Source organism: Neolamprologus brichardi, chromosome 22, assembly GCF_056152115.1.
Source record: "Neolamprologus brichardi isolate AB-2024 chromosome 22, ASM5615211v1, whole genome shotgun sequence".
NCBI classification, from domain to species: domain Eukaryota; kingdom Metazoa; phylum Chordata; class Actinopteri; order Cichliformes; family Cichlidae; genus Neolamprologus; species Neolamprologus brichardi.
The window spans coordinates 25,175,045-25,247,133 of record NC_142124.1 but is presented as its reverse complement, the minus strand read 5'-3'; the positions used below and the strand labels follow the sequence as shown (position 1 = coordinate 25,247,133).

General features: G+C 38.9%; 1 protein-coding gene across 1 annotated transcript; it reads left to right on the top strand.

Annotated features, from left to right (window-relative positions):
* Positions 1 to 38,704: 38,704 nt before the first annotated feature.
* LOC102780317 (cbp/p300-interacting transactivator 3-like) lies at positions 38,705 to 43,997 on the top strand. Its single transcript, XM_035909714.2, has 2 exons — positions 38,705 to 38,857; positions 40,834 to 43,997. Exon 2 carries the CDS (start codon positions 40,840 to 40,842, stop codon positions 41,530 to 41,532), a length of 693 nt encoding a protein of 230 aa, XP_035765607.1. The 5' UTR covers positions 38,705 to 38,857; positions 40,834 to 40,839; the 3' UTR covers positions 41,533 to 43,997.
* Positions 43,998 to 72,089: the final 28,092 nt, after the last annotated feature.

Genomic DNA, 72,089 nt, shown 5'->3' with positions numbered 1-72,089 from the left:
TTCTGAAATGAACATTATTTTTCGGTTTGGGGTAGCCTTACCTTTTTTTAATCTCTGGCAATTCACCACTTACCTTCGTACCATTTCAAGCTATTCAATGGACTTGAATGACTTGAATTGCAATAAATAACTGGGAAAAACTGGGGTGTTCTAAAACATATTATATTTATTTCCTACTGCTGTTTTTTTTTTTCAAGAAAGCTAGTACAACTATACTTCTTTCTGACTAGAGAGCCAAAAGTCTAAATGAGAGGTCAGGATGCGTCTGAAATTAGCACGTAATTGAACCCAGTGTTATTTTTTCAATAATCTGTTGAGGGAAGTGTACCAACATTTCTTACTTATCATTTTTATATGAATTTTACATAAATAGATTTTTTCCAATTAATTTTAGGTACAATGCCATTGTTTTGTAGATTACAAACCAAGGAAAGTAAGATTTTTGGGTGTAGGGGGTATAATGGGTATACCAAGCATACACCGAGAAATGGTGTATCATTTAGTCAGGAAAATTCCTGGAGATATTGAACATAAATAAACACGTTAATAGTAACAGTCATTCTGGACTGTTACTATTTTACCTTGCTCGAGTATAGGGGTGTGTCACTTATAAATTATATTATTTTTTAGGGTACATTCAACTAACACTTTGTCATTTTAGTAATTATAACATAAATATCAGTCATAAAGATCAGTCTCAAAGATCTACTCTGTACTTTGGGTGAGTTATGGTAAAACCAGAAAAGTGTTCTGGTTTTACTTTAACTTTATAATTATATTTATTGAGGGTTTTTAGTTCATTGGGCATTGTGGAGGTTTCACCTTTTGCATTTGCGGTAACCATTATTTTACCTGCCTGCAAGAAACATCCAACACTGAAGTGTGACTGAACATTCCCACTCGCTCTGCCCTGTAAGTGGGAACCTGTCCTTCACTCTCTGCCCACTGACTAGCTTTCATTCTGCTTTGATCATCTCTGCAAGTACAAGACACAGGCTCTCTTGGCAAACAGAGTAATGGGAGGTTTTCTGAATAAAGCTTGGTCAATAACACCCACATGGATTATTTGTACACCCAAACTGTCACATCTGTGATACAGACAGAACTGCCTCTCCCCCTTGCATCAATGTAAAGTATATTTATAGTGCATGCAGGTATTATGATGGCAAATCTGTTACATAAAGGTCTTTCAAATCCAGGTTTCTTTGTGCTGCTCTCAGCTATATAGTATGCAAACAAACAGGCACACAGAGGACTGTGCGATCCAGACAGTTTTCGATTGGATAACAACTTACATAATCAGGCTGTCTGGGAAGAGTAGAGTAGAGGGCATAAGGCAAAGACAGTCTGTGTCATCCAAGTGAGATGGTTAGAGAGTGAGTATTTCGAGAAGATTCACCAGACTACCTGGTTCTTAACATTAATCTGGCTAAGTGTGCAAAGTCCTTCCAAAATGTTGTAACTGCAAGCTGGTTTTACTCTTGTGACTTATTATATCTTGTTGGAGCTTTACTAAAACAAGATATGCTGTCTGAAAGAAGATATGTAGTGTGACCCTATCAACATGATAATGACTGACTTAAAAGATGATGGGCAATCATGATCAGAAATGGGCCACTAACACCCTGCAACAATCTTCAGCAATACTAGCAGCTCTGTGAAACTATATTTGAGCAAAACAATGGTTGGAGTTAAATTGTAATGTAAGCATAGAATAGCATGTCCACCCTGATACCCAGGCAAAATATTACACAAACCTGAAATACTTGTAGTGATAAAATAAAACTACCAAAATCTAATTTTATGGGACTCTATTAAAAAATAAATAGAAAAAAACACATTATATCACATCACAGCTGTGGTGGGTTGTTGATGAGCAGCACACTGTTGCCTCACAACAAGGTCCTGGTTTTGAATCAACCATCTAGCTTTCTGTGTGGAGTTTAAATATTCTCCCCTTGTCTGTGTGTGTTCTCTTCAGGTGCTCCGGCTTCTCCCAAACACATGCAGTTAGTGGGATATGGTTAACTGGTGTCAACATAAGTGTAAATGGTTGTCTGTGTTAGCCCTGTGACAGACCTGCAACCTGTCTGTAGTGTGCCTGCTTTTTGCCCTATAGCAGCTAGAATAGGCTCCAACTCCCCTCCGTGACCCCGTGTAAGAAGAAGAGAATGGATGAAGTATTGGTCGAGAGACAACAGAATCCTTTAGATAAAAATACGTTTTATCACTATATGTTTGTGGTCAACATTGTGGTCAAGTCATATGTTATGTTCTGTCAACCACATTAATAAATAAATGAATAAATAAATTGGCAGCTCCAGTGTTTTCCTGCTGCTCTCATAAAGAAAACAATCTGCTCTGAGGATAGATTTCTTTTACTGCACAGGAGTCATCTGAGATCCTGCTTGAAGAGCTGCAGATCTTCAAGCAGGAAAATGGCAACCATCCATACATTTACTGAGATGAACAGAAGGCTTTTGGAAAAATTCTGACAGTGTCGGTAATTCCAACTTGTATTTGGATTTCATCTTTTAACATAGAAGTGTAGTGGCACCTTTAAATTGGCTCATCATAACAGCTGCATTCTCAGTTGCAAATGCCAGAAAATCAGTGCTACGTTTTCTGATGTCACAGAATGAAATATATGGAATTCTGATGTAGAATATTCAGGTAAATGTTTGACCTTGACACTAATTTGTAATATTTGTAGGATTTTTTTGTGAGTCTTGTAAAATATGATAATATGTTACTTCTTTGTTTGTTTATTTATTTTTCATTTATGTTTTGCCATGCATTGTCTAAGGTAGATTTGGACCAGAGCCAAAAAAATCACATAGGACGATGTCTAAGGGGAAATGCCAAAGCCTGCTTCTCCCAAAACACTTTCTCTGATTCTTGTAGAAGTTCACCAGGCTGTTTCTGAGACAGCCAACAGAAGCATTCTCTACAGCATACCCTGTGTGTGCTCCAGGATTTTCTTCTGGTACAACATGCCCTAAACACTTTACACAGGAGTTATCCACAAGACTAATTTTTTATTTTTTTTTAATCATTGCAACTGGGTCCTTTTGATGCAAAGAGAAAACAAGCAGATGACGCTAATTGGTTGACCAGTGGGCCAGAATAGAAAAATGAGCGACATCGGAATTGAACCATGAAAAAAAATTAAAAGATCAAAAAATGCAGCAGGAAAAGCACAGTTGGTGGCTACAGTGGACACTTCATTGTTTAAAACACTTGGTTTCACTTGAGCTCTTTGAAAGTTAAAACTTTGCAGCTCCAACGACAACACAAGCAAGACGGACCCAGACACCATATAGTACCATATAGTTTGTATACTTCCTCCATTTGGCAACAGAACTATCTGCAGACAGACAGGCCGCCTGTTGGCAGGCAGGCAGGCTACCTCTCACCCAAACCTCCTTTGGAATGCTCTGGAAACTGGCTGAGTATCAGCCAGTTCAGACCCTCTGCCAAATGTTCCCAGGACACGCTCAACCCTCATTTTCACATGCCACACCTGTCCTGATTTCCCACCATCTGACCCTCACCATCAGGTGTTGATTGGCTGTTATTTCACCTGAGTGCCGGCTGCATACAGCCTTCAACTCATTGTTTTCTGGTTCCAAGTATGTTTATGATCACCCAAATACATGGCTACAGTGTTTGTTATGGAGAAACTGTCATTAGTTCCTAAGTCTAATAATTACAGACATTTTTTTCTATGTTTGTGCTTTCTATCTTAACATTCACACACGATCAGCCGACCTTTTGATAAGTAGATGACCTGCTCTACCGCCTGAGCCACACAGTTCAATTCAGTTCAGTTTTATTTATATCGTGCCAAATCACAACAGCTGCTTTTATATTGTAATGTAAAAACCCTGCCAAAATAGAGAGAATACCCTAACAATCAGACAGCCCACTTTGAGTAAGCACTTGATGCCATTTGGAACCTCTGGCTGAACCAGGCTGAGGGAGAGGCAGTCATCTGCTGCTAAGCAAGGGGAGGGAAAGAAGACAAAGACACAGTGGAAGAGAACCAGAGTTTAATAATAACTAAAGGTTAAATGCAAAGTAATGTATAAATACATAGAGAGTGAAGAGGTGAATGAAAAAGAAAACAACTCAATCCCACTGCAATAGCAGCCTCCAAGTATTGCAGTGTTTCTAAGGAAGGGTTGATCCAGGCCTAACTATAAGCTTTATTAAAACAGAAAGTTTTAAATTCTAATCTTAAAAATAAAGTGATTGTCTGTTCCCCAAACATAATAGCTAGCAAACATAATAACGTCTTCAACTCTTCTGGCATGGTTTTCCACAAGCTTCAAGGGTCTGCTTATGGGAAGTTTGGCCATTTTTTCAGAAGCGCATTTGTGAGGTTGAGGTTGGATGAGAAGGCATGGCTCTGCTCTAATTCACCTCAAAAGTGTCAGGTTAAGGTCAGGGGTCTGTGCAAGCCAGTCGGGTTCTTCTACTCTAAACTCACTCATCCATGTTTTTCTGGACGTTGCTTTGTGCACTGGTGCCCATTCAAGTTGAACAGGAAGGGGCCATCCCCAAACTGCTCCCGGTCTTGTTATGCAGAAACATTAAGAGTTTCTTTCACTGGAGCTAAGGGGCAAAGCCCAAAATCCTGAAAAACATTTCCACAAAATGTTTCCCCCTTCCACCAAACTTGCAGTCAGACAAATACTGTTTTTCTGGCAACCACCAAACCAAGACTTGTTCATCAGATTGAGAACTGTGAAAACTGTGATTTGTCACTCCAGAGAACACATTTCCACTGCTCTAGACTCCAGTAGTGCCATGCTTAATATTTGTGCATCCAACACTTAGCATTGTGCTTGGTGATGTACAATATGGATGCAGCTGCTCAGCCATGGAAACACATTTCATGAAGCTCTCTATCCACTGTGCTTGAGCTAATCTGAAGGTGACCTCTGCATTCTATACACTTCAGTTTCTGCAGTGATTTACGTGATCTTTACACTTTGATACAATACTATTAATAATTGAGTGTGGAATAGGTAGTATTGAGGTCAATTTCTCGACTGCACTTGTTGCACAGGTGGCATTTTATAATGGTACTAAGCTGGAATTCACTGGGCTCCTGTGAATCAGTGAACCAGGTTTTCACAGATGCCTGTAGAAGAGTTCTGCATGACTGGGTGCTTGATTTTGGATAGGCAAAATTGCTATATGCCCCACATAGACTAGGCTACATGGGACCCACATAGGTTTTAATTGGTAGCGTATAATATTACCCAAAGATGGTAGTGGGTTTGCCCATTGAAAACATATATAGTGTCCCCAAAGGGCAAAATTGTACTTTTTGTGCCTTTTCTGGGCACACAAATGGGCGTTTGCCATAGATTATCACTTTAACAGGAAGAAACCTCTGGCAGAACCAGGCTCAGGGAGGGGCGGCCATCAACAGCAACTGGTTGGGGAGAGATACAGGAAGACAGGATAAAACACATGCTGTGAAAGAGAGACAGAGATTAATAACAAGTATGATTCAATGGAGAGAGGTCTATTATAATATAGTGAGTGAGAAAGGTGACTGAGGAAGAAGTACTCAATGCATTATGGGAATCCCCCAGCAGCCTACACCTTTTGCAGCATAACTAAGGGAGGATTCAGGGTCACCTGATCCAGCCCTAACTATGTGCTTTAGCAAAAAGGAAAGTTTTAAGCCTAATCTTAAAAGTAGAGATAGTGTCTGCTTCCTGAATCCAAACTGGAAGCTGGTTCCACAGAAGAGGGGCCTGAAAACTGAAGGCTCTCCTCCTATTCTACTTTTAAATGATCTAAACATCTACTGATTCATATGCTCTCCCCATCCTGCTTTTAGTCCTTGCAGTTTTTTTCACTGGACAAAAGCTGGTCACTATTTTCTACTGCTGAGTGAGAACCAGTGGTCACTCATGTCCTGTTATCTGTGACACAAGTCTGTCACGGCATCCTGACACTGCTTTAGACATGGTCAGTTGGGCTGGTCATGGGAAGACAGCTTGTCTTCTTTCTACACACAGCAGGCTTTGTACAAAAAAACATGGATCGGTTATGAGGAACCTATCACTGTGAATCAGCTCCTGTGTCCACAGCATAAGGGATTTATTCACTGTGGATGTTCTTTCAACAAAGCCTTTGACAGTGTGGAAGACCCCTGGCTGTGCTGCAGTGGGGGAACAGAGCCATACAGATTGAGAGGGGAATACCACTCGGTTTGTACAGCACAGAGCAGCATGTCTAAATATATCTGTTTGATTCCAGGCTACAAAGGAACTCTGGCTTCAGCGTGGTAGGCCTTGTGCCTTTATCATGACTGACTACTGAGTGTATTCCAGCACACATGCAGTGGAAGAACAAGAAGAGTATAAATACCACACTACAGAAGGGCTAACTTTGAAATATGTAAATATATTACAACTACAGTGGGACAGCTCCATTAGCTAGGCATTTGATGATGTTAACACTATGTGCCAGCTTGAAGATTGAAGCACATCAAGTGCAGCGGCGATTAGAGCTGATAAGTGTAGAACAGATAGTCCCTAAACACCTAAACTCTCAAGCTTTGTGCATGATGTTTCCATGGCAGGAAAATGATGGACAACAGAGCAAAAACAGGAGAAAACACTTTTTGTACATTTTGTCTTGAGGATTAAATTTTTAATATCCGAAGACTGCATTTTTCCGCAATGAATAACTTTTGATAATGAGATCAAAGATCATAAGCTGAAATCTCTTATTTTCAAAAGGTCACACCCATTGCTATGGCTCTAAATTATATGTTTCTAGAACTTCAAATCTACTGAATAGACACAGACTCATTACGTTTTGCATCGTTTAAATGTTCACACATCTGTGTACATAAAAGATGACTACACAATTAGGTCCATAAGCGTTGCTGTTATCCATCAATTCTCTCCTGCTTATCCTCATCAGGGTCGCGGCAACACAGCACTGTTGCTGTGATGCAACAGTGCTGCCCTTTTTTTGTTTTTTTGTTTTTTTATTTATTTGTATTTGTCATTTGTCCTCTCTACACCACCACAGTTGACTTTTGTTAAAAGTGGTTTACAAAAAGTATTGCATTAACTGATTTGCAATTACACACATTTTTTTACACAGTCCACCATTTTCAGAGGCTAAAGTAACTGGACAATTGGACAATGGACTGATAAGGATTTTTCTGGTCAAGTGAGGTCTTTTTCAATGTGTTGGAAAGACTTGGTGTAGAAAGTACACAGCACTCACCACAACTGACTGATAGAAAATCTCCAATATTTTATTACTTCCACTGAAGGATCTCAGTGGCCCTATTAAATAAAACATGTCCATATCCTCATTTTGTAGACAACCACTGTTATTTTTCCAGTTCTGCTTGCAGCAATATGAACAGTATCAAGAATGACAACATATACCAAAACGAGTCAGCACAGTTGATTAGCTTCTGGATATTCATACAGTGCAAGTTGTTTACATATACAGCTAGCTGTTTCATATTTTTTTAACTCACCACTCTAAAAGCTCAGAGTGACAGATCTGGCAGAAGTGGTGATATGGCTCCTCTCATGCATCTGTGATAATGAGATGAGTTGGGATTTGCTACAGTCTGTGGCTTCTGCTGCTGCCATGATCATTTGTGTCACCAGATAAGCCTCCCATTGATTAAGGCTGTGAACAAGCCTAGCCAAGCTGGTTTGCTCACTCTGGCTGGCATATGTCAATCCTTGTGTGACTCTGCATGAGACTTTTTTTCGGTTCTCGTCAATGCTCAGTATAAAGGCTTCAGTGACTTTGAAGCAGACATTAGGGGAATAGGCAAAATCAAAACATAGAAAGTAAGCAAATAAACAAACACTGTCAGATGCATGAATGGCTCTTTTCCTGTACTTGAGAGCTGATTAACAGGACTTTTGCCCACTAATGAATGCTTTCATATTAAGCATTCTAAACTATTGAGGTTTTCAGACTGAAATGCTCTTAAATTTATACTCTGCTGACTTCAACAGCATGAAATTGTGTGTCTGTTTCTCTCTTTCTCTCTCTCTGGATAGAGATATATAAAGATAATATAGGGCCTGATAATTTAAGACTTTGTACATGAGGAGAAGGTATAGATTCGATTTTGGATTCAACTGGGAACCAGTGAAGAAAATCCCTGCCAGTACTCTAACTGTGTGAAGAAAACATTGATACAAACAAATGTAGGTCTATTCGACATGATTCAAATCACAGGAGCACAATACATTTAATACATATGGTGTGTTCTAATCTTGGTAGTGAAATATTATGGTCAACAGCTCTGCCAGAGGTGAGGTTTGAACATCTATAACCGAGACCTCTGCCAGATGTTCCAAGTGCATCTTCACTAAGTGTGCCATGTCTATCCAGATGTGTGTCCACTCAAACACCCCATTCAGTGACCCAAAGAAGGATTCAAAGCCACAGGGAGGGACTCACTTTCCACCAGGAAAAACCCAGACATACTGGCAGCAAACCAAGGGGATACAGGAATATCCACGCCTGTCCACCGTGCAAGTACACTGGTCCTTTGAATTTCTTCTGTTCTTCAGGGTACATAATGCATGAATCATCGCCTTTCTGTAGTTTTGGGATTTATCTGTCCCAGTGATCCTATAGGAGCTTTGTTGTGGGGAGTTTGGTATTGTCTCCCAAGCCAAATTGGTCCTGGGTGAGGGGCCAGATGAAGAGCGGTTCAGTAGACCCCTATGGGTGAATAAGGCTGGTCCAACTGACACTACAGAGTAGGCTTTGTCTTATCTGGGGTAGAAATTTTATAGTGCTGCTCTGATGTATTTCACAAAACAGACTAAGGGCTAGGGATGGGAAGCAAGTAGTCCAATTCCTTGGAATCGTTACTGCCTGCCTACTGATTCCACCTAAATGTTCTTTGACTTTCGCTATGATCAGCTGATTTCAGTTTGTGTGTCGAGGAGGAAAATAGCGGCGCACTTTACAGTGTGGATATGGACATTACTTTTATTTATATTGCAGAAATCTTTTGAAATCTTTTTAAAACACTGTAACAGTTTTAACATAAACATCTCCCACAGAGAAGGGAGCCGGAGATCGACAGACGGATTGGGGCTGCAGCTGCAGTAATGCAGACGCTGCACCGGTCCGTCGTGGTGAAGAGGGAGCTGAGTGTAAAAGCGAAGCTCTCAATTTACCGGTCGATCTACGTCCCTACCCTCACCTATGGCCACGAGCTGTGGGTAGTGACCGAAAGGACGAGATCGCGGATACAAGCGGCGGAAATGAGCTTCCTCCGAAGGGTGGCTGGCCTGTCCCTTAGAGATAGGGTGAGAAGTTCGGCCATCCGGGAGGGGCTCAGAGTAGAGCCGCTGCTGCTCCACATCGAAAGGAGCCAGCTGAGGTGGTTTGGGCATCTGACAAGGATGCCCCCTGGGCGCCCTCCTGGGTGAGGTGTTCCAGGCATGTCCCACCGGGAGGAGGCCCCGGGGCAGACCCAGGACACGCTGGAGAGATTATATCTCTCGGCTGGCCTGGGAACGCCTTGGTGTTCCCCCGGACGAGCTGGAGGAGGTGGCTGGGGAAAGGGAGGTCTGGGCCTCTTTGCTTAGGCTGCTGCCCCCGCGACCCGGTCCCGGATAAAGCGGATGAAGATGAATGGATGGATGGATCTCCCACAGATACATCCTATCAAAATTGACTAAAAACATAATGAAAAGGTAAATTACCATTACCGTCTATTACCATTACCCACGCATGAATCAAAAACAAATGAGATGAATGAATGAATTAACCACAGAAAATCAAATTAAGTTGTTTGTACTTCTGTCCTTAGCAGTATTGCTGACACTGTTGCAAGACGTTCAACCGGCCATTACAAATAGCTGACATGAGTTCTACTTCACCATGGACTCAGAGAAAAATAAAGAAGCTCCTGCTTAACATTTGCAGCTGCCCATATAGACAAGCAAAATGTCTTCTGGAGGAAAGCTTTATGATCAGATAAGTCAAAGATTGAGCTATTTAGCCACAATGACAAAAGGTATGTTTGGAGTAGTAAAGATGAAGCTTTCAAACCTAATAACACTACCATCATGCTTTTTGCTGCCAATATCACAGGCACACTGCACAAAGAGGATGGAATAATGAAGAAGTACTACCACCATGCTCTTCAACTTCACCTCAAATCAACAACAAGATGGTTGAAAGTCTGAGACAAATATGTGTTACAAGAGGACAATGATCCAAAACACACATTAAAACTGGTTTTGGAGTGGACCATGTGGACTATGTAGCATGGACATCTGAGTCCACGCCAGAAATCTAACCAGTTTAAATGAGCTCTACCAAGGAAGAGTGGCCAAATAACCAGCCTCTTCTGTACTCTTGTTCTTTAGAATTGTTCCATTCTGGGGAAAAAAAAAAAAATTCAAAAAACGATTAAAGGCCTCGAATTGCTGTGGCATTTATGCCCATTATTTAAAGTTCTGCCCACTTCAAGATGGCCTCAAAACATTGCTTAAGCAAACCTTATTTGCACACCTGTAATTTTTAGCAGCAGCTTCAATATGTCACCAGTTTGTCTTTCACTTTGTTACAAATAGGAACAGTGGTAATTGGTGGTGGTAATTAAAGTAACTATGACGTTAGCCATTAGTGTTAATTAATTTTAACTGGCTAGAAATGTCTACATCGACTTATCTATAAGTATGTTCTTCTGGTTACATGCAGTCCGGTGATGTAATGAAACCACAAAAATGTATGTCTGCATGATCATGATTAAAAAGTGTAATTTAATATTAGTTGGACCAAACTGGAAAGCATATTTAATTTTTGAATTATACAGGCTAAAGGTCTTTATGTCTTTATTTTTATTTCATTATTTTCAACTTTGCTCTGCCATTTGCTACTCTTCTAAATCTGCAGCTACTGTCGCTTCTCTCTGAATCAACATCTGTTTTAGTCCCTGCAGGCTCAGTACCTGCTGGAACAAATCATTCTGCTTTGATAAAATGCTGCCCAAATACATAGTGTTACTGTGTGTCATTGTTCCGCTGGTTGAGTGGTTTGGAGCTGTGTAACTGCTGCCCCACATTGCCTAAGTGTTTTGAAATTGAAGGCAGAGAAGTGGGTCACAACACAAACAGTAAGCAGTGACGTTGCCTGTGGATAATCAAAACCGTTTACAGCTGTGGATAGCAATTGCTAACACTACAGTGACACATAATAATGATGTTCTCATCAGTAATGTTCAAGTTTGATATTTACAATGTATTTTTAACTTAAAGAGGGAATAAAGAAGGGATTTTTTGCATTAACTTGTGTTTAATTAAATGTGAAACGCACACTGTTATGTGTCTAGAACAGTGTTGGTCTGTTAATGGTTTAGCAATGAAACACATTACTACAGTTGTCACATTACATTTGTTTGTAAGGCAGTGCTGTAATGCATTATTTTTCTTAAACTGAACAATCACAATGTGAACACTAAGCTCCAAGCATCACTTGAGTGATGCTTGAGCTAATGCTCTCCTAATGACAACTATGTAATTCAGTCGAACGCTCCAAAAGTACAGAATGTATATAGACAGGCATTTATACTGTTCGTTGGTAGTCTTACTGACCACTGACTACTACTTTAAACTGCACTGTATCTTTTGTATGAAAGATCGCTACAACCGCCATCATGTCAACCAGTGGTTAGCGGAGTCCTTATATTAAGCTGAACATTTTTGTCTCTCACAGTCTAACTAGGCCTAAACAGGGTCGGATCTGAACTAAAAGCCAAAGGATGTTGGATGTTCTAGTAGCAAAATTGTTGATCACATGATAGAACCACCCTAAAACCGGCTGTTGTTTATTATGATTCTTGGCTTTAATATGGATTTAGTTTTTCAGTTCTATTTATATAGCTCAAATCACAACTCAAGGCCCCTCAAGATGCTTAATATTGTAATATTTAATATGTAATATTTACTGAGGAGAATGCATATGACTTCTGTACAGTGACTGTTTTTTGCAGCCATATAAATCCCCTGCTGCTGGAGATTAGAAAGAATGCAAGAAGGCACTTCAGCACTGGTTTCATTTTCAAAGTCTGTGTCTGAAACCAGTGACTAAGATGCAGGTGAAATGATTCTGAGTATTTTTTCCCTATTTGTTAAATTTCTATTTGTAAGAAATTAATGAAGCCATTACTAGTTAAGATTAAATGATTTTTGTCAGCCTGGGTACAGAACTGAAGAGAAGCATTTTCTTCAATCAGTGATGAAATGCAACATGTTTAAGCTTTACAAAAGCTTTTTTTTTTATAGAGCAACAAGCTATTCTTCAAGGCTAAATGAAGGTCTTCTATATTAGTGGGATGCCATTTCCTCTCTTACGAGTGTTCTGCGTGAAGATGTACGTTTGAGAGTTAAGCCAGGGAGTCAAGTGCTTCTAAATATAGGCTTTCTTTTTCAGAGGAGTCCCAGTATCCAAAGCCAGTGTGAGTTATTTCAGGTAGCTCCTCTGAACTGCCTTGACACATGGAATTGAAGAAGATAAAGGTGGAGGATATATCCTGAAACTTAATTACAGTCCTTTCGAGAGACATTGACTGTAAATGGAAATGAGTGGGATTAAAGTTGTGAGTGGGTTCTTTTACATTTTAAGAGAAACCAATCGGTTCTAATAATTAATTAAATACCATATTGCATCTGTATTTTCTGGTATCTACATGGATGTTAAAATCACCAACAATAATTGTTGTTGAGCAGTAAGTCAGATAAAAAGTCTGAGAATTCAGACAAAACTTCTTAAACTAATATAATCATCATGCTGTAACCGGATTTCTGTAAGGCAGAGTAAATCAATGTGTTGATCAATAATTAATTCATGTACTAACAGGGTTTGAGCGGTGAGAGACTTAATGTTTAATAATGCACATGTCACTATTTTACTCTTCGGTGCAGTTGTGGATACCATATTGTTCTTTCTTTGTGATTTTTTTATATATTTAAATTATTTTTTGTTGATTTTAGGTTTGGTTTTTGGTGGTCTAAGGGGATGTTTTGGGGGATAACACTGGGAGGGAAGCTGCAGAGAGGTGTGTAAGAGTGCAACTGCATTACCTTGGACTCCAGTAACACTGTGAAGAATCTTGGAGTTGTTTTTGACCAGGATATGTCTTTCAAATGTGCATATTTCTAAAATTAGAAACATATTCTTTCAGAGTGATGCTGAAAAACTAGCTCATGCATTTGCATACTTCTGGGCTGGACTACTATAATTCATTGCTGTCAAGATGTCCTAAAAACTCCCTGAAAGGCCTTCATTTGATCCAAAATAATGCAACATGAGTGCTGACAGGTACTAGAAAGAGAGCATATTTCAAAAACTGGCTTCTCTTCATTGGCTCATTGTTAAAGCCACAATGAAATTTAAAATTCTTCTCATCATATGTACAAGGTCTTGAATAATCATGCTCCATCTTATCTTAAAGACCTCATAGTATCATATCACCCCAATAGACCACTTTGCGCCCTGGTTAGTGGTTTATTTGTGGTTTCTAGGGTAATTAAAAGTACAGGGTGGGCCATTTATATGGATACACCATAATAAAATGGGAATGGTTGGTGATATTAAAGTCCTGTTTGTGGCACATTAGTATATGTGAGGGGGCAAACTCCTCAAGATGGGTGGTGACCATGGTGGCCATTTAGAAGTCGGCCATCTTGGATACAACTTTTGTTTTTTCAATAGGAAGAGGGCCATGTGACACATCAAACTTATTGGTAATGTCACAAGAAAAACAATGGTGTGTTTGGTTTCAATGTAATTTTATTCTTTCATGAGTTATTTACAAGTTTCTGACCACTTATAAAATGTGTTCAATGTGCTGCCCATTGTGTTGGATTGTCAATGAAACCCTCTTCTCCTACTCTTCACACATTGATAGCAACACCGCAGGAGAAATGCCAGCACAGGCATCCAGTATTCGTAGTTTCAGGTGCTGCACATCTCGTATCTTCACACCATCGACAATTGCCTTCAGATGACCCCAAAGATAAAAGTCTAAGGGGGTCAGATCGGGAGACCTTGGGGGCCATTCAACTGGCCCACAACGACCAATCCACTTTCCAGGAAACTGTTCATCTAGGAATGCTCGGACCTGGCACCCATAATGTGGTGGTGCACCATCTTGCTGGAAAAACTCAGGGAACGTGCCAGCTTCAGTGCATAAAGAGGGAAACACATCATCATGTAGCAATTTCAAATATCCAGTGGCCTTGAGGTTTCCATTGATGAAGAATGGACCCACTATCGTTGTACCCCATATACCACACCAAACCATCACTTTTGTTGTTCCAACAGTCTTGCAGGGATCCATCCAATGTGGGTTAGTGTCAGACGAATAGCGGTGGTTTTCTTTGTTAACTTCACCATTCACATAAAAGTTTGCCTCATCACTGAACAAAATCTTCTGCGTGAACTGAGGGTCCTGTTCCAATTTTTGTTTTGCCCATTCTGCAAATTCTGTGCACCGATCTGGGTCATCCTCGTTGAGATGCTGCAGTAGCTGGAGTTTGTAAGGGTGCCATTTGTGAGTAGCTAATATCCACCGAAGGGATGTTCGACTAATGCCACTCTCCAGTGACATGCGGCAAGTGCTACGCTGTGGGCTCTTGCTGAATGAAGCTAGGACAGCCACTGATGTTTCTTCATTAGTGACAGTTTTCTTGCGTCCACATTTTGGCAAATCCAACACTGAACCAGTTTCATGAAACTTAGCAAGCAGTTTGCTAACTGTAGCATGGGAGATGGGTGGTCTCGTAGGGTGTCTTGCATTGAAATCTGCTGCAATGACCCGGTTACTGCGTTCACCAGATATCAACACAATTTCGATCCGCTCTTCATGTTAACCTCTTCGACATGCCAATGGCTATGAACAAAGAAAAACTTGTAAATAACTCATGAAAGAATAAAGTTACGTTGAAACCAAACACACCATTGTTTTTCTTGTGACATTACCAATAAGTTTGATGTGTCACATGGCCCTCTTCCTATTGAAAAAACAAAAGTTGTATCCAAGATGGCCGACTTCTAAATGGCCACCATGGTCACCACCCATCTTGAGGAGTTTGCCCCCTCACATATACTAATGTGCCACAAACAGGACTTTAATATCACCAACCATTCCCATTTTATTATGGTGTATCCATATAAATGGCCCACCCTGTATAACGGGAGGCAGAGTCTTGAGTTTTAAGGCGCCTCTTCTGTGGAAACACCTCCCAGTTTGAATTTGGGAAACAGACCCCCCATAAATCTTTTCCCCAGAAATGGATATTTTTATTTTTATTTTTTAAAAATTAAAAAAAAAAAATCTGGGTCAGAGCAACTCAAAATGCTTTTATTTCAGTGACCAGCTGCAGCCCGTATAGAATCAGAATATTGTTACAAATTCATATGGAGCAGTTTATGCCTTTTACTGGTTAGAAATTCTATACAAATGCTTTTTGTCTTATACGGTACAGAAGTGTGTGTAGGGCGCAGACTGCCATGGATTCTTGCACCAGTTATGGTATACCCATTATTTAATATTATGGATCTAGAGGTTGAGATCACAGGCTGTATAATAAAGATGTACATACCTGCTATCAGTCACTGGTTGTTAGACTACCACTTTAAAGCCTCACATTGAATGGTGAAATGTTGTTCTTTTGATACCAGATAGAATTATATTCAGATGCAAATGCTACCTATCTTGGTTTAGTAACTGAGACCATAAACTCATTGAAAAATGCTCTCTAAGGTACTAAATTAGGATTGGGGTCATTGGACTTTGTTTTATCACAATAGGAGTTAGCCCCTGCTAGGCAGGTGTAAGGCACGTCTCCTTGGGCTTCACCTTTCAGACTTAGAATGTATATAAAAGATGGAGCTAGCTTTTAAGGTTTAGCCCTCAGACATAGAAAGAGAAAATACAACTCTACCCTGCTTACACTGCTTTATTCCTGTCAGCATCTGTGAATGTGACATTTTTGTGTTCTGCTGTCATGGCAGAGGGCATCATATGCATGACATATAATTTAGTCTTTTTTTTAACACCCAACTGCCTGAAGTTCCCCAACTTCAATATTTGTCTGCGTCGGTGTCAGCAATTACTAAAGACATGACTCAAAGCATATGCTGGATGACAGTTATACAGGGGTTTTTGAGATGTCCAGAGTGATATGATTCATTTTGATAGATTTTTTAAAAACATTTTATTATGATGAAGTATGTTGAAACTTAAAAAAAAATAGGAGTGTTCTGTGGAATTTTCCTTCCTTCCTTTGGATGGTTCACAGTGAGTCAATCCTTTATTTTCACTCCATCTATCGACCAATGACCAACAAAAACATAGACACTGACAAACATATTAGCTGAAGGATGACCAATACATACCAGCAAGTTTTGTGCCATCAGTATCACCAATCAATCTTCAGGCCTTCAAAAACCCAGCTTGATTGCTTATGTCCAGTCATTGCAATGGTGACAGTGTGCCAACAGCAGTTTGATAAAGAAGGGGGAGACACGAGGCAGGGGAAACTAGAAGCACAACCAGCTATTGTGACAAGTCAAACCAAAACCCTGCAAAGACAATACTCATGACTTTTTCTTGGTCTGAATGACTGTACAACATACCTGTTTAAGAATAAGAAAAAAATATGAAGTTGTTGCACAGCTTTTGATTTTTTGCCCCCCAATGATATGCATGATCAGAAATGTACAAACAAATACTGAAGGTCATTATGACACAAACAAGTGCAGGTGACCTTTTTACTCTTATTACGCTGCCATGCTTAAACTGGTATTGTAATTTATTTTTTCTTATTAACTAAAGACATTTTAGTTTATTTCTATTTCTTTGGTTTGGGGGTGTGTTTTTAAAGTCCTGTAAGCCATTTCAGCTCTGTTTGTATTTTCTTTACTGGTATCTGTACAGCTATTCTCTTCACAACTAGCTGAACAATCAGAAACTGATTAAATCACTGCTCAGAGTCAGGAGTTATAAGCAGAAGAGTAAAACCATGGTGCATTATTAATCGAAGCAAATAGCAAAGCTTCAATGGAACCAGATATGCATTCCAGAGCAATTCCGGCATATCATGGTGTTAAAAATAATTTTAGTATAATTTCTGGCAAGAAATACATCAACAGTACAAATGCACCAGAATAGATTTGCTTATATCTTTCTAAATGTATTTTAAGGCAGGCGTTGCTGATTTGCAACAGTTAAAAGCTAACAACCTGATTACCCCACATACATATTTTATGAGTTTTTTTACTTAGAAGTACCACTGCAGGACTTGGTTGTGCATTAGCAACAAAAAGTTTAATTTGAGCCTGAGAGGGTTAACACACTATTAGTCTTGATAATCATAAGGAATTAAGCCTACAATCCAGGAAGACTACATGTCTTCCTTGATTCAACTATATCATATCTGTGAAGATTTTCCTCCTCATATTGAGGATTTGTACAGTTAAGCTCATTCATTAACGTCATTTTGTCCCTTATGTCCTTTAACACAAGGTACAAGGGTTCATCAAAGGGAACAAAAACATTGCCATGCTGTCCTAGTGAATGTTTGAACAACATGCAGTTCTTTGGAGTGTGGATTCATTCACAGTCCAAGTGACTCAGCACTTGTGCATCAGCTGGCTTTGAGAAACACTGCCACCGATCCCTGGTGTGGAGGCTGAACATTGGACTCCTCCTCCGCCTGGACTTGTTTATTTGTCATCCCACAATGCACTGGGAAACAAGGGATGGGAGGGGTGGTTGGGTTGTTTAAAAGAACAACAGCAGGGATCTTTCAGCCAAATGGACATGTATTTACTTTGGGATATTTCCTCATCAGTCACTGTAATGAGAATGACAAAAAAGACAGTTTTCTTCAGAGGTCTCTGTACAGCAGAGAATCTGACACCATAACCCAGCAGATTTCCCAAATATTGTCTTTCATTCTGGTGAATGTGTGCAGCAGGGAATGTTTACTGGCAACATACTATTCATTATTGCCTTTGCTCTCATTTATAGGATTTACAACATTACTTTTGGACACGAGTCTATAGCCAGCTGACAATCAATCTTTTAATTTAGCTAAAATGATTTTAGCTGATCAGTCTTCTAAAATAAGTAGACTTAGATTTCCCAGTGATGCCACACATGTACCCCCAGCTGTCACTGAACAACCAAGCAACCAACCAGCAACCAAGGCAGCAGGCAGCTTGTGAAAACCTCCCAGATCATTGCTGACTTCTGTTTTGACTGTGTGAGGCTGAGCCCCCAAAGGAAATGCATATATAATTTCTGTTCCTCAACCTGATAAAAACAAGAGCAGCAATGGCATCCTGAAAATATACCTCAGGAGGATTTATTCACACACTAATTTTAAAATGAGTCCAACAAACAAGGAGACAAAGAAATGCTTTCTCATGGCTGTTGATTTGTTCAAGTCATACCATGAAAATGAAAAGATTCAGGAGGACTGTATACCAGCACTATACAACAGCCATTTCTTATAATGGCCATTATTGTAATGACCTTGATTGTCTTGTTAAACTGCAGGATGTAATATTTGGCAATATTTTTTAAATCAACCGTCAATAAATTGACTATAAAGTGTAAAATGCAAGGGGTCAAATGTGAAATTCTGAGAGAGAGGAAAAAAAATTCTACAGCTCCATTAAATTGATTTATTTTTACTTCCAATTTTATTGTTGTACACTCTCATAACAAAAACAGCTCAAAAATTACAAAAAAAAACTGTACTAATAGCAAGTGGTTAAGCACCGGGATAACTTAAAGGCGTTAGCCAGTGGTAATGACTGTGCTAAATCAGCAAATTGTTGATAATGTTGATTTTAAGGGGGAAAAAAACAAATTTTAACAACTTTGACTTTTCTTATTACTTTTATTGTCAGAGTACAGTTTACCTAGTTGTACCCATGACTGTTTACTACATTAGTTAGTGTAGTGAAATGTGGTAATTAAAAGCTATACAGAAATGTGACAGAAGTGTGCTTATAATTACAGAAATCTGATTGTGATTAAGGTGCTTAAGTTCCCTGGGACTATCAATGTCTGTATAAAGATTTTACAGCAATGCATTTAATAGATATCATCATAAGGATTCCCTCTGGGTGCATGGCTATATACTATATATACTATACATACTATACATTGTAGTGATATTTCCTTAAACTATGGATAGTCCACTCTGTAAATGATGTATATTCCCAGAGTTCATTATGTATATGCTGTGTTATTACTCCTCAGGGTTGATTGTGCTTCACAATGAATATTTAACAAGCTGCCTATTTATGTTATGTTGGCCTGGTGAAATTAAATAGGACGTAAATCATTTGATTAGAAATGACATCAGTATCTCTTTTTCTTCACAGCTTGTAAGCATCACCCTGCTCTTTTCTTACCTCATTATTGTGTTTAGTATTAAAGAATATACCTAGGGTGACCACATGTCCCACTTTAACTGAGACTTCACTGCATTTTTTCAGTGTTTTTCTGTGTCCTAGATTTTGAGACTATGTCCTGCATTTTGATCGGTTCAACAGTTCTTAAAAATCAGTTTTGAATGACAAACAGCTTTCCAGAGGCTGGCTCTTATCCAGTGACTGCAAGAAAATGTAAGAGAGGCTACCTCCCCAGAGGCTCCATTTGATGTCAATCACACCATGAACATCAGGGATTAAGCACGTCTTTCCTTTGCCCGACTAAGAAAATTAGGAGTCAATACAAAGGTAAAACATTAAGCAAATTTCATCAAGACATGATGAAAATTCTCCCAAAGTAAATGTGAAAATATTTTTACCCAGATAAAAATGGCAGAAGGTAAGTCTAAATTTTTTTTCATTTTCTTTGACAGTTATTTTTACACTTCACATGAGGAGAATATGAGAGGCAACATATGAGTCTCCAAAAGAGTTAATATGGAAGCATTTCAGCTCCAAACCAAAACTGATAAATGGGCAGATAATGGAACAGCAGGTAAAATAACTACAGATCAAGAGAATTTGAGAATGTGGTCATAATAATGACTTTTAAGTATACTGTTGTAGTTCAGTATATAGATCTACAAGAAACAATTGAATAACATTATTGTCTGGAAGCTTGTTTCTGACACTGGTTTCAAGATACTATCACATATATTATGCTATGATCTCAACATTTTGAATTAAAAGATATTGAAATTTGATATTGAAAGATTTGCGAAATTTTAAAAGTAACTTGAAATTTTGAGATACAATATTGAAATTGTCACTTACAGTAGTGGAGACAAGCAGAGAAAAGCTTTCATATAATTGCGTCTTGAAGGCGATAGTGCAGCTGAAATTGTTGTCCCTGTATTTTTTAATGTAGATGAACTGCTTTTAAAGAGAATTGCTGGATGTTTTCTATTATGATAGAAAGACACAAGGGCAGACTGCCACATGCAACAACAGCAAAACTTAATACTTTGCTATGCTCATATTTTGCTATATCAAAATTTTTAACTACCACACTCTGAGACACAACAATACATCCCACGTTACCCAACACAAATAATCTTTTCATTCCACTTGTGATTTGTTGGAAAATGCTGCTCCTAATAAAACAGCTTGATTTAACCAATTTTGTCAAATGCACACTTGATACATTTCACATTAGTTTGTGCTGAATTTGTGACATTATCAAACCTCATGATGTGTAATAAACAAATTCTGGACAGAGACCACTCATTCACCAGCAGCCTATGTGTCGCAGCTGCTGATCAGCTCCAATCTTCTGTTTTTGATTCAGATTTTTTTTCACTTTTGTTTATAATTTTCAAAAAAGACAAAATGAAATAATGTAAAAAATAATGATTAAATTTTAATTCAATAGTAGTGGTTTATGGTAATTGTTTCTTTTTATTTAAAGCAACAAGATATTTGTCAAATTGAACAACTGTCTTTTAGATGCATTTGTGTATTTCTTTTGTACCATTTTTCTGTGCCAGTTGCAGCAAAGTCAAGTCAACTGAATACTGCAAATTTCCCACAGGTATAGCGAGAGGTATAGGTGAATAGGTAAGGTACTTTCCTACCTGTCACCCAAGGTATGCTGGGATTACCTCCTTGAAACCTAATCCTCTTTCCATTAACTTAAGTAGGAGAAGATGCATTTATTCACATTTCGATTTGAATAACTATCTGATCTAGTAAAATGAATTTAAAAGCTTTGATATTCCAAGCAGGGGGACACAATAGCAAGGCTTGTATTTGCCACTATGATCTTATGTAAACAACGTGTGATCTCAAACTTGGAAGTGTTTCTCAATCTCAATCTTATTATAAATATTGATTATAATGTACAACTGTATAATCCATGGTCTCAGATCTTCATTACCAGCAATAATAATTAGCAATGATATTAATCTCCTCTGAATATCTAAGGTTAATGAGTTATTTGTCTTCAAAACCAAACAACTTACCACCTCATTATGATTTGAAAGCATAGACTGCCATGCTACGTGCCTTAGCTGTTGTGTTTGTGATAAACAGTCACAGCAATAAAAGTCAGTGGATTGAACTGTGAGTCAGGGAGCGTCTCAGGTCGCTTGGCACGTAGCACCACGCTGAAGCATGATCACTAGGGTGGGGGAGGGCAGGCACCACTCAAACTATTTCTGCTCGGCTGAAGCACTCAGTGTAAAAAAGAAAAAAAAGAAAAAGAGGAAGCCAAGGGAACACAAACAAAGACACAGCCCAACGGCTCTCTCACCACACTGCCAGGAAACTGGGTTGGGTTTATATAGCATGGGGGAGGGGGGCAGAGGGGGAAGGGGAGAGGGAGGGGCGCAAAGAAGGAGTAAAGACAGGACTCGGAGTAGTATATGAAGGGATGAAGGACCAAAACCCAGCAGGTGTGCTCTAGCAGCATGTAATGTGTCAGCATGGCTCAGTGCCAAACCCACTGTAGCCCCTGCAGCACAGAAGTATACACTGAATTTTCAACAAAGTTGCAGTGATGTTGATTTATCTTTCACCTTGCTGAACAGTGCTGTTAATTCGCTCATCTCTGAGCTTTGGCAGAGTTCCTGCATCTAATATCATTTGATTCCAAAATGTCTGCACCCACTCATATAAACGATCTCCTTTCTTAGGTGTGATAAATTATTAAACTACGATCACATGGCTATTAGTTTAGAAGGAAAATTGATCTGAAATATTTCTCTAATGTAATTTTCAACTGCACCTTGTTGATTATCTCTGTTAACACAGATGCTATTTGTAACATTAGTTGGTATGGATGTCAGAATTCCCCAAAGGATTGCACTCTTTGTGTAATCTTTGGACCAACATGCTCCATAAAATACATGCGCAACAACAGACTCATACCAACAGCCTACAACTTGTAACTCAGATGAATACGATGGTTATGAAGCCAACAAACGTGTTGGCTATAACTTTAGCACTGTAAAAGAGGAGTTGTTCTCTTTGCTTTGCCTGGTTAAATAAGTGAAATACATATTAATAAATAATTCCAGTATATGTGTGGAAAAGTATAGACTACTGATAAAGCACTTGAACATTTTTTTCTTTTTTTTTTTTGTTTGATAGAACTGGGCATTTGGGTGTTTTTCCATCTATGTTAATTACAACATCAATAAATTCTTAGCTGCTTATGCATTTCACATCAACCGTTCCCAAAAATTAGAATGATAAAACACCTTTTTATTACAACAGATAGTTACTGTATACAAGTAATATGTCTTTTAAGTCCAAAGTTACTGTGTTGAACACCGCATTATAAAGTCCAGCCCCAGGCTCTCCAATCATAACATATGGCATATCTTATCATTCACTGTGACAGTGAAATTATTTACAAACAACTGTGGTGCTGTCACATGGATCCAGCACTGTTGCTGTTACAGAGGTGCCTCTTTTTACCTCGGACAGCCTCCCTCTCTTCCCACATTCAAGTCGTCACTCTACTTCCCCCATCCCCCTCCCCCATCCACGTGTTCTCTCTCTCATCTGGATGGGTATGTGCAGGGCTACTTCAAACACGTGCTCTATGCCACCCTGCCCCCTCCCACTACCACCCCCACCACCTCTCTCCTCTCTCGCTATCAGCCTATTTTCCTTTGTTCAGCCCATCCTGCGCTGTGCTGTGTGATTTACTAAAGCCTGGAAGACATGTGATCACTCTGCTGGATACCAAGAACTCCAGGCAGCCAGTGTTTTCAGAGGAGAAGGAAGAGAACGAACAAGGAAAACAATCTGACACAAGCAGCCGACTACTAGGACATTCTGTATGATCTGAGAACATGTTGAATCTGCTAGAGGACACTGATTATGCCTAACAGGAATGAATGTCAAATGAAATGTTTGAGTACTATATGTGACACTGAACATAATTCACTGCACCAATCAAAAACAGTTTTTTAATATCTGAATATCTAAACACCTACTCAGCCAACAAATTGGGTTGACTTTTATGATGAACACACAACATATATGATTTTAACACAATTTTAGATTTTGGATTTGTTTTAGGTTTTTAATACCATGGAACAAGAGATGCATCAAAAGTGAGACTAAAAGGGAAGCCTGACCATCTGACTGGCTCTGTAACTGACTTTGCTTATAATCAGAATTTCTGAGTATGTAACTGCAACTATCATAGCCATTAACATTGATAGACAACAAATGGCACTTTATTTATTGGTTTACCAATTTACCCATTTTACCTTCATATTAGGACGCCGTAAATGCAAGGTTTTTAGAAAGTGCTTTGGAAAAAAACATTACTGGGTTGCTTTTCAGCATTCTCCTGCTGTCTGTGCACTCCATCCTCCCTCTCCAGGCCCCACCATGCTACTGAAAAATGGAGACACCATGGAAAGGATGAGGCTCAGCTGGTGGTGACAACTGTAGGAAATGGAATATATTAATTTACCATCAGTTACCATTGCTCTGAAATTCCATTCAAGATGCTGCCTCATGGGGTAAGAAAGATCATGAAAATGGTGGTGGATAATCCCAAACTACATCTAAGGAACTTGTTAATGTTCTTAAAGCTGTTGGGAACACAGTCACCAAAAACACCACTGGTAACACACGATACCATAATGGACTGAAATCTTGTAGGAGTCCCCTGTTCAAGAAGGCACAGGTACAGGTCTTAAGTTTGCCAACAAACATCTCAAATAATCTAGAGAAGGCTTAGGAGAAATTGTGGTCAAATAAAACCAAAATCCAGTTCTTTGGTATCAATTCAACCTGCCATGTTTGGAAGACGAAAAATGCTGAGGGTACAGCTTATTGAGGGGCCAATGGACGGGGCCATGTATTCTAAAATCTTGGACAAAAAACATCCTTTCCTTAAGCACTGACCACTGTCCGAAATGTGTTGTTGTTGAAGCACTGAGAGTTCCTTTTGCTGAGGGCAACTCCTCAGAAACAGCCACTTAGCCCAATGCAAACACAGACACCACTGCAACCAATGCTTTGCATTGCGCATGGTGATATGAGGCTTTATTCAACCATTAAAATCCCTTTCATAAAGCTTGTATGCACTCTTCTTTTGCTAATCTGAAATACATTTTTTTTTATATTTCTTCTGTCGTTAATGTTTTACGAGAAACAGCACTGTAATAATATTTAGACACTCGGAAAGACTAAGTAGTAGGAACTGTCTTAAATGATGATGCACTGCAAGGTTAAGTGCTGAGCCCAAAACCACAGCTAAGGAACTTGTTAATGTTCTGAAAGCAGTTGGGAGGCCATGTAAAGAGTGTAACTCTCCTCCACACAAACCTTTTCTAAAAGACTGAATATTAAAATACACAATTACCCATTTGTACATTTCACCTTATTGCCTTATGAACTGCAGAGCATGCTGTTATTGACTTCACATTCAGACAAACTTTTACATTTGATGGGAAACATCAAATGTAAAACTTTGTCTGTGATCAATACATTTTAAAGATTATATATAGTATTTCCTTATTCTAGAGATGGCATTGTGCTAAACTCAAAGGACTTTGTTCATTCTTAAAGGAACAGCTTCTTTTGGGAACAAATATTTCAAGCTGAACAGAATTTATTACTTCTTGTTTTTTTCATGATAGTGAACAGCTTGTTATTCATCTTATCGTCACAGGCCTCAAGGGCTGGTTGCTGTTGAAGAGCAGCCAGGCCAAAAGTTTCCTAACATGACTGAACTGAGAAAAAAAAACAGAGCAGAGATACAGCATTCCAAGAGTGCTAAGAATAGCGAAGTGGACCCTGTGCTCGCAGTACTAAGTTCACAACTAGTCTTGGGCAACAGGCAGAGTGAGTCTGAGCATATTGCCAAAACTGTAGCAGGTCGATGTGTGCGTGCTCAGCTGAATGTTTGCCTTAAGTTCATTTAGGGTGACGTACAACATCTGTTATTTACGTCTAAGTGATTTGATGCCATAATTTCCCATTAATGTGTCATTTATGACAGAAAATGGCATTTATTAACCCTTTTGGTAAATGTAACAAGTAGTTATAATAATTCACACAGTTTTTATTTAAGTTCTTATACTAGTAATTGTGTCACCATTCTGACATTTGCTACAGAGATAAAATTGGTATATTTTGTTAGCTACCCGCAAGGATTTATCCAGATAGATGTTCAATGATGATGGAAAGATGTTCAATCTGCAGAGGTTTATGTACTCCTTTTGTACAGCAGTGTTTCCATCAAAATGCAGCACAAACCTTAATTAAATTTTAACAAAATCATTTGTCTTTTGTTGTGATGGGATTTAGGATTGGTTCTTGTAGAGAACCTGTTCCCAGTAGATCAGTTCCTTGGAACTGTTAACTACCATCCATTCTGCTTATCAGTTCCACTTCCACTACAATCAGCTGGTTCAGTTCATGTGTAAAACACTAAGCTAGCCCAGCTACAACCCAGTGTGATGTTAAAGATGAGTGAATGCCAACCTCAGTCCAGCAGCCATATCCTGATCTTCAACAAGTAATAAATGGATGAGCAGTCAGGCTTGCAGCTTCAATTTGTACCTGTTCATTATTTTAAAAGAGAATCATTAAGGTGATGGCTTAGAAGTGTCTTTGCTCTGGTTTTCATCTTGTCTTTGTGTTGTTGGCTTTGTGTTTTTAGCTAAATACTAGAAGAAAGATCATATGTGTGTCCTTATTAGATTATGGATTTGCCCAATTATATTTATAAGCAGAAGAAATGTCTGACAGATGATCAGTGGAAACACCTGATCGGAATGTTATGTGTCACGGTAAAGACTAATGTACATGTTATATTTTTGTTTTTTATTTGTAATACATTTGCAAGAATTTTAAGCAGAAATTATTTACTTTAACATTCTGTTTAGAATGTTGAGGCAAAACATAAATTTAATGTTGAAAAAGTGAAGCACTTTGACTACTTTCCGGATGCACTTTAGGCTTCAAAGGTACATTTGAGCTACCCAAGCAAAAGGCAAAATTGTCCTCTGTTCTTTTCTTTATGAAATATGTTATTAGGTGAGGACAAATGACAAACACATCTTACCCACAACCAAACACATCTGTACCAGTGTCTAGCTACTGTCCCTTTAAAAGAGCCAAGAGCCTTTTTTTCCACTTCCTCCATGTACAACAGGTGACACTGGGGAGCCCATGGTACATCCATGTTTTTGTCTGTAAAAACCCTCATTGTGCTTAAAATATGTTATGGTAAGGCAGAGGTCTAACTGGGGTGAAGTTGGTTCTGTTTTCCAAGCAGGTGTCTTGTTGTACTGAGGAATGGCTTCTTTTCTGACAGTCTCCATTACCTCAGTTGTAGGTATGAAAGTTAAGAGAAAGACCACATCAAGGGACACTATGGTTTCATCTGGGTCGAGAGTAAGTTTCTGGACCTTGTTGGTGAAGTCGGTAGAGTTTTGATGTGCAAACTGGAAGCTGGTTCCACAGAAGAGGGGCCTGAAAACTGAAGGCTCTCCCTCCCATTCTACTTTTAAATACTCTGGGAACAACAAGTAAGCCTGCAGTGCGAGAGCGAAGTGCTAATAGGGTGATATGGTACTACAAGGTCAAGATGGGCCCTGATTAGTTAAGACCTTGTATGTGAGGAGCAGGATTTTGAATTCAATTCTGGATTTAACAGGAAGCCAATGAAGGGAAGCCAAAACAGGAGAAATATGCTCTCTCTTTCTAGTCCCTGTCAGGACTCTTGGTGCAGCATTTTGGATTAACTGAAGGTTTTTCAGGGAGTTTTTAGGACATCCTGATAATGATGAATTACAGTCGTCCAACCTGGAAGTAATAAATGCATGAACTAGTTTTTCAGCGTCACTCTGAGACAGGATATTTCTAACTTTAGAGATGTTGTGCAAATGGAAGAAAGCAGTCTTACATATTTGTTTACTATGTGCGTTGAAGAACATGTCTTGGTCAAAAATCACTCCAAGGTTCCTCACAGCGTTACTGGAGGCCAAGGTAATGCCATCCAGAGTAAGAATCTGGTTAGACACCATATTTCTAAGATTTTCAGGGCCGAGTACAATAACCTCAGTTTTATCTGAATTAAGAAGCAGCCTTCAGTAATAGTAATAAATCACACAGCAATAGTGCATCCAATATAGTTGTAAAAAGCATGGCAATATATTAAGTAATCCAAAGTATTCAGAATACGTTACTCACATTAAGTAACTTAACGGAATACGTTACAAACTACATTTTGGGGCATGTATTCCGTAATCTGTAGTGGAATACATTTTAAAAGTAACTTCCCAACACTGAAGCCCTCCCATAGGGCTTAAAATCTGGGACTCTCCACCAATTGTTCTTAGAACTGAAGAAGCTGAAGATGAGAGGTGAAACATCTTCAAGGAAACTTGCAACCAAAGAAGTCCAGACGATTTTCTTTCCAACCTCCATTGCATTAGCTAGTTACACAGTTAAGATGAACTTATTACAGACTAAGCAACTTTTTCTTTATAAAAATAACTATGGTTTAACTGATCTAAAGGACTATCTAGTCATGTATTAATCAATATTGTTTGACCCTGCGTGACAAGTATTCTCCCATTTTGAAACAGGACTTCTGCTTAGACTTAGACAGCCTTACATTAATGCATATTATCTTTTTTGAGTCTTTGCAGTTGTATTTCCACATTGTTACACTTCAGTTAGCTAAGTGTTTAATTTATTAAGTCCTGTTTGTGGTGTTGTTTTAAGCAGATTTCTTCTGAGATATTTGTGTTGGCTATAAATTGGTAAAATAAAATTAATTCTCCACCAACTATTTCCCCAGACCTTTTCCATTTCCATTTCCAAGTTACGGACACTGTTGGAGAGTCATCCACACTTTTTCCATCACGTGCTGGACAGTCACAGATATACATTTAGCAAAAAGCTCAGTCCACCATGATTTGCCACAGAATGCCCCATTTCTACATTTCTACTTAAGGTCACCAGACTTGATGGATGTACTTTTTATTATATAATGTGGTAATAGTGAGGTAATAAGGTGGAAACAGGAATATAGTATTGATAGATAAAAAACAAGTAATTAAGGCTATATTAGTAAAGTCATACAGCGAGGACAAACAATTGAAAATGGATATTTTATCTCAACAATAGAGATAGCTGAGTAATATGGCACTGAACTTCATATAAATGACTAATAAATGAGTCAGTCATTTGGGGGTGACAATGTGTAAAAACATATGCCTGTGATAATAATAATAATAATAATATAGTATATAATAAAATGTAAAAATATAATATATAATATTACATATAACAACCTATAGTTATATGTATATTGGTGAATGTTGGTGACTTTTGTGTATCTTACTGTATGTAGTTTATACTGCATAAAGTAAGATAGGAATCATGAAAATGTAATGCAAACAAAAACATTTTCAGTGAACTGATAATGTCTTAAATTCACTTCATGATGAAAAATATACTGTTCATATAGTCCAAGACATGTTATCTTCTGAGAGAGGTAATGTGTGTAAGGCTATGGTTTTTAAGTAATGTAATTAAAGTACACTAACCTGTAATGCAGTAAGAATAGGGTGTTTGAAGAGGTTAACCTGTGGTATGAAAGGGTCAGACACAACCCCAACAGGCACTCGGCAAAAACATAACTTAAGAAATGTGTATCTGGTTAATAACATTCAATGACATCTTCATGCATTGTGTATACATTGGTACATGTCTTTTGGAAATGCGTATTTCAACAGAGATCATGCAGCAGTGACTCATATGGCAATATCACAAGTCAATATGAAAAGACAGTTTTGATGACTATGTACGAACAGCCACATTATGCCACTATTAGTCATTACACTGTAAAAAATGTCCATCTAAACAAACTATTCAAGCTGTATTTATATGTAAAATTATACAGTTTTCAAATTATATAGTTCCATTCAAATTGTAGTGAAAAATACATCTAAAAAACATAAATTAATAATTGAATAAATAAACAAATAAATATGCTCATTGTTATTTAGCTTCTTTTTCTTTTTAAGATGCCAGGAAGCAAGGCTGTTGTCACACACCTGTTTTCACGTTAATGGAGGAGAAGGGTGCAGCATAAAAGATGAATCTACAATTGCCACATCAGACAATAGAAAAATGTATACATTTGAAATAGAGAAACTTTCATCCTCTGTCAGAGTAAGAGCATTTGTGTACTGACAGCTCTAAGACTGGTGTACAAATATTTTTTTCAAAAGATCTCCAAGATATACTGTAAACTGTGAAGATATTTATTTAACAAAGTAAAACAAAAGTGGTAAATACTGCTAAATAAAATGCCCATAATAGAAAATAAACCCCCATGATTGCTATTACCAATGCATAGATAGAAAATACAATGCTTAGTTACAATCAGTTTCAATTCCTATCTCGTACAAATGGTTGTATAATTTGAATTTGGAATTTGTCGACACTGCCATGACAAGAAAGAAATCCTTATTCGTTTGACAGCTTGGCTGATGCAGCATCAGCGTGGAGCACAACCAAACCCACCGAGCCAAGAATCCAAAGATCCAAAGAAAGTCAAACAACTAAGGCTGGTATGTGGGATGATCTCAAATCAGTCAAAACTTGTAGTTTCTTTTAAACAAATGTTTTTTGTTTTGAATGTGTACAGGAGAAGCTTAGTATAGGTACGAAAAAAAAGATGTGACATCTTTTATTCTTACTCTGATGCTACCAGCAAGGTCTGCTCAACCTTGCTGTCAGCTCACATTGGTATCAGATACGGGCTGTGTCCTAGAATAGATATGAATAGTCATCCAAAAGAATCGCTAAGCAGTAAAGGTCTGTCTTGTCAAAAATTTATTTTTCTAAATGCAAGTAAAAAATACTGTCAAGAGAAATGTGATCATTCTCAATAAGTCCTTCAACACCAAAATGACAAAATAGGTTATTTTCCAAAAAGTCCTGCTAGACCATTTGAAAAATAACTCTGTTATAAAGCTGTGGTTATGTGATTAAGCTTAGGCTACATGTGACACTTTCTGTTTGGGGTAACCTTTAAGTAATAATTACACATTTTGGGAAATACCTTATCTGCTTTTGCTTCTTAAGTCTAACGTCACTCAAGTGTAACAAGTATTGTTGTATTAATTTCTCTTAGATCCAGATGTCTTTCTCTGGTGTTGCAGTCACATCTAATAAAATTAATTCCTGGATTTTGTTGGTATTTCCATTTGATGGCTGTCATACATGATAGCAAAAGTAGGCTAATCAGAAAAAGACACAAAAAAGCAAACAAAAAACAGTCTGTATGGAGTTCACGTGTCCTTCCCATGCTCACACAAGTTGTCTCTAAATACTCTGGCTTCCACCCACAAACCCAAGAAAGTCATGGATTAAGTTTACTGCCGCTTCTCAATTGGCTGTGGGTGTAAATGTGAGTGTGATTGGTTGTATGTCTCTGGATTGGACCAGTCTAGACTAGTGACCTGTCCAGGGTGTATCCTACCTTTGAAAGGTGGGATAGAGCCCATCACCCCATGATCCTACGTTGGATAAGTGTAAGAAAATGGATGGATGGATGGATGGATGGATGGATGGAAATCCAGGGGTAAGCAGGATATGGTTAAAGTGAGAGTACAAGAAAAGGCTACAGTGGTAGCTAGACACCTCTACAAAATGAAAAGCACATTTTTAGTAGCAAAATGTTTTTTTACATGGGAGAGCACTAGAGATACACAGTCCATTCCCCATAAAAATTAGAATTACGTAACTCTTTCTGATAAACATAGCTTGAGATTTGTCAGTGTGTTTCACTCTGAAGAGGAAGGTCTTACGAAACACTATAAATAAACAAACAGTATTACACTAGTTCCTGTAGCAGCTTTGTGTTATTGCTTTTCATATACAGAGCATATTAGTAACAACCTCTTCATGTTAATCTGCAGGTGAGAGTGTCAGTAGGCAATAAGCAATGACTTAACAGGACCAGACCTGATCCAGGCAATCAAGACTTGCAAGGATTGCCTAATGGGGGCCGGATGGGGTGGTGAGACAGGCCAAATGGAACTGCTGAAGCACAACACAGCTCACATCAAGAGACCGAGGAATTTGAGAGCAAGACCCCCTTCCCCCCATGCTAACACAGACATTAGTAGAGAAACAGCAACTTGAGCACAGATGCATGAAAGGATGTGGTAGCACACGCTCAAACATAGGGTTATAAAACAACATATGCCCTTGTTTCTACTACATGGAGCAGCAGGTGTAGTAGCAGGTCGGTCTAGTATAAGAGAAAGGAAAGACAAAAAAGAGCACTCTGCTATTCACAACAAGGAATCAAATACTGTGCATACAGTATATATATTTCCTTGTTGTAAATCAAACAGTATAATGTATAAATAATTAAATTCTAATTATTTAAGGATCCTTAAAATTGCAAAAACTTCAAAAAAACATTCAATGAGTAGAAGCAGTAGCCTATTATACTGTAGTTTTCCTTGCTGTACTGTCGACTGAAACACATTTTACTGTACCTAAGAGGCAATTTATTTCAGTGACCTTTTTACAAATCTGTTTGATGGTGCCTTCTCTCCCTCTCTCCCTGGATGAGGCCAATTGGCAGAGAGGGACAGCAGCTGGAGCAGTGGTCTTTTATACTCTATGTGATTACCCTGTGTGCGGCTCTGTCCTATTGCTGACAAAAGTTGCATTTTTTTAAATGCATTAATTAATTAATTAAAGCATTTTAAAAATGCATTAATCATGTTGTGGCAATACATGAAGACCTTATTGGAATAAACATGCAACAGAGTGATATTCAGTGTGAATGAACCAGGTTGAGTAGCGCTGTGGGTGGTTGGAAAGAAAGGGGTAACAAGAAGCACTCGGTAATATGAAACCTGCACATATACAGCATGAGGGACTAATAGAAAGAAAGAGTGCTAAAGAGTCAGAAATAATTGGTCAAGAGATGGTTTTGTCTTTTATCTGCTCAGATACATATAAACAATTTACATCCAATCCAGAAGTTGCAGAGAAGCTATGGTCATTTCATAATGTTGCACAACAGTAATAACATGTAGATACAAAGCTGCAAAAGCATAGTATGTTGGACCCCTGAGTCATGGTATAGATGGAATGCAGTCTACACGAGTAAAGATCAATACCAAAGTGCAGCTGTGTCATTGGCTAACTGTCAGAACACATTTCCTGTCTCACTAAGATCAGCAAGTAATTCTCAGACAAGGTCAAATAAGCAGAATAGTCTGAAGAGTGTTCCCATTATTACATGCAGTAAAATGTTGCTGTTTTCCACAGAATTCCATAAACAAATGAGTTACACGTTGTCCTGGAGTATAAAGGCTCATATTCTTATCATGAAACAAGCAAGTTGTCTTTTATCATCACACCTACCTAAACTTAAAACTGATGAAGATGTATTCAGTGGATTTGCTTAAGTCATGTGCACATGTGTTATTTGGCTCCCATGTGTGGAACCTCATACTGGAAGCATGGATGTTTTCAGCCTATGTGCCACTCTGCAGCTCATAATGTCAACCTTTTATATAAGTCTGTAAATACTGAAGCCTGAATTCAGTCCCAAATATACTGCGTCTACAGTGTTGGGGAGTAATGGAATACATGTACAGGCATTACATATTTAAAATACAAAATATGAGTAACTGTATTCTGTTACAGTTACCGTTTAAAAAGGTGGTATTCAGAATACGGTTACTTTGCTGAAATAAATGGATTACACGGCAGTCTTTTCTTTTTTCATATGTTAGGCTGTCCCCTCTCTATTTTTGGTAATTCCACGCCGGTGGAAACGCATTAAGAGGCTCTAATGCCTATGTCTCAATTTCGCGGCCCATGTCATCCCCCACTTGCGGCCCGCATAATGACGTGAAGAAATATTTTTTTTAATTATTGTTCAAAAAATTATTTAATATGAAGGCAACAGGCAGAGCCCTAAAGAATGTAGTCTAATGGGCAGTGTAGCCCAGTTGTAAGTAAGCTATTAAGACTCAACTCTATACTGTGTTCGTGTTTTCCTCCAAAACAATAAGTTCCGTTAGCGCAGCCTTTCAACACCTCTCTCTGTCTCTTGCTGGCAAAGTTGACCCAGACAACAAAATAAAGCTAGTTTTCAGCTACGAGCCCGAAACAGAACCCAGCATATTAGCCAGAGGTCCCTTTACTATGGTTCAGAGCCGCGGACCTGTTTTATATATGCGCGGAATGGTTTTCTATACGAGATCTAATGACCTAATGTCCACCCTACTGTTACTCATTTTATATTACAATTTAAAAATCCAGTTTGTATTGCTATGGCGAGTAACCTTCAGTAATAGTAATAAATCACACAGCAATAGTACATTCATATAGTTGTAAAAAGCATGATAATATATTAAGTAATCCAGTATTCAGAATACATTACTGTCAATGAGTAACGTAACGGAATACATAATAATACAAAATACATTTGGAATACATTTTAAAAGTAACCTTCCCAACACTGTGAGTCTACAACCCAGAAGAATGCTTCGGCAAAACTGTTCACTGAATGGACAGATAGCATAGTAATCAGGCATGTTCAAATGTTTGTGGTTAAATCTATTACTGGTAACACAAAATCTGTAGTTTAATATACTACTGAGATGACAGCAGCTGAAACTTGGTCGAACCTGCGTTATTTAAAAGGACAGTGAAGCCACGCACACCAGCAAATCTACAACAGAATAACTAAACAGAAAAGAATCAAGCTGTTACAATGGCCCCAGTCAAAGTCCAAATCTTCAGACTGGACTACATTGAGTCCTGTGAAAACTTTCCTTTTCACATCAGTATAGTTATGCATTGGCTTGGGAGCCAGAGTAGGTGCTCAGAGGTTGTTTTTTAAGATTCGTTAGGAACCATGAAGTTTGGCTTAGCAACACTAACATGAGGACACGGCTAATCTGCCTCCATACAAATGTAACAAAGCTGCCAGCATTTGTAAATCCCACTCATTCACTTAATTTTCCATTTTTTAAAAATCTTAAAATGAACACTTGCTATTTTGCACAGGTATTGGATAATTTATTGAGTAAATAGAGTGATTCTCCCCAGTTTAGTAGCCACATAATGAGCAAGAATTCACTCTTCCTAGCTGAGAAAGTTGTAATAAGTGTGATTTAGAAGTGACTTTGGGTGGATTTATTTTTCTTTAATAAAGGCTGAATAAAAGAAGAAAAAGCCAGCTTGGCTATGTCTAAAGATAAAATAATCTAATCTATATAGCTATCTAGCTATCTATTCTATCTCTCTATCAAGATAGATGTGTAAAAGTTACAAAATATAACTTTATATCTGCTGTCCATATATGTGAATTATACAGTCTTGGCTTATATTCTTCTCTCTCTAAAAGTCTGTTCTTATACAGCACACAAAATTTAATTTTGAAGAAAATATATTTTGTCTGAGACTATGTTTGTGCTGTTTCAAAAACACTTTGTAATGAACATATCTCTATTATTTAATTTCTTTCTTTCAGGTTATTATTCGGATAATAATCATATACTGGATGGATTAGAACTGCTGGCCAAATAATATGAAATTAATTTAAAATAATGGTTTGATATAAGTGTTGAAGACTCTTTTCCTTGGCTGAACTCTTGAGGGGTTTTCAGAATGCACTCATCTTTTGAATTCTAGATTATGTGACTACAGTAAAACACATTTCCTTCAAAATATAACAGAAAATGAATTTTAGCTATACAGGAACTACATATATCAATCAATCAATCAGTCAATCAATCAATCAATCAATCAATCAATCAAGCAGTCAATCGATACTTTATTTGTATAGCACATTTAAAAGACCAGAGGTACTCCAAAGTGCTTCTCAATAGTAAAATATGAAATAAAATGAATTACATATCAGATACATAGAGTGCAAATACATTTCCAGACAAAACATCTATCTATTATTGTAAATTATTAACTCGTTACATTTATGCATTTATGCATTTATGCATAATGCTATTTTAATTAACTTACTTATTTAAAAGTAAGTTATAACAGAATTAAATAAATGGCAATAATTCAAGTGAGAGATGCACAAAGTACTGAGAAAGGAAAAGTATTCAGTAATTGAATCTCTGGAAGTCTGCACCCTAAAGAACCACAGTTGTAGTTGTATTCATCAAAATAACCAGTTGTACTCACTGAAATCAACATCTCCTAAATAAAGTGAAGAGCCTGTGGCTGCAGACCAAATCATACAGTGTTCTCCCAGACAATAAACACAATGGTCAAGTGAAAAGAGGATTAGAAAGAGGCTGCGAGTCTGGATGACTTTAGGGGCCCAAAAATAGGACACATTCCTCTACGGCAAAGGGTGTGTGTGTATGTCAACAGGAATACATACCAAGCTCCTGCTGAGGGGGCCTAACTTTCCCCACACAGGAAGACAGCCCAAAAACAAAAGAACTAGCTGGTGTGAGCTGGCTCTGGAACAGGACGGAGGTGGATTAATTTCGGAACACAAAGGATTTTCTGAATTTTACTTTGAAGTTTTGACATAAGTACCTAGATATTTCACTGTGAAGTTAATGCGTAATTTTTTTGTCTTTGTCTGTTAGTAGTTTAGTGCAACACTGTCTCCTAAAAATAAAATGTATTTATCTTATATTATGTATAAGGCCAATTATATTATAATGTCTGTGAGGGGTATACAGTTTGAACGGTGTACAATTTCCTCATGCATACGGTCCAGTGATTTTATTTCATAGTTATTATTGTACATGTACCCTTACATTATTCTCATATCTATACGCTCAGGACAAAAATGCACTGATTATGGCTTTAGGTAATATTATTTCCTGAAGCTAATAAGTATAGGAACAGAAAAACTGGGAAAATTTGCAGTTGCAGAAACTGGTGCTGTATTTGCAATAACAGTAACAATAATAAAAAGTGCTCCATGTCCCAACTGTTTTAATGATTCCTAAATTCTACTTGCTAACCTTTAATTTTGTAGTGAAAAATCTCTCTATATAGAACATGAGTATAAATGTGTGCGTGAAAGATTTCAGTGTGGTTTGAGAGCTCAACACAGTTCTGAAATTGCCTGTTAAGGTGGCACATTAGGGTCTTTTTACAGCTTATGCTGGTTACCAGTCCATTTCAGGGCTCTGTACAAACCTCTGCACAGCTACCACAAAGACATTTCTTCTGCTGGCTGTGGCAAGTGCAGGTATTATTATTAAAAGGTGCTATGTGGAGGTTCTCGTGGTTGTATGAGTGTTGCCATTTTTACCTTCGCTGTTACCCGACACCTTCATAGAAAAAAGGATAGTTTCAGGGCATACATCCATACATTCCATTTTTTGTAGATATCTTTAAATAGCGTCAGTAGTCATTTACTTTAAAAAGAATGTAAAAGGTGCTAAAAACAAAAACATATTGCAACTTTTCAAACATCTCTGCACTTTTGATGTTTTATTTATAAAGTCCACAATGGGGTTGGCCCAAGGCATTAAAACTTTTAACCCTAGGCGTAGTAGCCTGTTCCATGTAGTTCATAAATGTAGCTCTTCTGACTATTCCTAATGCTATGTTTAGACTCCACAATAACAACATGGCAACAGGAAAATGAAATGTAAAATCAAAAAAGAAATCACCAACTGTATCATTGCATTATCAGTGCAATTTGTATCGGTGTAAAGTAACTACATCCTTATTTAGAACGCTTCTCAACAGCCAGCTAAATAGACTTATACGTGGTTGCTTTAGCTTTCTTTATTTTACATACACACGACAGCCAGTATCATCCCAGCCATTGTTTGTTTACATTCCTGTTTTAGGTAGTCTTTAATGGCACGTCATTAAAGATGACATCACATAGGTTGCCAATGACAACTGGCAGGCAAGCTACAACTGGTTGGTGACTAAAGTCAAGTCTTCCTTTAAGCTTGGCCAGGTCCATGAAAGAACGTGCCAGGGTGACCTTCTTGTGCAGTGCAGTGTGAACTTGTCATATGCCTACACTTAAAAACAAAGGAAGCAGAACCTTCACAGTCCTAGCTGAACAGCTTACCTGAAGTTTAGACTGACTTAGAGGAGTATTATACTTGGTTGTGCACAGGAATACAGATAACTACATAGACACCGCAGATAAGTAGTTAGTCCTTTTTTTGAAGTCTGCCTAAATGGCTTACATAGTTAGTGTAGTCAAAGAAACTGGAAAGCATAGAGGACCCTCATTAGTATGGTGGATCTGTTTTTTTTAAAACTGTCTAGATTAAGATGTTAGCCGTTTCAGAGCCTGGGTTTGGTTTATGCTACTGTGTCCATTAACGTATATCATATTGGCCATTGTTGTAGACTGGCAGTGTGACCAGGAAGCAGAGGGTTGGTTGCTTATGGAAAATACTACAGAATGTAAAGTGGCCATGGTAATGAAAAAACCAGAAGCATCATCAAAGGTTGCAAGAGACAAGAGAAAGCCACACAATGGGAAAGCAGCCCTAGCTCCAGAGAGATGAAATGACTAAAGGTCTGTAAGCTTATCTACAAGCTACAAGTTACACAATGGAATTTAATAGTAATTTGTTGGAATTTACTCTAAATCCCCGTCCCTTTTGTAATAGCCTATTTTAACATTTCCTTCTAGCAGTTTGTTCTTTGTCTTTTTTGTAATTGTAATTTTCAGCGGGTTAGTTTTTTTTCTGTTCTCCTATTCTATGAACAGTCCATTTATTTACTGTTTCTTTCCCCTGTAAACACTTTTTTAAAAAGTGCTCTATAATGACACTTTATAGTGGACTTTACAGTACAGAACTATTCCGGAGTAATGCTGTAAAACACCTTGCTCAAATGATTTCCTCTACAGCTGTGGGGCTTTTGCTTTGCCTACAGTCGTTACCGATGCGCTTTGCACAGAACTCTTCCAGTTAAGAGAGTATGGATCATTGCTAATAAAAGTACAAGTGTAATGAAAGCAGGCGGCAGTGAAATCACCCCGGGACCACAGCGGGGCTGAACGGGTCTCTTCTGCTCTGGTGTATCCGTGGAAGTAGTTAGCGAACGTTTCTTTGCACAGTGATTAAGGGGGCGGACCAATAGCAACAAAGGAGACGGAGAGGAAGGTGGCTCCTCCTCTCCCTATCTCTCTCTCGCTCTCTCTGTGCTTTATAGATGTACATAATCCCTGAGATGACCCAGAAAACAAACTCCTCTGACTGCCGAGACATTGCAGAGTTCGCCGCAGGGCTGCATGTAGCCGGAGCATCAGCTGAAGGAACTACGCCGGCACTGATCCAACTTCTCAGCCGATTCCACAATAAAATATCGGGTAGGTGTCATCTTGCTATTTAAACAGGTTGAAAGGCACCTCTTCGCCTTTGTCCTGTGGAGTATTTTCGTATTTCGCTACATAATTACACATAGAGAGACTGGTTGGATTCGGACGGAATCAATCATATTTCACCTTGCCACTTACTTTAACGGCATTATAGGTTTTCTGTTGCGGTCTTATCGCACCAAATGATAAAAAAGAATCCGTAACGATGTGGATAAAAAAGAGGTTTCGTGCTTCTGTAATAATGACTATTATCCTCCCTCAGACTATCAAAGTGCCATTTGAATTATAATAACGATCAGTACATAAGCTCCACAGAGGGGATATAATTAGATATCACAAGAGCAGAATATTATAAGGATGGTTTAGGCTATTGAGGAAAGTCTCTTGTTTTATCAGCACTAAAAGGGTTGAATTGATACAAGCAGCCAGGGGCAAAGGCTGAGTTCATTCTAGGATGGTGGTATTTTAAAAACCTGAAACCTCTTTGTTTTTCCACACTCAAGCATTCTTTTCATGGTTTGCTCTAGATCTGTTTTCACAACCATCCCATTTAGAGGCAGCTCATGGAATAATGTCATCATTTTAACAAGCTAATTATGTTCACTGAGTGGGATCTGTTTGCCATGTAGGAAATCTTAATGTGAGATGTTTAGTAAGGACAGAGGTGTTGTGTGTTGAGCTTGAGGGGGGTGGTTTTGAAAAGCATTTCTCTGTGTCCTTTGGGCTGCAAGGGTATTGCTGCCCTCCCTTGTTAGTGTGAGACTGAGGGGTAATTCACTGATGGTGTAATTTTGGAGGCTTTGACTTTTTTTTTTTTCCACACAGGAAAATAAAGTGTTCAAATAGAGAAGCAGAAATCATAGAAGCTGAGGGAAATAAGTTTTTAACCAATTATGTTTGTTTTGTTGTTTTGTTGTTTCAAGGGACTTGAATTAAGTGATGCAGTGTCACACCTTTGTTAAATCATAAGCCCCTGAAAAGAGGCATGACAGTAAAATGGTCTCACCTGATCCGCTAAGATCAAGATATCCCAACTTGGTCACTGAATCGTAGTTTTTCCATCATCTGCAGTCAGTTTTTGTGTGTTTCTGTGCCTCTAACTGGTAACTGAGATTTCAGCTGTCTTAATTTATACATGCTAACATATAGAAGTGTTTATAGGTGTTATTTGAAAAAACTGTAGGGACCTATACAATAGATTTACAGCACAATTGGGTTAAAATATTGTGCTTGGTCAGCATGTTTTTATATACTGTTGTATATGCATACACATACTTTTTAGGATCAAGTTGGATATAGCTGCAGGCTTAAATTGTTATTTTGCTCTAAAAATATTTTTATAAACATGGGAATCATATGTGAATAGCTGGAGCTCCAGGAACATTTCATGTGTCTAAATTATTACATGCAATGGTGATACTACATGAGATAAAATAACATGGAAAATGCAAAAATGGAGGTTTAGATAAGATGCACAATTACTTAAATAAGCTGGTGTAATACATACAGCATTCCAGATCTTCCACACAACTTTTGTTTGTAATGCAGGTTTTTAAAGTTTTATGTCCAGCCCAAAATAAACCTGTTGACAACACTTTTGGGTGAATTGTACCAAATACAATTGATTTTTTTCCTTTGCCAAATATTAGATCATTGGAAATGTTCAAACTGTTAAATTTAATTGAAAAGTGGCATTGATGAAAGTTAACAACTTTAGCATTAGCTATCTTGGCAATCAAAAAAAACCCTGCTTGAGTTCTCCTTGAGTTATTCCTTATTTTGTTGTTCTAGAAAGCCCTTAAAAAGCTGGTTTCTCACTTGTCCTTATGAATAAATAGAACTTTTGCAATATGTAAAGTGGGTTCTTGCCAGTTTAAACTGTACATATATTAAACTTGTCTACTTTATGCAATGGGTTCTATTTCAAATCTAATGGTATATTGTGCTGGTTGTTATTGGTTTTGTAGGGCGACATGGCTGAACACATGATGATGCCCATGAACCATGGCTTCAGGATGGGCATGAATGGGCCACCACAGCACAACTGCCAGCGCAGTCTGCCCAATGGCCAGGTAATGCACTATGGCAGGAACCCTCAGAGCAATATGGAAGCTGCCATGAGACAGAGACCGGGTATGGTGGGACCTGGAGGGATGGTCCCTGTGAATGGAGCTCCCATGGCCAACCACCACCACCAAATGATGTCTGGTAACATGATGTACAATGGCCAGTGTCCACAGCAACAGCAACAGCACCACCACTTGCACTCTCAGCAGCAGCAGCAGCAGCAGCAGGGAGCACACCCACAGCAGTACCTCCCTGGGAATCTCACTTCGCAGCAGCTCATGGCCAGCATGCACCTGCAAAAACTCAACACTCAGTATCACGGACACCCGCTGAGCTCAACTAATGGTCACCATCTGCCGAATGGTCCACAGTACCGGATGGGCCCGGCCCAGCTTTCCAGCATGCAACACATTAGTGGGCCTTTGGGGCTGAATGGTATGGACATGGATCTGATCGATGAGGAGGTTCTGACTTCACTGGTACTGGAATTTGGTTTAGATCGCATTCAGGAGCTACCTGAGCTCTTCCTGGGACAGAATGAGTTTGACTTCATATCAGACTTTGTGTGCAAACAGCAGCCGAGCACAGTGAGCTGTTGAGGAATTTAGTTGAAAAGTGTTTGGTTTGTTTGGATTCAACAGCCCAAAGAATGACTGAATGGCCACAGTAGCACAGCGAGAGGAGACAATCCCCCTGTTCTGTTTGGGTATTTCTGTATTTGTGTATATGACAGTGTCTGGTACAACTTCACGATGACATGCCTGTGAGTTGTTGAAGAACTGTAATGGGCAAAAATGCAGAAACAACACCAGGTTTCTCTGCTTTGAGACGGTGCCAGCAAGATCCGCTGCCTTTGGCCAAATTGGGGCATCCTGATGCAGCGGGCTCCGTCTGTACCCATCTGGCCCACAGCACATGTGCCTACAGTGCCAAGGCTTTTGGACAATTGTAAATTTAACAAACACAATGAGAAAAGCTGACCTAAAAGACTGTCATTCTGGGTCCACCAGATTTGGTGTAATCTTTTAAAATGTTTTATCTCTGATGACAATTTTAACTAGTAGCAGACTATAGATCATACAAATTTATAAAAAGGTAGTTCTCTGAATTTGCTTATATGAGGAAGTAAGGATTTTTGTGTGCATATTGAAGGCTGGCTCTTCAAAACGGACTTTCTTCAAAAGATGACATTTCCTTGAAGAGCAGGGAAATGAAGTTGTGCATCATTCCAGAGTGGCACATTTTAGTTTCTTTTGTGGGTAAAATGTGCTACATTGATTATTTCTCTTATAATGTCATTTAACTGACTGACTAGGTGAAATCTGCATTGCATCTGTTTCCTGCTAAGTAACCATGATTGAAACATTGGCAAAGTAGCACATTTCCTTGAGTCTTGGCTTTAACAAAGCTTTTATTTGTGCATCAGAGTCTCACCACTCCATGTCTGACATTCATATATGTGTTACAAGACAGGTTACTGCTGTATAGAACTGCAAGAACAGATACAAGGTGAACGCCCTCTTAGCATCTCAAAAACTGCATAATTATGGCCTATTTAAAGTGTTAAGGAAAGTTAGACCCACAACAAAATCAGTTACTGGTGGCATAGCTAATGCTTAAATTTGTTTTCCAAAACAGGATTTTTAAAAAATGCATTTGATTGCAGTTTTTGTGTGCTTAGTGTGTACGTTTGTGGAATAAGGTATTTAAATCCCACCGAAGGGCATCCTCATCCCAAAAGTCATCGGTTGGTAAACCGATCAAGAGACTGCGCAGAGAGAGGGAATGATAGAGAGAGAGATTTTGGCCTGTGGACACAATGCGTGGACACAGCACTCGGTGCAGCACTTAGTTTAATCATTATTTAAATCTGTCACTACCTGTGGCATTGATTTCATTAGACTGGAAGAGCAAACAAGTAGCAAAGCTGATGTTTTTGGCCATAAATGAGCTTGTTCTGCTGTGTTTCTACTGACAGGATTTGAATTACATGTTCTCACACGCTTGTCTTTACTGAGGTCAGCTTGTGCATTCTCTAGTGACTCAGTAATTATAAAATGGACATATATGATGACTTTTTCTAAAAGTAATTAGGTTTTTGGTCAAAGGTGAAGCCTTTCCACAGCAGGTTGGATGCGTGATAACTTTCTGTGCTCTTTGTGGAACTGTCAGAAGAGCCAGGGCGACACTGTGTTAATCTGTTCCAACACACCTGTGCTGCGATTCCTGCGTCTCACTGGAGATCTGCCATCTTGAAGCTCTTGAGTCCAACAATGGGCACTGAAATGCTGTTGTAAAGAGAGAATAAGTGCCAGCACTCTGCTTCACTTTCTCCCTGCCAGAATTGCAGACACACTCACAACCTCATAGTTAAGGTGGAAATTCTTCTGGCCTTAGCAAGACAGTGGCCTCTGATTACCGCTGTATCAACAAGCGCAGCCTTTTTGTGTATTGTATGTTTGTACTGTAGACTAGAGCTGAAGCTGATCTAGATACATTTAAGGTACTTTCAAAAAAAATGTTTAAAAAAGCATTGTCAGAAATAAATGTAAGTCAGTGGCTGATTTTGATGTATTGACAAGAGATTATATCCTACTATTTTGTTTATTTGTTTGTTTAGCAAAAAAGTGTGTAGATGTTTTTGGGTGCAGGGCCTGAAGCTTTAAGACCAAGTGGACTGCATGTGTTGAAGGATGCAAGAGGAATGCCACTGCTTTCTCACAAAGCAGCTGAGAATGTACAGCACAGTACTTTGTGGGAGCTTGTCTTACAATGGTAGATAAACATGTGAGATTGTAATCCTTATTCCAAATTACACACCATTAATTTGGGTGACAACCCACCCGCCTACCCTCCCCCACACATTCTCCTCATCCTCCTCCTTTCCCACTTCCACAAAGCTTTTGTAATGTTATTGATTATATTTGAAGAAAATGTATTTATTTTCAAATAAAATATTTATTTAAAGTGCTGTTTTTAATTGTATGTCAGTGATTTCTTAAACCACTGTTAAAAGGAGCCAAACATGTAACTTGTCATAAAGATACAGCACTGTTGATATATACCGAGAGCCTTGAGAGATGCTCTTTATTTGCCTGATCTTTTTTTATTGGTTCTCAAGACTTCCACACCCACAATAAGCAAGCGGAAGAGCAAAGTACAAGTTACATATCCTAAATTGTAGTGAGTCAGCACTCTGTCAACACAGAGAATGTTTTTGTTGATTCATTGTGTTATATAATTTTTTTTAAAAAAGTTCAACAACCTGCAAAGTAACAGCATACCAGAGTAAAGATTTATAAATACATACATACTAAATGGCTCAAATGGCTCACAGAGACATCCTCCCACACTGACACATTTAAATGACAAGTCTTGTTTTCTCTTATGGCCTTTATTTCTCTCTGTTAGTGCTGAATAAAGAGCTCACTGCACATTTCCAGCTAGAAGTTTTGCTCTACCATTTTTCTAAAAGAACAGCTCTGTGGGGACTTACGATTAAAAAAAAGTCTAATTGAAATTCTAATTAGCTGTGCAGTAAAGTCATACTACTAGACCTCAAATACACGTGCTGTTTTACATGGTGTTCGTCAAGGCAGGATTTTGTCCTTGAGCTGTTTTTAATAGGTTGCTGAAAACTGTGAGAACTGGTGCAGGCTTGCAGGAACCCAAATCTGTAGAAGGACAGACACGAGTAGCATCTAAGATTTGTGCCACTAGCCATGGGTTGCAGACAGTCAAGTGCTAAGTAACCCAAACCAAAATGTTGTCCATCCTCTAAACAATTAATCCATGATGTTTTATTAAGTAAAATCTAAGAAAGAAGCCTGCATTACATTGCCTACACAATTAAAGTTATTTTAAAATGACTAAAGTAAATGAATTAAAACACATAGGCTTTATACTGGAATATAATGAATTGTGAATAAACACTATGTAGCAGGTTCAGAAATTTGCTGGACTTAGGAAACATTTTTGTCTTCATGACAAATGAGAGAAACACAAATAAAGATAAATAAGGTGTAAAAACAAAGACTATATAAAATAATTGAAATAATGAAAAGGTAATGCTATGCAGCAATGTGCAAAGGTTTTAAAGCCCTTGTAAGGATGCTTTCAAAATTGCAGTGGTTCAATCAGCTATTTCATAAAATTGAACTCAAATCACTTCTCATTGACTAATCTGCATATAGTTGTTAACCCTGAGACCAAAGTCATCATAGGTACACTATAGACTGCTGAGACCACCAAGAGTCAAACCCACTGCCTTTTGGTTTCATCTTGAAATTCTCTCCAGGAAATTTCTAAACAAAGTCAGGGACAAAGTCTGAGTCCAAAGCTCACAGGGAACAGTGCTGACCAAGCTGTCAGTAAAGGTGGAAAGGACTACAGACTAAGCAGATTTCAAAGACGTATACCAGGAATGATTACTTGGCCATCATATCTGTCTGTGTATCTATCTATAATTGTCTCAATGTCTGCAACAGAAGGATATAATCAAGGCTTCAAACCTCAGAGTGTTAAGGTTGTTCCAATCACGTTGGACAACTTGGAAGGTTCTGCGGTAACAACAACATTTCGGGCTGAACATTCGCTCTCTTCTTGTATTTGCAGCTACATCTTTATGACTCTAGCTAAATGAAAGTCTAAAGCAGCTGCACATAATTCTTTGCTAATCTATTAAAATGTAAGCCTTGCAAGCTGAATTAAAGTACCACTATGGTGCCTTACACCTGTTTCCTGTTCTGAATTAGGTTCACCTTTTTCTACACCAACACTTGCCAGCAAATAGTTGAATAGATATTACACATTTAAGAAAAATTAACAGTCTCTAATTATAACAGACAGAATATCAACCAAATAAAAAAAACAGATTATATAACAGTTATAAATTGATTTACAAGTCATTGAGTGAAATTAGTATTTGATCATTAAGCAAAACATGGCTTAGTATTTGGTGGAGAAACCCTTGTTAGCAAGCATATCTGTGAAACATTTCTTGTTACCAGGTTTGCATACATATCAGGATACATAGCAGTAAGATTGAGACTAGCTAGGCCATTCCATGACCTCAGCTTTTCATTAGCCACTCCATTGTTGCATTGAAGGCCGATTTAAGATCCATCGTCAGTGTTCTGGCTAAAGGAAAGAGGTTTTCTTAATCTGTTACTACCAAAAGGGCTTTCTGAGCTCCCTGCTCGAACATGACATGCCCAAAATGAATGGAATATTTCTCTGCAAAAACAAACTCTGTGTAAACAATCTTGGTATTAAAATAAACTAACACTTGTGAGATTTCATCAGAGGTGTAAATATTGCAGCAGATGTTACTGTGTCAAAGTGAATAAGCTGGAACACAGAAAAAGTAAGTCAATTTTTTCCTCCAATTGTTTTTATTTTTTAGCATATAACCCCTTTAAAATTATGCTTTAGTTCAGATTTTAATTCAGAAAATCAGTAATCAACATATAAACATCCTCTGTGCAAAGATTTATGCTTCTAATGTGAAACAGTGAAAAATGACTGTACATTTGATAAATAAATATTCAGGCATTGTGCAGTTTGTCCAATTTTGGCACACTAGAGACCATATGTCAGCTGAATTTTTTAGGAAGTAAACAGAAAAAAATATTTAATTCCGTTTGAATGCCCAAAATAATGAATCAATGAATTGGCTTCTATTGGCCGATTTGCAAGATTGACACCGCTTTTTAATAATTTGAGCCAATAGAATCACGGTAATGATGCCGCGTTCACGTCAGTTCCACCAATCACAAGTTGCAAAGCGAAAACCCCACATGGTCCTAAATTTACGACAGGTGGCGTAACTGGGCTGAAAATGGCAATTGTTGACGGAAGTGGCTCAGATGCATGGTGTTAGTGAGGCAATTATCAGAAGCTACATCTACTATCTACAGCAGCTATCAGCTACTGGTGAAAAACAACAGAGGGAACCGGAAATGCAAGCAAAGCTTTGTGTTAGCGCATTTGTTAAGCTACACATTTTTGTGATTTTCTTTCTTCTATTGCAGCTGGTTCAGTGAATTTTGGCCAGAGGATGGTGAAACTTGGTGTTTTGGAATCTGTGAGAGCTCTGCTAGCTAACCAGGCTTCGTTTTAGTGATGGGAATTCCGGCTCTTTTTAAAGAACTGTCTCTTTCGGCTCCCAACCGCCTCATCAGATTATTTTCTTGCTTTAATTAATTTATTATCAAAAACCATATAAAATTATGCACAAAAGGAATTACTAATGTAAAAAAAAGTGGTTTTATTTATATACGTTTATATATAAATATATACGGGGCCCCTAGAGACAGAGCATTTGATTTTTTCAATTATTTGAATATATACATATAGATATATATATAGCACTTTACTAGTCCCTAAGGACCACAAAGCACTTTACACATCCAGTTCTGGCTTGTGTAGCCACTAGGTAACAAAAGCTCAACACTGCCCCTAGCATCCTGGAGCACTTCCATTGTGTTTTGGAGTTTGTACGTGTTTTGGAATTTGCATGTGCTTCCGAATTTGTAAGTGTTTTGGAATTTGCATGTGTTTTGGAGTTTGTAGTGCTTCTGAGTTTGAACGTGTTTTGGAGTTTGTACGTGCTTCGGAGTTTAAACGTGTTTTGGAGTTTGTACGTGTTTTGGAGTTCGTACGTGCTTTGTCTCTAGGGGCCCCAGTAAATATACTTTTATTTATTCACTCCACATAAAATGTAACAAATAAACTATAAAATACAAAAAACAACTATTTACATTTCAACCTTTAACTATTTAAATTTTCAGCTTTCTCCTTTTTAACAAATTTAAAGTGAAACAACACAAAACACTGCAAACCACAACACAATAAAATATAAATTAAATATGCAAAACAAAAAGAGGATGCAGATTCTCTGTCATATAGGCCTGGGATTATTTTTTGGGAGAGTGTTTTTCCTGCTTGGAATTGCATTGGAATAGGATTCACTGCATGAATAAACTTTCTGAATCCTTTATCATCCGCAACTGAAAATAATTGTGGATGATTGCTATACCTTTCTAATGTGATGATGTTGTCTCTTGTTGTTGTCCCTGGCTCTCTTTCTCTCTCTTTCCCTCCTGCTCTGTTCCTGTGCTACTGTGAGTGTAACTACCGCCCCTCCCCCTTCTGCTCAGCCAAGCACAAGGCTCATGTGCAGAGTGAAGCGGGAAAAAAGTGTTAAAACACGTCTCCCAATAAGGAGCCAGCTCATGACATTCACTTTAAAGATCCAGCTCTAAGATCCGTTTCGTTTGCGACCGACACATCACTACTTCGTTTAACCGGTTACATAAAGGCGGGAGAGTTCGTAGCTCGGTTGAGTGTGTTTAGCAGACTTTTGTGCAATTACATAACTGCTCTTTTAATCATCACTTGTTTTCACTGTGTTTAGTAGTTATAGAAATGGTTTAGCATTTTAGCTGGGATTCTAAAGTTTCTGTGTATACCACACATGTTGATATTTGTATAAAAAACTTCATGTCATGGAGGGTTGCATACCTCTTAAGAGGTTAAATGTTTTTTGGTACATGGCCCTTTGTACATTTGCCCTTCAGTGTAATTGTCCTGCAGCCTTAGCAACAACAACAACAAAAAAACAGCCAGAAAGCATAATATTCATAATATTCAATACACCTCTATGCTTGACTGTGGGGATGGTGTGTTTGGGGTCATACTCAGCGTTCCTCTTCTTCCAAACATGATGAGACAAGTTGATGCCAAAGAGATCAATTTTGGTTTCATCTGACAAGAGCACTATCGCAAGTTGCCTCTGAGTTATTTAAATGTTCATTGGCAAACTTAAGACGGTTCTATATATGTGCCTCCTTGTATAGGGTAACCTTGAGCTGCAAGATTTCAATACATTACGGTGTAGTGTATTACCAATGGTGTTCTTGATGAGGCATGGAGCTCCAAATGAAGGGCAATCGACGGTGAGTTTATATTTCGTCAGTTTTCACCTTCTGAGCAAGTTTGTCAGTCAATGTTCTTGCCCCTAATGTCCTTTGTTGAACAGGTTGGAATGGAAGTAATTCTGACTTTATATTCAGTGAAGTGACTTTAGGAAGTTCAGAACAATTGGACAACGGGACAAGAGAATTCTGCATCTTCAAAAAACCAAAAAAAACTTTTGAAAGGCCAGCTGAATCCCAGACTGCATCAATGGGCCCTGTCCAATCTAAGCCAGAGCCCCTAGGTCCTGAGCTGCCTGACCCTGAACCATAACCCTATGGATCCCGAGCTACTTGAGCTTCCCAAATGTGTGGACCTAGATCCCAACCAGTCCTGTCACCCTTCATCTTGACCCTTGAGAGTCTCTTCATCCACCTTCCACCTCCTTTTCAACCAGATGGCTTCTTTCTCCACCAATGCTGGCCAATGGTTGGGGTTTACTGGCTTCCCATGTTCCACCTGAAGTGTTTTGCCTCCTCTACTGGCTTCTTGCTAAGATTTTAGAAAAGGTATTTGCTAAACGCCTTATAGTATTTGACTTGGACAAACTACAGTACACTTGACAAATTTCAATCTGGCTTTCATAGAGCTTATACTACTGAAGCTGCGCTTCTTAGAGTGTGACATTTTGATGCAAAAAAATGCAGGAAAATGTTCTGTTTTGCAGATGTTGGACCTTATCTGTGCTTTTGATACTGTTGACCACCACATTTTGCTTGATAGATTGAAATATTGGATGTATCTGCTTTGAAGTGGCTCACATCATGTCAGTCTGAACTGTGTTTTTCTGTAGTTGTTTCTAAGTACAGGTCCCCAGCCTCTTCTCTTAGCCAAGGTTTTGTATTGGGGCTTCATTGTTTCTGTTATATCTCCTCCCTCCTCAGGCCACTATGAGGATATTTAAGGACATTTGCTAACACTGCTATGCAGATGACATTCAATTAGGTATGTCTTTTAACCCCTAGGATAATTCTAAGCTGCAGATCTTGAATGGGTGCTTAGACTCTATTAAAAGTTGGATGACTGATGACAGGCAAGACGGTCAACCCAGTTGCCACCCGTCAAAGAAGCCCGGAGCGCGGCCTTGAGTGACCAGTGAAACCAATCGCACATGCCGTTAGCCTGCGGGTGGTACGCCGTGGATTCGGTAGAACTTGACCCCCAAGCTCCGAAACGAACTGGGGGCCCCTGTCCGAGGTAATGTCAGCGGGGGGACCAAAACATGAAACCCATGTCGACACGAAAGCCCTGGCCACTGCCTACGGCCTCGTGTAGGCCGGGGGATCGCCTCCGGCCACCTGGTTGTGCGATCCACCACAGTCAAAAGGTGTGTGAAACCCTGCAACTGCGGAAGAGGGCCAACCAGATCGACATGCACATGGTCGAAACGCCGACCAGGGACGCGGAAGGGTTCGAGGCGCGTCTGCGTGTGTCTGTGGATCTTTGAACGTCGGCATGGAACACACAGTCCTTCACCGATTTCCGCAGGCCCGGCCAAACGAACCTGGTGCTGACCAGCTTGACTGAAGCACGTACGCCCGGATGAGAGAGGGCGTGGACAGAGTTGAAAACGCGATAGGGGAATGACCGGTCGCGGGCAACCCGTAGAAACGTCGCACAGCAAACACGGACCACCCTCCCACACCGGCGTGTCCTCCAACACGAGGCCCGTCTGCGCGGAACAAAGTGCAAGGACGTCCGGGTCAGCGCACTGCTTAGTGGCCATGGCGGCATAGTCGTCGCCGACGTACACGGGAGAAACCAACACATGGGACAGACAGTCAGCAACCCAGTTGGACTTACCAGCCATGTGCTGAATGTCCGTCGTAAACTCCGAAATGGCCGCTAACTGGCACTGCTGGAGCGCGCTCCAAGGGTCGGAAATCTTGGACATAGCGAAGGTCAAAGGCTTGTGGTCGACATACGTGGTGAAACTGCGACCTCGCAAGGTTTAGAGCCAACAATTCTCTATCAAAAACGCTGTACTTGCGTTCGGTGTCACAGAGCGTGCGACTGAAAAAGGCGAGTGGCTGCCAGACGCCGGAGACGAGCTGTTCCAACACGGCGCCCACCACGACATCCGAGTCAGTGTCAACAGAGTCCATCAGGCGCCGAAAAGTCTGCGCGGCACCTTTCAGCCCGTATGGCATGCGTAGAAACTCAAACAAACCGAATGGAGTCTTGATGGCAGTTTTAAGAACGTCCTCGGCGCGCACCAGAACCTGGTGATACCCCTGCACCAGGTCAATTTTCGAAACCACAGGGGTACCAGTAGGGATGGGTATCAAAAACCAGTTCTTGTTGAGAACCGGTTCCCACTGTTTCAATTCCTTTGAATTGTTTGCCTTTTTTGCAAAGATTCCCTTATCGATTCCAGTCCCCCTGAATGACGTCACCACGTTGCGGAGCGTCATTTACCTGGCAGGACACATGGCGGCTCAAACGCTAAAAAGTTTGGTCATACTTTACGAGAACAGATGACAACAGGGTAACTTGCAATACTTGCAAAGTAGATATTTCATTTAAGGGAGGAAATACTACGACTATGCAAAAGCATTTGCTCACAAAACACGCGATAACCTTAAAATGAATGTTGTGTTTTTAATTCTGCTCCGGACTCGTGAATCTCAACCCAGCAGCAGCGGTAACGTTTGCACGTCCTCTCCCGTTAATGCGGCAGGTAAATAATCAACTAACAGTGCATATTATGTTAGCGCGATCTGCCTTATTACAACACCTGCCATTACTATGCGCTGCATTTAGGTGACCATGATGAGAGAGACAGACAGAGTCTGGCTGGCGCTCGCTGGCAGTTCTTGCTGCAGTCTACCGGTAGCGTCTCCTTTCAGACCAGGATAGACGAATGTCACCAAGCTGTGACTAAGTTTGTGGTCAAAGGCTGACCACAGCAGATGCCCCCGATTTTCGGTAAGTGAATGTGTTTAATTGTAGGCAGGGACATTACTGGATATTCTTGTGTAATTGCTACAGAATAATTTATGTTATACTTTGTTATTGCTACAGAAGAATATTTCTTTTATTATTTTACATTTACAATTTTTTTCCCCGGGGACCCTGTGACACCCCATTGAAGAGCCATAGGCTGGATCTCTTAAGGATCTCTTAAGATCTCACTGTTGGGTTTGTAAGGCCATGCTACTCCTTTTTTTTAAAAAAAAAGGATCGATAAGAGAATCGATAAAGAATCGAATCGTTAAACAGAATCGAAAATGGAATCGGAATCGTGAAAATCATATCAATACCCATCCCTAGGTACCAGCGAGGTAGGCGGAAAAGTCCTGAATGTGTTTAACGGGGTAACGGTCATTCTCTGTAATGTTATTTAAACACAGAAAATCCCTGCACGGACGCCACCGTGCGTCTGATTTGGGAACCATGTGAATTGGAGAGGCCCAGGCGCTGTTCGAGCGTTCCACAATGCCCATGGCCATGAACTCCTCTTGAGCGACAGACAGCTTCGCGGGGTCGAGGCAGCGCAAAACGGGGAGTTGACAATGCCGGTCCTCACGGCCACAGGCAGCTGTCGGAGGAAGAGATGGATGAAGAGGAATCTCCCGTCCTCCAATCCGAGCAAGGACAACATGCTCTCCATCAGTTCAAGAGCGGTGCCCCCACCCAGGCCCGAGAGGGAGAGAAGCTTCTCTGCTCGCTCTGGGACTTGTTTACCTTGTGGAGGTATGGTACAGACAACACAGGAGCTGTAACTTTCCATTCTGACTTTATTCATCTCCAAACTACAACTGGACAAATTGCGCCAAAAACCAGCAGAACCCCTTCTCCCGACCTGGGTGTGAGTGGAGCCCTCTGGTGGGCCACCACAACCTCCTTATTTTCTGTTTTGGTTCTGGTTCACTGGTTCACTCATTCATAAAGACCTCATCATACCATAATATGCGAATGATGATGTATGATATTATATTATGTTATTTTGAAGTGTTTAATAATAAGTATAAAATTAGCTTTTCAAACTAAAAAGATCAATGGCACCATCTGTTAGAGGAACCCATATTTTTCCTGATTTCTGATAATTCTATGGCAGTTTGCAGGGTTTTAGTAATAAAACTTTCAAGTTAAGAATGCAAAGCAATCAGAAAAAAAATATAAAATGTTTTATTTTGGAAAAAAAAAATTCTGCCAGGGGGACTCTAAATTGGCCATAGGTGTGACTGTAACCATGTATGATTGTCTGTGTCTCTGTGTTCTCACAGAGTGTGACTGAAGATGTGTTCAGGGTGTACTTCACCTTTTGACAGCTCCCTGCATGGCCCTAATTGAGTAAGTGATTAATAAAATGCATAGAAAAATTTAGGTACAAACAATTCTCTGTCATCATTCAAAACATATGAAGAAGACATATCTCTGTTAATGTACAGTATTCTAAAAATACAGACATAAAACCAAGACTTTCTGTTTTTTGTTTTAATTAGAGCACACTGGCACATTTACATATTTTGAAGTAAATAAACAAATATAGGAAGAGCACCATTAATTATATTTAAGCATTACAACAAAAAAATAACTGTACAGTATACCTGTGGCTGGCTAACTTAATAACAGCCACTCAACCATGCAGTTGTTGGAGCAGTCACATTAATAGGAATAGGAAAATAAATTGCACCAGGGTTATCTTTAAGTTTCCCATACTACAAGGTGTCTGCTCTGACAAGAGTTTCATAGAAAATGAGGCTGTATCTTGACTGCACAGGGTGACTTGACAAAATAGGTGTATATTTGAATAAAAATCATGTATTCTGTAGCTCCAAAATTGCACTGCATGTATTATTATAAAAATCTATGACTAAATCAATGTTTACATTAGCAGTAACTAGATCAATCTATTTGAATGATTATACACAGTAGTGTATAAGTGTAGAAGCAGTAGTGTAATAAGGAAAGAAGAATAGGGTTTTGTTTAACCAGTAGTTTCCGATGTATGGAATTTTAATGCAGCAATTATAAGGTTAACAAGACAAAACTATCCACCAGGTTGACCTAAGCAGAGAAGTCTCACACATAACTCTGTAAACCTCCAATCACATAGGCCAACAGACCAGTCAGCAACTCCCTGGTAGCCCCAAATCCTTTGCTTTCTCCTATCTCCAGCACACTATGTGAGTGGGGTTTTAAATGTACACATGAATATGATAAATGTTGAATTCCATTATTGGTGGTTGTGGCTCTAGATGTAGAGCATGTCATCCACTAATCGTAAGATTGGTAGTTTAATCAATCAATCAATTTTGAGTGCTCAAGCAGAATAGAAAAGCACAATCACTTTCCACAGAAAAGTTCTGGTTTTAAAATTATTCTGTTTTAGAACTGTTGGCCGAGAAAACAGCTCTTGTTATCAACATTGTAGCGTCACTTTAACAGTACTTTTTCCCCTCATTTCAAACAAGCTGCAAGCTTTTACTGACTTTTAGAAGTTGTTATATAAGTCCAAACAAAGTGGCAACATCACAGTTTTAAGGTTCTCATTGGGAATGCATTTCTCAGATCCCTCCTTTTTCTTATTCCCTTTCTTTTGTGTCTTTGTGTATGTGCATGTGTAATACTCTGAAACAATCCTGAAATCAGAATTTAAAAAGTCATAATACATAAAGTTAATAATGGCCAGGTACAATGTCTGATTTCCTGAATACTTTATTATCTGTGATGTTTGGTGATTCATTCTTCAGAAGAAGACAGCAGACAGTCTCGCCTTTGCCCCAGTGAAAAGATACATGCTCAGGCGTGTCCAACATTACCTTAACTTATTTGAATGTGGATTTGAAGTGGTATTAATGCTTAGCATTCATATCTTAAAAGCACTTAAGTTTTGTATGTTTGGACAGAGAATGACTAGCTGTTTACCAATGGTTACCATGGACTATAAATAAAAAATGCATTAAGCTTCCAGCTTTGAAAAATTAAGATATTGTGGAATTGCTTTAAATCTGGTATATATTATTTAGTTGAAAATAAAGAAAATGATCTTGCTGTACCAAAACACTGAGAAAATTCATTTAATATGTATGATTGATGTTTTGGATATTAATAATAAAATATAATAAAAGGATGAGGCACAAATAGAAAGCACAATGGGTCACCAACTGCTGCACCCGTAACAAAACAAACAAATAAACACACCCTCAAAGAGATAAATATGAAACAAACAGATGCGTGTGTGTGTCTTTTTTTTACAAAACATACTTGATAATGAGGGTGAGAAGCTGCAATAACATCCCCTACAAGCCAGAAGCAGACAAGAGACCTGGGAGATCCGTGCCATCCCAACACACACACACAAACACCTCCTTTCTAAGGAGCAGCAAACTTAGGATGCAGTCAGCCTAGCCCCCAAACCTCCAACAGACTCCTGCCAGGCAGGGTGTATGAAAGAGGGGGCTAGGAAGATCCTCCCCACTTACCCCCCATTCAGTATTAATAGTAGACTTTTAGTCAAGACCACCTAAACCAAGACCAAGACAATACCAAGACCAGAGGGTATCGAGACCAAGACAAGACCAAGACAAAGTCGAGACAAGATTGAGGCTGAGACAAAAAAGTTTTAATACTGCAGCCAGATGCTGCTTCGTTTACGGTTGTCAGGCATATTTATGTGTTTTTGCGATGCACTCGCACAGTCCTCCTCACCGCTGTCTACTGTCTCACTCACTTACTGAGAGGACAGACGCACGCTCCACTGTCGCGTCTCTCACCCTCTCTGTTTTTCACATAATGATATTATCCTATATCCTCGCATTTGATTGGCCACAATATGGAGGGATTGGAGCATAGCTGAGCCACTGTGTGAGAGCTGAGCAGCGAAAGGAAATTAAGTAAGGAGCCGGCTCTCGCTCAATAGGAGTAGACTCTTCTGATTCACTACAAAGCACTCTCTAAGCACAGCTCTTAGAGCTGATGCTTTTGCGTATGACACATTATCGAACGTTACGTTGTGTGTCATGGATACTGTTGATTCCGAATCTCCCTCCCACTATGTCGATCTGAGACAGCGAGACCGAGACAGCGAGACCAAGACAAGACCAAAACCACATAAAAGTGGTGTTGAGACCGGTCTCAAGACATCCAACTCTAATTAAAAGTAATATGCTGGGGTGCATGATTATATGACGTGTAAAGCATGTGGAGAATTCTGTTAAAACTGAGGGTACAGATGTGTATGAGTACCTGACTCCTGGTCAACAGCGCTCATCCACACCTGGCCCCCAAGAGCCTCAATTTCTGAGCATCAGATAAAACTGAGGGGCAGATAGCAATGAAGAGGTAAGCTGGGCCACTTCAGCAGTCCCACCAACCAACCTCTCCGCTGGTTGGTGGGACAACACACCTGCCCCTCAAGACCCCAGATGTATATGATATGTTATGAGCCAATATAACTACTATATAATTAAAAATGAGGGACGGATCAGCACACAGCAGCCAGCAAAGCCAAACAAATGGCCCTACCTACTGTGACAAATGTGGCACACATCCAATGCAAGACTCTACATGTGTGAGTGATGTGCTGTTTGAGGGAGTCGGGGGAAATGAAGGATCAGGACATATAAGAACAAGAGGCAGAGAATTACCCTTTATGTGCCATTTTAAAGGAAGAGATCCAGGTCCGACCAAGTTTCTTAAATCTTAAACACAGTTTTCTGTGAATTAATGATAGTTCTGCGTTGCCTCTTCCAGTGCTTTGAGCAGTAATAGTAAACTGTTAAAAGTACACATTAAAAGTAAAATCCATGAGTTGAGTGGTTACTAGGGACAATATGATTTAAGAATGCCAAAGAGTGAGCCCCACCCTTTCCCATTCTCTGATGTCATTAGCTCCAAGCTACTCTATGAACAGTTTTGACAGTCAAGTAGATTCAGTTAACTCACATTGCCCTGAAGCAACAGTGATAAATATCATGGCAGTTGCTAACATCTGTTTTTCACTCTTACTTTACAGCTGTTTCGTTGTCTGAGAAAAAGCCAGTCATGGCATCATTACCTCGTGCTCTTGCTTACTATATGACTCATTCCAGTACTCTAATGAAGTAGCTGCTTCAGGGTTAAAGGCAAAGAAAAGTGATGATGCACAAGTATTCAAGGCATGTGCAACAAAAAAACAGACTTTATTGTTAGACTACATGAGGTTGAGTAATTTTGATTTCCGTGACTCTTTATTACTGCTTTTATCACATCAAGATTTTATTATTCACTCAGTTACTCGGTTAGTTAATTTATCGACTAAAGAAAGAGAGTTCTAAAACAACCACTGGTTGGATTATTGACATCATTTTGGATATTTGGATTTTCTGCTTTAATTCACATAATCTTAAGAAAGGGAAGTAACATTTGTTTTCATTTTCATGTGAATGTGCCCACATTAGTTCAATCAAACTCTTGAGACTTTGGAGACTATTGTAGAAGTAACTATGTAAGATTGTATACATGCATGTAAACATATTCACAATGCAAACACACACGGTTTTCCAAATGTGAGCATAAACAGAATGCAGTAATTTTCTTTTTCTTTTTTTAAAGCCAGCACAGATGCATGTGTATCACCTTCTGGTTACTACTTCTTTTAACAACACCATATCGATTAGGAATGTAAAAACCCTGCTGCAATTTTGAATGCTTAATGGTATATTTGAATTATATCTGCTAAAAAGGGTTCAAAGTTTTATAATGCAATGAATGGTTTGATTTTAACAAGTGCCTTCTTGTGTCTTCTTTTTAGTCATTACTTCAGCACACAGACAATTTCACTACAGAGCCACATTGGTAAAGTGCATGTAGAATGTAGTTTGTTGGTGAAAGTACAGGGTTTGTATCTTGCTCCATTGACATTAACAATACTTTAACAGGTGTGTAGGTTACCGATGCATGATAAGTGCAATAGTTCCTCTCATCGTAGGCTCAGAGGAAGAAAGTTACAAACGATCTTCTTATGGCCTCTGACAGTGGACTCATCTCTGTGCTTGTCCTGCTAGACCTCAGTGCAGCGTTCAGCTAATAGACTCCAATTTGTACATGTAAATGGAGAGTCCTCTTCACACACTGAGGTCAATTATGGTTCACAGGGTTAGTGCTAGGACCAATTCTGTTTACATTATACATGCTTCCTCTAGGCAGCATCATTAGAAGACATAGCATACATTTTCACTGCTATGCACATGACACCCAACTCTATCTGTCCATGAAGCCAGATAACACACACCAATTAGTTAAACTGCAGGAATGTCTTAAAGATATAAAGACCTTCCCTTCATTGGCTTCCTGTTAAATCCAGAAATGAATTCAAAATCCTGCTCCTCACATACAAGGTCTTAAATAATCAGTCGCCATCTTATCTTAATGACCTTGTAGTACCATATCACCCTATTAGAGCAAATTTTCACTCAGTTCACTATGCGATACACAATGAGACAGAATTGTAATTTACAGTTCAATTATTTGCTCTCACACCATGATATGTTGTTGCTGAGAATTGCTGGTCGTAGACATTTCACAGAAACACAAAGTATAAATGTCATCATAGCTCAAGAGAAATAGCCATCACCAAAGATTTTGTGTATATTTCAGTCTTGATCAAAGTGGTGGATAGCCTGTATCATTATAAGAAAAATTGATCACAACTTTATGAGAATGACAGCTGTGAAAAACGAGGTGAAAACACACAGACACACACAACATAATAATCAGCACCTGTTTAGGTGCAGTCATGACTCACACACACAAATAATTGAAGGTTTCTGTGAACGTCAAACCTGTCTGGTGCTTCTTCTTCCTGATGTCTGAAATATGCAAAAGTTATTTTATGACTGAGTGGATACAGCGGTGACACCATAATTAATCAGACACATATGATCATAATCTTCCTTGTCCATTTACATACTGTAAGTACAAACACATTACTATTTTTACTCTAATACTTTCAACCTTAATATTTGACTCTGTAGTATTTAGGATGGTTTCAATTCAACCCAGTGTTTGTATAAAAAAACATTATTGCAGATTAATGTGATATTACTGTAGAGTAATAAGTCTTGGGAATGCAGTCAGTCAATTCACCACAACTCTTCATCTTACCAAATATTTGATGGCATTTTTCATAGAGGGTGGCATGGTGGTTAGCCCTGTTGCCGCACAGCAAGAAGGTCCTGGGTTCAATTCCAACATCAGGCCGGGGTCTTTCTGTGTGAGTTTGCATGTTCTCCCCGTGTTTGCGTGGGTTCTCTCTGGGTACTCCGGCTCCAGCTTCCTCCCACAAAGACATGCGCTTAGAGTGGATAGGCTAATTGATTAATCCAAATTGCCCATAGGTGTGAATGTGACTGGGAATGGTTGTCTGTCTCTGTGTGTTAGCCCTGCGACAGACTGGTGACCTGTCCAGGGTGTACCCCCTATGACAGCTGGGATAGGCTCCAGTGCCCCCCCCCCCCCTCCCCCACTGAAACGGTAAGCGGATGGATGGATTTTTCATAGAAGGCTGCATTAAAAGCAAATACACCAGGGTGAAATAAACCAACATTGGTTACACAAACGATGTCCGGACTATTAGACTGAGCCTACATTAACCACGCTACAATGACACATATCCACATCAAACATTTGAGCTCATTTCTGAAAATACTCCTATCCACATAAAAAATACAATATATAAATCCTGCACTTCTAATTTACTATTTGTCTCATTTAGTAAATTTGCCCCAGTGTTGCAATGGGATCTCACCAGTCACACCTTTCTACATGCTGATATTCGACCAGTGAATCTACAGCAGAGTTACATCAGCACTAACTTTGGTTTTGCATTTGTAAGCTGCTGTGTTGGCAAAATCTGTTACAACAGAAAATCTCTATTTGTGCTATGAACCTTGACCTTGTGAAGCACTTTCACACACATAGTAGAACAAGTGAACATCTGACATGGCACAGCTTCTTTGAAATTTAAATTTAAAATTTGAGTTGTGTGGAGCTGTAGCGGTTACTCAGCAGATAATTATATCTATATCAAGTCTTATGGATGTTGCTTCATTAGGACATCATACCCTGGAGTATTACCACTTTAAGATGACAATCAAATCTGCTGCATGTGAGTAAGGGTGAAAAGTGAAATTTGTCTGACTGTTTGACCATTTTCCAGCATGCTCTCCACTTCTAAAGAAATGATTCTCTCTTAACCCCAAACAAAGATGAAAGTAGAGACTTGTGCACATGTGTGCACATATGCAAAGAGCAAATGTGTGCATTTGTGCAATGTGTGCACTATATTTAAGCCAGGTGCAGGGACAAGACAATGTTTGCAAGCTGAATTACACCTTCCAAACTTGTACTTACTTAAGTAAAACGACCTCAATACTTTTTCATAAGCTCCCACATTTTGCTATTTTTCTTGCCAGTTTATACTTTAAGGAATGAAAAAGATGACTAAACTCTACAATAGTACAAGACACATGGAGATTTCTACACCTTTTTGCTCCTCAAAAAGACCTGGTTGCTGCAGCTAAACTGCTGAATTAAAAGTCATTTTACCACTTCAGAATTTCAGTTGTTGGGTGTCTTTCTTTTTTTTTTCTTTTTTGGTCCAAAGAGTTGTCCTTCTTTTAAAGATCTACTTTAGTAGTTTGTGACAAAAGAAATATGACTTGAACATTTTTTATGTTGAGATGAATCTACTACTTGAAATGCAGGAAAGAAACGTTTTACATTTATTTCTTTGGTGTTTTTGTAGTTATTGCTACAATAAATGAATAGTGCCATTTCCTATATATGAGCACTACCTCAGCATAATACATCTGATGACATTAAACACGTTTAGATGGCAACAAATTCCACCAGTTAACCCTTGATATAGCTCAACTGTCATTTGAAACACATTCTTAGTGTAACCTTGAATTGGTGACACTAAAGAAAGGATCAGTTGGAGACTACAGCACAAGATTATTGCCAGTGTTTGCAATATACTTTAGATCTTTTTGCCTTTGTTGTTTCAAAGGTTGTTTCAAAGACTGGAACCAGGTTGCAGTCAGAAAAAGTGACTTTTGTTTACCAAGACGAGTGCGTGTGTTATCAGCATGCTCTCAGTTTGGAACTGAATGCAGTCAAGTTGCAACTGTGATAAATCTGTAAAAACTGCAAATCTGGTGGTGCCTGTTACAAATCTCCAGCCATCTACATATCTGTAACTGTGTTTAATTCACATTGAACAGAAATTCACGCTTCTCGAGAGGTTTTAAGATAGAACCTAATATTAAACTGCAGTTTTTAATGAAAAATGAAAAAGAACTGACAATGGTCAGGTACGCGACTGGCTCGTTTTTGATGAGAGCAGCCAGTCAATGCTTTGTTCCAACTGTTGGTTGCACATGCCTTCCAGCAGCAAGACGAATAGCTTCAATGACCACAAATTGTCTAAAGGCCTTAAGGAGGTGAAATGCATCATTCGATGAATTGCAGCTCTGGAGAAAACAGTCTGTGTTGTATTACATCAGTCTATATAAATACACATGTATGATAAATTGTTAAATTTATTTGCACTACTTTTTTTCTTACAGAGGTTGATTGTTCTGGTGGCGGTGGTAAAATAGTGACTGGTTAAATGTTTGAGTAGCTAAAAATTTCCACCCCTGGACACAAACCAAAGAAAAACTGTTTAAGCTCATTTGCAATCCATCATGACAGACAATATCATGTTTTTCATAAATCTTTTTTGAAAAGAGAATTCATACTGTACAACCCATTTTTCATACCATGAGACATGCTTTGCTATCTGTCTCCAAAACTCCCTTGGTAAGAAGTTGTTCTTCACTTAAGTGGATCACTCTGTAAAACAGAGGCAAGTGCTGCCAAACAGCCAAACAAAGAAATCCAAACTTGCCGTTTGAGCCTCCCTGGTGCTTCATTTCATCTTTTGTCTGGAATCACCATGGTTCACTGGGCACACTTTGGAGTAGGGCCATCTCCTTGGTTTCCTAGATTTGCATGGCTGTCCACACGTCAGCAGCCCCCCTTTCCTCACCCCTCCACCAGCTCCTAAATGCGTCAGCACTCCTTCCTCCCACCCCTCCTCTTATCCGCACTTGCTTCCCTGCAACACCTCAGCCAGGCTCCCACATCACACTGTGTCCTTGAGTATTCACTATAGGCTCCCCTCCACCAACTCATGTTCTCTCTTTCATTTTATCCATTGTTTTTACATCTGTGCTACTAATAAATACTAATTATTGTTATTTAAATACAACTGACATCAGAATTAATTAACCTACAACAACTATATGAAATTTCTGTCATTCATGTCATTTCCACAATTTTATAGAGATCTAGCTTAGGTTAATCTACCTGCATAACACAGCAATGCATAATGTAAACAGTAATGTACAGTCATGAGTTTTATCTTTTGTATTTGCCACCATTATCGCAACACCAGATCGTCACCGTTATCCTAGAAAACTGGATAATTACAGGAAAGGTAACTACAGGAATGGTTCTTAACAGATTTTTAAATACTTTTAACATATATAATCAATTTGTCTAGTCATTGCAGTTGCATAAAAATGTTTTTTTGTATTGCTTCTAACCTTTATTGATTCTGAAAGTGAGTTGTTAAAACAGATGTTAAAATGCACCAGGAGATTGTGAAAAAGGTGTTATAGTGTCTGCATCTGCAAGTCCACTTCGGTCTGCTTTTGTCTAAGAAGATGAGTGTACGGATTTGCATAGATGCCTGCATGACTGCCAATATTTTTGTCTTGGGACCAACTAAAATTACATGAAAAACTGTTGTATAAAGCATGTTTGCCCTATGTATTCCACTGCTTTTTGCTAGATCACACTCATGCAAGCACAAGATACATGGAAATGCATTAAGCACTAAACTTAATTTCATGACAATGGCAATGATGTCATCAGTGGACAAACAATGGTTTTCTAAGGTTTTATGTAGTTTTTTAAACAATACAGTGTGTGTAGTGTTTGTGGCAGTTCAGACACTGCACTGTCAGCACTGCTGATACCTATTGCAATTTTGCCAATAGGCAACATAGATATTGGCAAAATGTTTGAACCTTCACATTAAGCTTAAGATCTCATTTGTAGTTTCTACACTATAACCCCAAATGCAACTACAGCATAACCTCACACGTTACTACCTAGAAGTGTAATATAAATATATATATATATATATATATATATATATTTATTAGGGGTGCAACAATACTCGTATCGATATTGAACCGTTCGATACAGTGCTTTCGGTTCGGTACGCATATGTATCGAACAATACAAAATTTTTAATTTATTTTTTCAACTTCAACTTCAAAGTCTCTAATTCAGATCTGCCGTTTGGAACTATTTTGGTTTTCATGTGACATATGACCCTGAAGGTAAGCACAATTATGGACAAAAGTAAAACAGTATGTCGGATGTGCCACGCAATGCTACATTGGTGTAACCAATGTTACATTGGTGGGAACTAGTGCATTAGCGCAGTTTGCTTGTTAACGTGTTGGCCGTCCAGCCCCACGCACGGGGCGATCCGCGGTAGCTCGTTAACATCATTTCAGATTAACGCTGACAGCACTAGTGGGAACACAACAAATATGACTGCACATTTACGCCAACATCATCCTAATGCAAAGACAAGTGGAAGCAGACAAAAACAACAAGCACGCATGCTACAAACTTTACCCGAGTCATTTAGACATTAAATTTAAAAACTGTACTTTTGAGTTAAAATATATATTTATAATTTTAATAAATAACAAATTAAAAAGGCATGAACAATTGTTTTGTATCGAAAAAATATCGAACCGAACCGTGAATTTTGTGTATCGTTGCACCCCAGATAGATAGATAGATAGATAGATAGATAGATAGATAGATAGATCCATCCATCCATCCATCCATCCATCCATCATACACAATATACACATACATTTGTAATGGATGTGAGAGACTGTACAAAAAAGTGGAAAACGTGTTTGCCCCTAAAAATAAACAGTGTGTAGCCAGGGGAAACAAAGCATTTTATGCTGGGACTGGAACCACAACACTAAGAGACGAGGTAATTAACATGTAGTGGACAAGAATATGCATAAATGCTGGACTTATGTGTGATTTAAGATACTACAAATGTGCCAGCTCGTATATGAATTTCCATACAGACAGCATACAGAGACAGGTTTTCACACACTACAAACTCCAACTAGGGTTTAAATACCTAGGACTTGCCACCATTTGGTTTTAGAACTGAAGGCACTTCTTTGATGAGAGGTGAAATGTCTTTGAGACTCCAGTCATGTTCCTTCCAAGCTCCTTAGACTACCAGGATCTGGATGACTGAGAACCTACACAGACATATGACATCTCATCACTGGCCTGTGGGTGTAAATAGACTGCAGTGTCCTGACAGACGAGGTAGCTCTTCTGTTTTGTGCAATCTGCTTAGGCAGAAGTTGTTTGGTTTCCTTGATGCATAATTCAATCTTCTTAGCACTCAACCTCATATGCTATATTATCCTGTGTATGCAGGCAGACCTGATCCTTGGTATGGACCAGTCTTTGGCAGAACTTATATTAAGGTTCAAAAGCCTTGAAAACACAGTGTTTTGCAAAAATGAGTCTCAGCTGTAATGAAATTCCCATATCACCAAATCATTTGTTTCCCTGGCCACTATGTCTGGGGGGTTAGTGTTTGTTCTGTGTTGACACCCAATTTGTGTTGGAGTGGATAATAAGAGTCAAACCTTAAATGCTGATCTATATGCATTGGTTTATGGTACACATTCAAATCTCCCACATTACTGATGGCAATTTCATAGTCTAAGAAAGGGAGAAACGCTAAAAAAAAAAAAAAAAAAACATATGACATAATAATAAATTCAATTCAATTTTATTTATATAGCGCCAAATAACAACAATATTTGCCTCAAGGCACTTTATATTGTAAGGTAGAGCCTACAATAATACATACAGAGAAAAACCCAACAATCATATGACCCCATATGAGCAAGCACTTTGGTGCCAGTGGGAAGGAAAAACTCCCTTTTAACAGGAAGAAACCTTCAGCAGAACCAGGCTCAGGGAGGTCATCTGCTCCGACCAGTTGGAGAAAGAGAAGGAAGACAGGATAAAGACATGCTGTGGAAGAGAGTCAAAGATTTATAACAAGTATGATTCAATGCAGGATGAAGAGCAGGATTTTGAATTCATTTCTGGATTTAACAGGGAGCCAGTGAAGGGAAGCCAATATAGGAGAAATATCCCTGTCAGTACTCTTGCTGCAGCATTTTGGATTAACTGAAGGCTTTTCAGCGAGTTTTTAGGACATCCTGATAATAATGAATTGCAGTAGTCCAGCCTGGAAGTAATAAATGCATGAACTAGTTTTTCAGCATCACTCTGAGACAGGATATTTCTAACTTAAGAGATGTTGCGCAAATGGAAGAAAGTGGTCTTGCATATTTGTTTAATATGTGCATTGAAGGACAAATCCTGATCAAAATGACTCCAAGGTTCCTCACAGTGTTACTGGAGGCCAAGGTAATGCCATCCAGAGTAAGAATCTGGTTAGAGATAGATATACTATATGAAAAGTACTGACAGTGGCTGCAGTGTTTTTAGATGTTTCATTTCAGCTCTTTGTATGTTATAAACTTTGCTCCTCCCCAAGCTGTTTGATGGAACAACAACAGCACAAGCGAGAGTGCCCCACAGACCAGTTGTACCACATATTTGATACACTGCCTCTATCAGCAATGGGCACTGATTCAGTGGGGGCTAGCATGAGGGCATTCCTTGACTGCCTTTCTAAAAAAAGATTGGAGGTAGAGTCCTTAGCTGTAATGCTTTATTCCTGTGGAACCAGTTTGGGTTCAGAAGACAAAAAACATTTCTTGTTTTAAGATTAGATTTAACACTTTTGTTTTTGATCAAGCTTATATTTAGGCTTACAGCAGGTCAGGCTTATTTATATAGCACATTTCCAAACAGTCCATGTTGAAAAAAGTGCTTAACAATGTAAAATGCCACTAAAATAAATAAAATGTACAACAATGATGAAGTAAATATATATAAAAACAAACAAATAAATAAATAAAATAAGTCAATAAAAACAGCAAAAACAACAACAAAGGCTGTTAAAACCAAAATGTTTAGATCAATTTGTGTTAAAATCCAGACCATAAAAATGTGTCTTTAGTAACAATTTAAAATGTTTAAGCATTTGTGCAGATCAAATATTAAGAGGAAGGATTTTCCAGAGTCTGGGTCCTGCCACAGAGAAAGCTCTGTCACCATGAGATTTAAGTTTAGTCTGTGGAATAGTCAAGGTTAGTTTTGACCTGGACCTGGACAGGTAAGAAGGGCCTCGGCCGTTAAGTGATTTAAAAAAAAAAAAAAGGGAAGATTTCAAATTGGATCCTGTACAGAACAGGGAGCCAGTGTAGAGAGGCCAAAAACTGGTAATATGCTCCTTCCATTTAGTGCAGTTAGCAGGCGAGCAGCTGCATTTTGGACGAACTGGAGACGATGAAGAGAGGTCTGGTCCAAATCAAAGTACAGAGAATTGCACTTGTCCAGTCTGCAAGTAATGAACAGATCAATAACACGTTCAAAGACACTAGCTGCAAGATATAGCTTTACCTTGGCTAGCTGTCGTAAATGAAAAGGTGACCCTGCACATCCCTTAATTATGTTCATCTAGGCTCAGACTGCTGGGGTACTGACCATGTTACGCTCACATTTCTTCTTCTCTCTTTCAAGTCATTAAACTCATTTATTAAATGTATTATCTTAGTTGGTGTTGTGTCCTTGTCTCTCTCTGCTCCTCTTTTCTATCTTCTCTTCCTCTTCTTGACCAGCCAGTTGCAGTTGTCCGTCTCTGCTGCTTATATTGAAGAATCTTATTGTTTGTGTTTTCTCTCTAATGTTGCAGGGGTTGACCTTCCTATAAAACGGCATTGAAATTGTCTTTGTTAACTGTGAGTTGGCATTATGTAAATAAAAGTGAAGTGTTGAAATCAATCAAACATTACCAAAGTGTGAGACCACAGCAAGCAAAGTTTCTGCTAAGCTAAATTGTGACATTGTGACACATCTATCTGGGGACAGTACTATATCGGGTAGAAGGAGTATAAAGAAAAGAGGGCAGCAACTTATTTAGAAAAAAACTGACAAATAAACATAAAATAGTTTGTTTGTCCAAAAATGTTTACCCCGAAAAAGATATGCTGGTCTTGATTAGAGCTGTGGTTAGCAGGGAGATTGCAGAATGATACCAAACTACATATCAAATGTGCCCACATAACAAGCTCTTAGCATATTGAGCTGTGTCTCCCAGGGTAGCATCAGTTACAGCGTCTTTGGGGAAATTACCCTACCCTACTTCCTTGAGGCCATATATGACACTATTCAGATGAGTGTGTAATATCAAAGTCTATTTTAATAAATAAATAAACAACCCCCCCCCCCCCCCCCCCAAAAAAAAAAAAAAAAAAAACATTTTAGAGAAACTCAAAGTTGAAATTTAACTGAGCAAATTCTTTTATATAAAGTAGGTCACAACATGAACACATCTTTGTTATCAGCATTAGTTTTATTTATTTATTTCAATGCACTCCATGCCACCATTATGGAAAGATATGAATAAAAATTAATATATATAACATTTGAAACACGATGTTTGGCTGACCAAGCCTACCTCATGATCCTCTTGATATCTGTAAAAATGTGTACATTAAACTTGTTTGTATATATAATAATCAAACCAATTAGGTATTGATTCAGGAGTGTAGATACATTCCTACAGCATGGAAAATAGCTAGCTGAGATTGTTTGGGAATCAGATAAAAGCTTATCGGGACTCCTCTGGAGGAGCTGGAAAAAGTTACTGGGCAAAGATGTCTGGACTAACCTTTTTAGCATGTGAATGAGCTCTGGATAAGAGTCAAGTGTTGATGGGTGAGTGATTGGTTGGTGAACTAACTAAATAAAATTGGACTAATTTCAACAATTTCACTTGAATGAGAGATCTATGTTCATGATTGCCTGTTGCTGTTGTTTTAAAGACAACTAGCATTACCTGTTTAGCAAGCAACAGAACTATTTCTTCTTCACCTGGTGGTGTGTAACAGACAGTACCTTGGGGACTTAATTTCAATATACAAGTCGAGCTCTCTTCCTGACACCCAGCGTGTAAACAACAGCCTTTTATTGACAGAGCATGAAAAACGACTAGTCAAAAAGACGAGTGATGTGATGCAGTCCCCTCTCTACTCTCTCAGCTGAGAGGCAGCAGGGGGGTTGTAAGAATGACTGGCTAAAAATACAACCTCCCTGTGCCTTTCCAAGGTCACTCTGTCATTTTGATTTGATTGGACCACAGCAGTCACAGCTATCCTCCTTCTGAGCTCCACTAACAAGCATGACATTCTCTGCCAGTGATTGCTCAAACATCTCCCATATCTGAAGCATGTATTATGTTCTTAGATTAATTTTGCTTCCTTTTCAGAACCATGATAAATATCATTTGTTTACCAGTTAAATTAGACAATCAAGGTCTTAGATTATCAGCGGAGCACTGTAGACTCTATTCCACATTTTAGTATTATGTCAACTCATTCAGAGATTTTTTTTTCTCTCTGTTTAGATTTTCTACAGTTTGAAACAAAACACAGAACATAAAACATAGGATGAAATAAACATTAAGGACTTTTCATTAGGGGACAGCATCTTCATGGGTGTCAAATATTCATTGGTGGATTTTGTTCCCTTTTTAAGAGTTTGATTCTGGTCGCGTTTTCTTATCATACACTTAAAAATTGAAAAATGGAATATATATATATATATATATATATATATATATATATATATAAAATCTATTTGCACACACTGGCCATGCAGTACTGCAAAAATAATTAAAATGTACACTGATAAGGCATAATGTTATGAGCACTTGCTTAATATTGTGTTGGTCCCCCTTTGCTACCAAAACAGCCCATTAAGGCATGGACTCCACTAGACCCCTGAAGGTGTGTTGTAAAATCTGGTACCAAGAGGTTAGTAACAGATGTCCAGGCGATGAGGGAAAGTAATAAAAAAGTGTCCGGGTTGGAAAAAGGAGACAAAGAAGCAAAATGGTTAAATTAAAGAGTTATTAAAGGTCAACTGAAAGAGACGGACAAGCCGTGATCACCATTTAAAGAAACAAAACAAAACTCAAGCGTCGGTCAGTAAACTGAAAAGTAAGTCAGAAAAGGGTTAGTAACCAAGCACACTCCTCTCCACCAAGCAGGCGCAAACAATCACAAACTACAGCTCACTAGCTGCAACCACCAAACACTCACACAGCTCACTAGCTGCATGGCACTCTGGCACCAGAGGTCACCTTTCTCTGTCCTTAAATACTTTTAATTGCTGATCGGAGTCAGCTGTACAAAAGAAAAAGGTGGCACCTAAGGCAAGACAGATGGTAGGGCATGCCCACACAAGCAACTTCAGGAAGAGGCCCTGCTAGGGCCGTAACAACAGATCCTTTAAGTTGAGAGGTGAAGACTCCATGGATCAAAGTAAGGCTCGCTTGAACTGAGATCTGAGGAGTTGGGAGACCTAGTCAAACACGTCAAGCTCATGGTTGTGCTCCTTAAACCATTCCTGAACCGTTTTTGATTTGTGGTAGGGTGTATTATCTGGCTGAAAGAGGCCACAGGCATCATGGAATACCTTTTCCATGAAAGGATGGACGTGGTGTGCAACAATGCTTACGTTAGGTGCTATGTGTCAAAGTAATATCCACATGGATGGCAGGGCCCAAAGTTTCCCTACAGAAAGAACAATAACACTGCCTCCACTGACTTGCTTTCTTCCCATGGTGTATCTAGGTGTTCCCCAGGTAAACAACGAACATGCACCCAACCATCCACATGTGTACATTGTGGGTTCTTTTGGCAATGGATAGGGCTCAGTTTGGCACCCTGACTGTGTCTATGCACTGTATATTCTGACACCTTTTTGACACCAGCACAACATTTTGGGCAATTTTGAGCTCATCTATCGGATGGGACCACATGGGCCAGCCTTCACTCCCCACATGCATCAGTTAGCTTTGCCGCTCATAACCCTGCTGCTAGTTTAGTGATGTTGCCTTGCTTGTACCACTTTTAATAGATTCTGACCACTGAAGTTTACCCCACAAGATCTGTAGTTTTAGAGCTGCTCTGACCCAGCCGTCTAGCCGTCACAATTTAGCCCTTGTCAAATTCCCTCAAATCCTTATGTTTGCCCATTTTTCCTGCTTCTAACACATCAACTGTGATGACAAAATGTTCACTTGTTCCCTAATATATTGAAACCACTAACAGGTGCCATGATGAAGAGATAATCAGTGTTATTCAGTTAACCTTTCATAATGTTATTCCTGATCAGTTTCATGCACTAAAAGCTAAAAACAGACTAAGCTTGAATCTGTTCTTTCTTATTCTCCTCTCATTGTTCGGAACCTCTTATATGATGGCTTTTTTTCCTGTGCCTCTGAGATTATTACTTGATTGTTGGAATCAATAGCAACAACTTAAGAATTTAGAGTTGTACTGTTATATCCATATTGCAGTTGTGTCTGAGTACTGGCAACCATGGTTACTGCTATGTACCCTGAATGTAAACAGGATGTTTAGTGAGTGAAAATGTGTTTAGAGTTCTGCAGAATGCAGAAAGGGATACATTTTGCCTGAATAGGTGCATGTTACTATTAGGAAATATATTAGTGTCCATGCTTAGTTACACAAAGATATAATGTTTTGTGACTTCGACAACTCTGGCTTTAGTCTCAAGATGCCGCACTATTCCATTGATCTTGCGTTGTGTTACATCCGTTAGTTTTATTGTGCTGAAGTAATGCTGGCATACAGACATAAGGCGTTTTCATCTACTTTTTTAGTCCATATTATGACAACAGCCACTCTGCACTAAAGTCAAATTATGGTCTATCTTCACTTTAGAATATTAGATCAGTCCAGATCAGTCAAACTGGAAAATTTAAAGAACGTTGAAAGTTTTGCAAAGATAGATGTCATTTTTTTAATGTTGTTTGAGCAAAGTGCTGTTTGGCATGATGGGAAAAATTTTGTGTCTAGACAGTTGCAATATTTTAGAGGCCTTAGGGGGCTTAGGATTGCCTATGCCATGTCCCCTGCCTGATAATAAGCTTGTGTAAAAGTCTTTCACAATTTATTTGTACTATGTTCTAAAGAAAGTACAAGCTGCTGAACACCAGATTGTTAAAACATGTCAGTAATATCACTATAATATAGACTTGCAGAGGCCTTGGGTAACATGTTAATGCAGTGTTCAGCAAACAAACAAGGTTCTTCGTTAAAACCTCATCTGAGGCATTTCTGTGTGGAGTTTGCATCTTTTCCCTGTGCTTGCATGGGTTTTCTCTTGGTTCCCCAGAGTCCTTCCACGGTTCATACTGCTCTTTCTAAATCTGCTGTAGGTGAGGATGTAAGAGTGGTTGTCTATTTCCCTGTGTGTTAGCCCTGTGACCTAAGGTAACAGTCTGCCCAGTCTACCCTTGGATTGGCTTGTGACAGCTGGAGTAGACTCTGGCTCTCCTGCAACCCTAAGCTGGATAAGTTAAGAAATCCAAAGACGTGACTTGGTTTGGAAAGCTCCTTCTGTCTTTCCAAGGACTCTGAAAGCTTATTCAAGCACACAAAAAGCAATTATTAAGACAAAACGAGCTCTCATTGGGACCCTCCTTGCAAAGAAAGATCATTACTGCAAAAGAGAAGTGTATTTACCAGCCTCAGAAAGTAATTGTTGAAAATGTGTTATTTTATATATAACCACTTACAATAATAAAATAATAAATAGTAAAGTTAAAGTTGAAAACCATTGAAGCTGTGTGACATGAGGACAAATTTCTTTTAAGGAGCCTAATAAATGCTTTTCTGGAGATATCCTGGATGTTTGTGCACACTGGTAGTTGTTTACTTTCCAGTGCTCACTAGCTTGAGGTCATAGTCTGCCTTTTTGAACACATCATCCTTTAAATATATGACAGGTTTACTTCCCTGACTCACCGTTGCCATAAGAAGATGACTCTATTATCTCAAAGCTGTAACATTTGTAAGTTGATACAGTGGGATGAAAAAAGAAAAAAAAAACTAGCAGGGAATTG

What these genes read in the sequence shown, in the direction of transcription:
- LOC102780317 (XM_035909714.2), top strand. Translation starts at nt 40,840, where the DNA reads ATGGCTGAACACATGATGATGCCCATGAACCATGGCTTCAGGATGGGC.